Source organism: Peromyscus leucopus, chromosome 7 (assembly GCF_004664715.2).
Source record: "Peromyscus leucopus breed LL Stock chromosome 7, UCI_PerLeu_2.1, whole genome shotgun sequence".
NCBI lineage: Eukaryota > Metazoa > Chordata > Mammalia > Rodentia > Cricetidae > Peromyscus > Peromyscus leucopus.
In genome coordinates, this window is record NC_051069.1 from 115,389,809 (window position 1) to 115,458,734 (window position 68,926).

Here is a 68,926-nt window from a genome sequence, read left to right on the forward strand (position 1 = left end):
TAAGTCAAAAGCCAAGAAGCCATAACCAGGGCAGGGACCCCCGCACTGCCTGGAAACCCTGCTGAGGTCAGGCTGGGGGGTCTCTTCATCACCCTTCATCAGGTCTCTTAGGAGGAGGCCACACCAGGGGCACAGCACAGTCCTTTCTTATGCCATGGACAGGCCTGTTGCCGCCTGCCTTGACTCTGGGTGAGGAGAGACACGAGGGACACTCTGCTCCCTACAGTCCTGGAGACCTGCATTTGAGGTAGCCGAGGGTTACTTCTGCATTAATTCCAGGCAAGAGGGAGTAGGTCCAACCGGTACTTCCCGTTGACCAGCCACTGGGCACGCTACCTCTGTTGTGTTCCTAATGACTTTGGGCAAGCCATGGCCTCTCTGAGCCTCAGTTTCCCCCACTGTTAAGTGAGGCCACACGAACTCTGGGAAGCTGTTTGTTTCACCTTCCTTCCAGGCCATTCCCAGCACTGAGCTTTGGTTTGAAGCTCACCACATCCTCTTCTTCCTCCCCCCACACCCCGCCCCCTGCTTTCCCCTCCAGTTTTTGGAGGCCAGGCGGGCCTTAAATTTGTGATTTCCTGCCTCAGCCCTGAGTGCTGTATTGCATATACATGCCACCACACTCCACCCCTGTCTACAGGAGCCTAGGTGTGGGGGATACAGGATTTGTGGGGACTCTGGTAATTGAAGCAAGGAAGTGTGGTCTAGAAGGTAGATGTTCCTAAGCAAGGTCACACCAAGGCCTTAAGCCCCCCCCCCCCATGCTGCCTCTGCATCCCTGGTTGTAGCCACACTTTGCACCCACCACCAGATCTTCGCTCATGCTACTGTGCTGATATAGGCTGAGAGGGCCTTCTTCCATGTCCCCCACATCTTAAGGTGCAGGGTCAGAGTCTCCTCTCTCCGCGGAGCCTTCTAGGGTCCCTTCATCCAAGCAAACGGTGTCCTTTCCAATCTCCGACTGTTTGATCCTCTCCTTGGCCACCTGCCTGGCTTTTGTGTTCTCTTTAGGATGTTTGGGACCAAAGGGGGGTGTGCGAACATGGCTGGGTTCCAGAACAGTGCCTGCTGCTTGGCATACAGTAGGAAGAAAAAGTGGCCCTGGACTTGTGACCAGGTGCCAGATGCATGGAAATAAGATCAGAGTAGCAGGGGGCTCCAGCAGAAGGGGGGGCCGCTGGACTCTGAGAAGAGGAAGTTGTTTTACTGTGTAAGGCAGAGGCAGTAACTGGGGTTGGGGGGGGGGCAGTCTGGCGGCACAGGCTAGACGTGAAACTGCTAGACTGTGGCTTTCAGAGTCCACCCACAAGTCACATTTGTCACTAGTGGGGAGCCCACAGGCCCTTGGCCAGTGCTGGGAAGCAGATAAGGCACAGTAGGGCTGCTGTGGTCCTCTTTGTCTAGCCTATGGCTGAGCTCTGACCAGGCAGCCAGCAAAGCATGACTGTGCAGGGCCAGCTAGGAAGTGGCCACCAGAAGTCAAGCCTAAGAATTATGCCTATTAACTCTTTCTAGCCTCCTGCTGACTTATAGGCCCCAAATCACCCCCGATGAGTGAAGGAGCAACAATGTAGAGGCAAAGGGACTTGTAGAAAGTTGTGGAACGTGGACATTCAGACCCAAGCCTCTAGATTTCCAGAGAGGAAGCAGCGCATGCTGAGACGTGAGAGCTTTGGGAGTAGCCGGCTCCCCGAATGCAGGGCAGGTCAGACACAGAGAACTGGGTCCTAGGTGGGGAAGCTGTTCTTCCTTGCCCCTCAGCCAGACACCATGTTCTCCACCATGCCTGTTCTGCAGGGAGAGGAAAAAGGATACCAACTCTGGTTTGTTTGTTCGTAGTCCAGGCTAGCCTCAAACTCAATAAGTAACTAAGGGTGATCTTGAACTTGTGATTCTTCAGCCTCCACCTCCCCAATGCTGGGGTCACAGGTAAATGTAGAAATGTACCATCCTGACCACGCAGTGCTGGGGATCCAACTCAAGACGGTGCATGCTAGGCCACCAACTGAGTTACATCGGAACCCTGAGTGTCAACTCTGAATGTCCCCCAAGCGGAGCTGGTAGTTGTGATCATAAGCGGATGGCAATCAGCACCACAGTTTCTAGAAGCAAAACGCCGCCGCCTAGGGGGCATCCCATCCCCGTGCGCACGAGGAGAGCTGTCAACATTTTGGGGTAAGGAAAGCAGTGAAAGAGCAGCTCGGTCCAGCCCTGTGGAGTCGCTCCTTAGAAAAGGTCACTAGCCAGCTCTTTTCAGCCTCCTTTTGGATAGGATGAGGAGGACGCCCAAGTCGCTCAGGTGTCTTGAGTAGGCATCCTGGCTCGCCTCCAGGGCCTCTGCGCGTCTGGCCCCGCCTCTCGGGCTCCTTTAAGAGGCGGGTCTTGGCCGCCAGCCCCGGGGCCTCCGCCAAAGACTGGGACTTTACTCCGGCGGCTGCGGCGGCGGCAAACCAGTTAGAGCTCCATCAGCTGCCGCAGGCGCCGCGCCCCGAGGCTGAGACGCGATGAGCGGCAGAGTGGGTGACCTGAGCCCCAAACAGGAGGAGGCATTGGCCAAGGTGAGCCTGATCCTGGCCCAGCTGTGGCCCTCGCCCTCCTGCTGGAAGCGGCTGCGAGGGACGGTCCCCGCGGGCGAGCGACCGAGGGAGAGCCGGCCGGTCGCCCCCCTGCTTGGACAGTGCCCAGAGGGCCGCTTCTCGCTCAGTGTGAGAACCTCGGGAAGTTTGGTCGTCGCCGTCTCCAGCACGGGCAGCCCTGGCGGTGCCCCGTGGGAAGAAGTGGTTGCTTGGAAGCCCTCAGAAGCAGCTGAGGGCACAAAGGCAACATTCATCCTCGGGGCTGGCAGGGACGGGCAGCAGGGCCGTGGGACAGGGGCAGGGCCCCAGGTTTCCTCCCATTTCCGGGAGGTTTTCCTCTTGCGTGGGCAGTGGAATATGCAAGGGTCCTGGACAGCTCCCTGGCAAACTCCCCATAGCCTTTGCGAGGCACCAAGTCACTGGGCGACCTTGGGCCAAGCCCTGTCCTGTGTGCTCTTTGATGAAATTAGAAGAGGCTGGCCGCGGGGCACCTCTGTGCGTGAAGTCTAAGATGCCGGCACTAGCTAGTTTGGCTTACTTTCCGAGAAAAGAGCCCTCCTCCCTCTGGCAACCCAGACCCTTGCCACTCAGAAGGAAAGGGCATGACCAGGCTTTGCCTTGGCACCTGGGCAGGGAGGGACCTATCTACTCCATTCGAGTTCAGGGGCTGGCCCTTCTGCCCCAAAGACTTAATCTCCTCAGTTGCGCTGGATCAGAACTGGTGGGGGTCCAGCCTCAGTGTTCGGAGGCTCCACAGCCAGGCAGTTTCTTATTTATTCTCGAGTGTAGCAGCAGATGTGGCTGCTGTGGGTGGTTTGTTTTTCCATGTCAAGTGTACTGCTGACCTGCAGGAGAAGTCTGGTGGACATGGGTTTGGTGGTGCTTAAGCCAGGGGCTAGGTTAGGTGACCTCCCCTTGCTGTTTAGATGACCATTGCCCTAACGCTGGGAGCTGCTTTTGGGGGATGGGAGGGTCTGGCCAGACCTACCTGACCTAAGGCAAAGGGCAGAGGTGGCCAGTCCTCATTGGTCCCCTCTGGGGGTGTCCTACAGTTCAGTGACCAGATAAAGGTCACTGCTGGCGCAGGAGGCTTGGGGAGAGCCGCAGGGGGCCCTGGTCACTCCTGGGTAGTGAGCGATTGGAGTTAGGTGTGGCTGCCCCTTGGGGTCACTTGTCCACCTCACAGGGTGGCTCTTGTAGTACGTTTCCTTCTGTGGCTACCTGCTGGAGCTGTTCCCTCCATCTGGGTTGTCCGTCTCCCTCCTCCCTCCGCCTGCTGCTTTTGTGGTCTTTCAAACTCAGCTCAGTCATCTGAGACGACCCCCTTCCTTCCCTCTGCTCCCCACTCCGTTATTACCGAGGGGGCGGGGAGACTGCCCAGGGAAGAGCCCGGGATCTGGACTCGGATTCGTATCCCAGCTGTGGGGTGTGTTGCCGAGCCTCCGTGCTTTCATGTCTTGTCTGTAAAATGGGACAGCGACGCCTCTAGGGGCTCTGGGTGACATGGAAGAGACAGAGTCCAGATCAGTGCCGTGCACAGAGCAGGTGCTAGGTATACAGACGGCACACACTGTGGCTTGACCAGATCGCCTGCCGTCTATCACTGTTAGCTGGGGACACACCCACTTGCCCACCAGAGGAGTGTGGAGACATGCTCAGAAGTGAGGCATGGCAGGGTCCTAGTCACTTTCTGTGCCCCCTCTCCTCCCCAGCACTCATGGCAACTCAGCCCGCGACCTCAGCGGCTACAAGAGTATGTAAAGGAGGGCTCTGGCAAAGGCCCCCAATGGAGGGCCACTCTGGGGAGAGTGAGGCTGGGGAGCACCTACTCATCCAGCTGTCTCTCCCTGTAGTTTCGTGAAAATGTCCAGGACGTGCTGCCCACCCTGCCCAATCCAGACGACTACTTTCTCCTTCGATGGCTCCGAGGTGAGGGAAGAGGGGCTGGGGGGGGGCTGGGGCAGGGGCATGTTCATGTCCTCTGGAAACCCTGGCAAGCTGAGACAAAAAAAAGGGGGGGGGGCTCCTCTCCCAGCCCTTCTACAGGATATGGAAGCTCAGAGAGGTGAAGGGCCTTGCTGGGTGAGCTGCAGTCAGAAAGAAGACTCAAACCTCAGGGTATGGACTGCTGGCGTCCTTTTCATCTACCTGTCAATCTGCTCTGCAGACAGATGAAGGGAAATCCAGGCCCAGAAAGGCCCCACTATGTGGGAAGTTGGAGGCAGAGCTGAGATTAGAACCAGGGTCCTAGTCCTGTCAGCTTAAATGAAGGGCACTGCGCATGGGGACTGAGGAGGGTGCCCCCTCCCCTCCACAGGCCAGGGTCTGGAGTTCTAGTCCCAGCCATGTGCTAGCTTGGCTGTGACACCTGGGCTAAGGTCACAGTTATCTAGGCTCCTCCTATGAGATGTGGATTAGATACGGTGCCCAGATTTTTTGCAAGCTATGGCAAGACAAGATCTGTTTGTGTTGTGATGGGAACATGTTGCTGCTAGTGTCAAGATCAGACTCAACCTCCACTCCTTGTATCTTTTTGTCCTCTTCCCTCTCCTTACCGTCATCCAAGGCTTGTGCCATCTTCTGGGTTCTTCTGACGCACGTTCATTTTTCTCTGTAGAATCTTTATTACCAGACATGAGAGAGAGAGAGAGAGAGAGAGAGAGAGAGAGAGAGAGAGAGAGAGAGAGAGTCAGGAGGTAGTGGCGCACGCCTTTAATCCCAGCACTTGGGAGGCAGACCCAGGCAGATCTCTGTGAGTTCGAGGGCAGCCTGGTCTATAGAGTGAGATCCAGAACACGGGACAAGCACCAAAACTACACAGAGAAACCCTGTCTTGAAAAACCAGAGAGAGAGAGAGAGAGAGAGAGAGAGAGAGAGAGAGAGAGAGAGAGCTTGACTAGCTGTGCTCCAGTTGTGATGTAGAATTCTGTGGTAATCTTAGAGTACAGAGCCTGCCTTGAGACTTCTCTGCAGACACACTCACACATCTCCCAGCTCGGGAAGACTTGCAATAGATAAAAAGATGTAATTTTTGCTTTCCGGAAATGTAACGAAGCTGGCATATCCTTGAAGGCCTGCTAGCAACACCGCAGGACAGGTGTACCCAGGAGAGCCATGTGGGGCTCGTGGTCCCCTGGAAGTATCACCTGCTCACCCTTACCCCACCTCCCTGTAATCTGACCCTCTCCCAGCCCACCTGGAGAGGGGAGAGGGTAGTGTGGGGGTGGCAATGAAGTCTGTCTCTGCTGGAGGAAATTTTGGCCTAACATTTGCTGAAAGGCTACAGCTAGAAGCAGGTGGGTGGAGAGAGTGGGAAGTAGTAGCCTCCTTAAAGGGCCAGCTGCAAGATGATCCAACCAACTATGGGGCTGCTGCTAGAAGGAAGGGAGAGGCCCATTGAACAGCTCCACAGCTCTACTTTATTTAGGCACGGGCCAATGTGAGGTCTTGGCGGCTGGTTTCCCAGACACTAAACTTTTATTATCAGAGTTCTGGGATGGGAGAAACCATTTGCTTGATAGTTTAGTCAGGGCCCACATGGGCACCAGCCCCACCCTCATAGGATGGTAATTCTCATTGTCCAGAGGAGAAAACTTAGGCTCCTATAGGGCGAGGGACTTACCGAAGGCACGAGGAAACGGAAAGCCCAATTAGAGTGGAGCCCAGGGCTCTGGTTTCCTAGCCAGCACCTTTTCCAGTAAGCCGAGGACTCCTTCCCAGTGAACTGCTCCTGAGGCCAAGCATTGCTTCGTAATTGGTTTTGAGCTGCTGAGGATCGAACCCGGAGTCTGGGGCATGCCAGGCAAGCATTTTACCGCTGAGTTACAATCCCAGCTTCAAACTCTGCTTCTGAGAGCAGAGAAGTTTCCCTCTGCAGTTCATTTGTGCCTCACATTTCCTGGGCAGGAGCTCTGGCCTACTCACACCCTCTTATGAATTTGAATTGGGGTTTTGTTGCCCTAAGGAAAAAAAAAAGCATTTCCCCCATCCCATTGATTCTAAAGGAGTCCTTTGCAGTAGAATGTGATGTGAGCTTGGGGTTCGGTTCTCTGCTGACCCTCCCCAGCAGGCACACAAGTGCCCACTGCCTCTCTCTGGCTGAAAGTGAGAACTGGGTACCCCAGCAAGGAAGGCCAGTGAGCAAGACAGAGTAGAGGTGGGAGGGGCCCTGGGAGAGAGGTGAGCATAAATGAGAGGTGAGCTGCAGTTTATAGGGCTATGGTATGAGTAAACCAGAGCCCACCCTGGCTGTTCCTGGGCCAGGTTATTGTGCAATGCCCCATGCCAGGCTTTCAGATGCTTCTGAGCAGGGCGTCAGGAGCCTAGAAAGGCCTGACTCAACAGACATGGGGGGGGGGGGGGGGGGGACCCTGAATGTTGGACCTTGGCAGTTAGGGTTAACTGGAGAGGTTGTCCCAGATAAGGGTACTCAGTTTACTACTCCTGGATCCCTGTTCTTATGGAGATAAGGGCTCTCCTCTCTAGAGGGTTGTCCTTTCTGTGAGAAACTCTCATTTTCGTGGTCTGGCTCCTCTGTTCCAAAGGACATTCGGTTCTAGCTCCTTCAGTGGTATGGTCGGGCAGCCGCAGTATCTTGTAAACACACAAGGAGGAAGAGCTAGGACGAAGACCCACATTAAATTTCCCTGACAGCTGCCCTGGGCTGCTGGTGGTACAGGAAGGGTGGCAGAGAGGGAACGCCTAAGCCCAACTTGCCAGAGTGGCTGTTCAGATCTGCCAGAAAGGATCTGGCATGCATAGTGGCGGTGGCCTGGCCAACCCTTTCTCTTGTTTTTAAGAAGTATTTTAAAATGTGTAGTGGGGGGGGATAGGGGGAGAGAGTGGGGTGGCCAGTGCATGCCACCGTGCACACATGGGGTGAGAGGATGGCTGTGGGGTTATCTGCCTTTGCACAGGTTCTGGGGAGCAAACTCAAGTTGTCAGGCTGCCAGGCTCGCACAGCAACTCCTCTACCCGCTGGACTGTCTTTTTTATTTATTTAATGTATTTTGTTTTTTAGGTATGAGTGCTGTGGGCATATTTGCCTACAGGCCAGAAGAGGGCAAAGAGGGCATCAGATCCCATTATAGATAGTTGTGAGCCAACATGTGGTTGCTGGGAATTGAACTCAGGACCTCTGGAAGAGCAGCCAGTGCTCTTAACCATTGAGCCATCTCTCCAGCCCACCGACTGAACCATCTTACTGACCATTTTGTTTTCTTTCTTAAGATAGTATTTCAATATGTAGCCCAAGTTAGCATGAACTTCCGATGCGGTCCAGGCTGACTTCAAACTTGAGGCCCTGGTGTCTCAGCTTACCAAGGGACCACAGCCAGGCCTGCTTACCCAGGCACGGCACCTAGGCTTGGTCAGACCTTTAGACAAACCATCCTGACTCAGATGGAGGACGGGACTTCATGAATGCAGAATCAGGGAGTGTGCTCCCCTACTTCCAGAGAGCAATGATGAGGGACAGCTGACAGACAGCCCAAAGGGCAGCCTGGATGTTCAGTGCCAGGGCTATCAGCAGATCTAAATGCCAATTAAATCCATGGAGGATGTACAATCAGGAGAGATATATGACCTATGGACATAGCTCAGAGGCCAAACCTATCAGAATCTCAGTAACTCTTTAAATGGTGGAGTGAAGTAAACTCCAGAGGTGAAATGTGAGAAGGATGCCGTAAAGGGCCTGCCCCTCTCTCTATGGGGGGATCCGAGGCTTAGCCAGAGCACAGGTGTGAGGGATTTGGGGTTTCAGTTGACTCTAAGCGCCACCTGAACCAAAGGTGTGACTGTTGCCAAGAGAGTTCTGAGGCCTTATTGGAGAAGGGGGCAAACAACACCCGGGCTTAGCTTAAAGTTCACCTAGGAGGGGCCCCGACCCGGGGAACAACATCCAAAGGGAAGTGATTAGGATGTGTTGTGGAGCTGAGTGTGAGAAACGGGAGGCTCGAAGGACGGACAGCACAGTGGGAGGGCAGGCCCAGGGGGGCAGCGGAGAATTCATGTTTGGGAGGACTGCTGTACGATGGGGGATAACCCTGTTCTTGGGGTGCCTCTGGAGCAGGCTGCTGCCTACAACAAATGAGTGCAGATGGCAGCTCTGGGGACAGGGAAATCTTGGGTCCAGATTTGAGCAGGACAACCTGTTGGGGTGGGCCCAGGTAGACGGACTCAGGACCCCACTGTGCTTCTTTCAGGAATGTGTGGGTCTTTTCGGGAAATGTCAGGGTTGCCTAGTGATGTACTGACTCCTCTACCTCTCCAGGATGTTTGGCCAGCTCTGCACAGCTCCTGGGGCAGCTATGTTCATCTTTGAACTGTGGGTCAGTTTCTCAGGGATGGATGCTATACTGTGGAGGAGATATATTTTGTCCTTGTGGGGAATGGCCGATTGATAAGAGGATCCAGGGTTCATTTTCTCTGAGATAAGACCCTTCACCTGATTATCTATCAGAATACTCTGACCCCAGGGTTGCAATACTGCCTACTCCCAACTCCTTTGAACTTGACCTGTCTACCCCACAAACCCAGATGTTTTACGAATCTGACAGTTGGATGGGGGGAACCCACGAGGGGACTTGGCCCCAGCCTGGGAACAAGTCCTTAGACATGCAGTCTGATGGCCAACCCCGGTCATGCTTTTGTTACAGCCCGAAACTTTGACCTGCAGAAGTCAGAGGCCATGCTCCGGAAGGTGAGTCTCTGCCGCTACGGTTCCTCCTGTCAGAGCCACTTTTTGCCTGGACTTCTGCCTACCCGTCACCCACCCCATCATAGGTTTTGGTTTGTGTTACGTAGCTATTAGCCAACAATTGTTGCTTTACCCCTGAGGGACAAAGTGCATTTCCTTCCCTGGAAACATTGGGCTTTCCTACGTCCTGACCAACCGGGAATGACATTTTGCTGAGCTATCGGAAGAAACTGGGGCCTCCTTTTCCACTTCTGTACAGTTCCTTCTAGGGGGTCATCTGTGGCGGTCACCTATTCATTCCTATTCAATAACCCCCTACCACCACATACCTGTTCTTCCACCTTGTGCTTCCTACATCTTTGTGTATTTGTAGCATGTGGAATTCCGGAAACAAAAGGACATTGACAACATCATCAGCTGGCAGCCACCAGAGGTGAGGACAAATTATCCCACTCCATCCCTGTGTAAGGATGCTTATTAGACTCACAGTCTGTACCCTGGTCCACTGGACTGGGAGCCTCAGAGGACAGGTCTGACAATGCCAGAGGAGTCACTATAATTCCAAAACAGGTATCTCTTGGTACCCAGGGGAGGATGTGAAGGGAGAGGCTTGTGAACCAGAGGAAGGGATGGATGTCTTAGGCCTGTCCACGAGGTGCTTTTACTATGTCTTGGCCAGGTGATCCAACAGTATCTGGCAGGCGGCAGGTGTGGCTACGACCTGGATGGCTGCCCAGTCTGGTACGACATCATTGGGCCTCTGGATGCCAAGGGTCTGCTATTCTCCGCCTCCAAGCAGGACCTGCTCAGGACCAAGATGAGAGACTGTGAGCTGCTTCTGCAGGAGTGTGCCAACCAGACCACAAAGGTGGGTGGTCTGTCTGCCATAGAGAGCGATTTGATCATGGTGGAGACATTCAAGGAGAGGCAGGAATGTCATGCAGGGAGAGAAGCACCAGTTTACCAGTCTCGGGGGTTGGGTTCCATAGGCCTGAAATCTCCAGGTTTTAGATGAACATCATGTCACCAATCCATCTGTTTTCCTCTTCTCTTCTTCCCTCTCTCCTTCTCTCCTTTCCTCCCTCTCTCCATTCCATTGACTGGAGTTGGATCCCAGGGCCTTGTGCATGTAGGCAAGTGATCTCTACTCTACCACTCAACTATATCCCCATCTTGTCACACTTTCATTTTGCTAAGTAAAAATTTAAAATAGCCATCTATTATTGCCATGATGAATCCCCCAAACTACAGAAATGGTATATATAGGAAAGATCTGAGAATCAAAAGCAGTTCTTTACACCAAAGACACTTGGCTTAAAAACTTCACCAGGGTGAGGGCCGGAGCTCAGTGGGCACAACACTCGCCCTGCACACCCAGGGCTCCCACCCGATGTGGTGGAGTTGAGTGGTATACACCTGTAATCCCACGATTCACAAGGCTGAGGCAGGAGGGCCTTGAATTTGAAGCTAACCTGGGCTATACAGTGAGACCTAAAAAACAAACAAAAGAAAGCAAAAAACTAGCCGGGCGGTGGTGGCACACACCTTCAATCCCGGCAGAGGCAGAGGCAGGCAGATCTCTGTGAGTTGGAGGCCAGCTTGGTCTACAGAGTGAGTTCCAGGACAGCCGGGGCTACACAGAGAAACCCTGTCTTGAAAAAGCAAAACAGGGCTGGAGAGATGGCTCAGAGGTTAAGAACACTGACTGCTCTTCCAGAGGTCCTGAGTTCAATTCCCAGCAACCACATGGTGGCTTACAACCATCTATAATGAGATCTGATGCCCCCTTCTGGCATATGGCAAACTTGCAGAAAGAACACTGTTTACATAATAAATAAAATAAATCTTTAAAAAAGAAAAACAAAAAAAAAAAAGAGAAAACAAAAAACTATAAATGACTACAGCTGGAGATGTCACTCAGTGACAGGCAGTCACCTATCACAGGCAAAGTGCCTAGGTTTAATTCTCAGTACCACAAAAACCCAGAAAGACTAAGAAAACCGCCTCACTACATTGTTACTACTTCTCTTGTTTCTGTGGGGACCAGTGAGATCTTGTCTTGCACTAAACTACCCTTGGGCAGCTCTGGGAGATCAGGGGTAGTCCTGGTGTAGATGAACCCAGAATCCCTGCTCCTCCAAGTTTATTTCAAGACAATTCCCTGCTAAGAAAAAGACTGAGGGGCTGGAGATATGGCTCAGCAGGTAAATGGACTTGCCAGCAAGCCTGAGAACCTACATGGTGGAAGGTGAGAAGCGACTTCCCCAAGTTATCTTTGGAGCTACACACTCCCACTGTGCCATGTGTACACACACACACACACAGACACACACAAACACACACACACACACACACACACAGACACACACACGAGAGAGAGAGAGAGAGAGAGAGAGAGAGAGAGAGAGAGAGAGAGAGAAAGAGAGAGAGAGAGATGTATTTTTTAAAAAAGAAAGGAAGGACTGAGGACCAAGCTGGAGCCATCCCTTGCCTCCACCCCCCATCCCCACCCCCCACCCCCGAAGTTGATGTGTTAAAGCATGGGGACATCTCAGTACTGTTATCTGCAGATGTTCACAATAGAGCCCACTCAGTACAGAACCTCTGAGAGGCTGGGGACACAAAAGGGGTTCAACCTGATGTTTCCTTAGAGCTTAGGTAGAATGGGGCATCTATGTCTGCGGGAGGGGTGGTTTAGGCCCAGGCGCCCGCCACATGAAGGCTGTCCAGGGAGCACACAGTGATTAACAGCAAGACAGAGACCATCAGGAGAACCCGCAGGACAGTGAGGACCTCAGATGTGATCTTGAGCCACCCCGGTGATTTGCCAAATGAGAACAGTTTGTCTAGGTCACAATTCCACCCTAGATGACATCTGCATCTGAAAAGCTCTGGGCCCAGCCTGGCCCTCTGCTGCGTGCTCTGTTTGTAAGTGGTACAGTCAGCACTGGCCCTGCATTCAGTGAGTTCTACAGCAGGCCAGTGATCCGTCTTCCGCTGTCTGTTCCCTGTAGCTGGGTAAGAAGATCGAGACCATCACCATGATTTATGACTGTGAGGGACTCGGCCTCAAGCACCTCTGGAAGCCAGCAGTGGAGGCCTATGGAGAGGTAAGAGACAGGAAGTGGAGGCAGGAGGGACCGCTCAGCTGGGCTGACCCAGGAAACAAGGGCGCCGTGGCCTGGAGGCCTGAGCTACTGAAACTAGACCCGTTTTGCTTCCACAGTTTCTCTCCATGTTCGAAGAAAATTATCCGGAAACACTAAAGCGTCTGTTTGTGGTTAAAGGTAAGCTGGGAATTTCTGGTGATGAACCAAATGAGAACAAGAGGCCCAAACCATTGCCTGGGGGCAGACTGAGTGAACAGTGAGCCAAAGGAGAGACCCAAGGACCTGTCCAGGAGCCTGACCTTGACCTTAACCTTGACCTGTACAGATGCTTTACAGTTCCCAGAGCATTTGAGCCACCTGGCCCAATAGCATTCAGGTTGGTGATGCCACAGGAGGAGACTGGTTGGCCACAGCCCTTGTACAGATTGGAGGCTACACTTCAGACCTGCCTGGCTGAGCCCCAGACTCAGCTGCCCCGTGTGCAGAGGCGGGTGGTGGATGATGCTGTCGGCACCTGAGTTACCCTTACTCTCTGGTTCACATGGCCTTGTCTCTCTTCCAGCCCCCAAGCTGTTTCCTGTGGCCTATAACCTCATCAAGCCCTTCCTAAGTGAGGACACTCGTAAGAAGATTATGGTCTTGGGGGGTAAGTGGCCCAAATGTTCCACATTGGTGTGTGGTTCAAATGGGGTCTGGCTCTGGTGGTGTGGTCACGCCTGCAGGGCAAAGGCCCGTCTTCTACTTTGGGAGTGGTTGGGACACAGGGGCAAGTGGAGACAGGTCTGTGTCTTCTCGTGTTTCCATCAAGACACCTTTTCTCACAGACTCTGGAAGCAAGCACTGGGCTCCCCATGCAAATTCCAAGAAGAATGGAATTCCAGCGCTTATCCTTAAGGGGCTTACAGTGTTTGTTACAGGAGAGACCCGTGCAGAGAGAAGGCTATGGTAGGAACCAGAAGGCACTAGAAAGGGCGTCGGGAGGGTGCGTGGAGATCATCTGGGGGTGAGCAGGAGCAGATCTACTTTCACAAACACCTTTTCTGTGCCAGATCCAGGACTAGGTGCCAGGCTGCCAGGATGATTAAAACAGTCCTTAGGCTAGCTCTCGGGGAGGGAGGCACAAACATGCTCATCATCGTGATGAGATACAAGGAAGAAAGGTAAACCACAGTGTACAGTCACACCTAGCAGCAACACTCATCCCCACCAGAGTTGAGGGGAGAGCCGCGGCTACCTAAGCCACCTGGAACAAAGCAGAAAGAGGAGAACTGAGCAGTGAAGACCTCCCTTAGGATGACGCAGGCAGTCGTCATGGAATGGGAGGCAGGGGGCATCAAGAGATGAGGCTGCAGAGGGAGCCAGGAGCCAGGTCACACAGACACCAGGACACCATGTTGAGAGGCTGGGGCATGACTCTTCAGGCCCCTGGGAAGCAGAGAAGTGCTTGGCGGGGAGAGCCCTGGTCAGATTTTCAATGGACTTGTACTTAGCAGCGAGGGTCAACAGAAGCCAGATACCAGTCTGCACGCCATGCTCTTGCCCATGCAAGGGCTGGTGTAAGCCGAGGCAGCGGCGTCAGGGAAAAGGAGGAAAGGCTGGACTTAAAACCTGCCTAGGAAGCCGAGCAGCAGAGTTCGACTGGCTGCAGAGAGGAGGTTAAAATGAATAGAGGCCGACCGTGCGAGACCTCTCGATGTTGAGGATCCAAGTTCAAATACAGGCAGAATAAGAGGAGCCCCTGAAGACAGTGAGGAGTGATTAGTGAGGCTGGCAGAGGGGTGGGGAGAGGGCCAGGGCACAGGGAACGCACGACCCCATACCAGCTGGACACGCAGGAACCAGGCCCACCCCAGACCAGCCAGGGCACAGGGAATTCATGACCTAGACTAGCCAGACTACTGGAGACAGGGAGTGGATTGACGGGCTACAAGGTGGACCAGGACAGGCTCTGGAGTTGAACTGGTAGTCATAATAGTGATTCCGAAGGTGTCTGTGGGGCAATTTTGGTTTGCTTCTTTACCTTTGGGCTAAGACAAAGTGAGAGTGGCAAGTTTGGACTGGGAAGGTGGTGAATGTCTATTTCCCCAGCACTTTGGAGGGGGAGGATCTCCAGTTCCAGGTCTGTATGGGCTACATTCTAAGTTCAAGGCCAACCCAGGTTACATAGTGAGACCCTGTCTCAAAATGAGTGTGGGCTGGCTCCACAGGTGAAACATACTTGTTATACAAGGCTGATGACCTGAGTTTGATCCCTGATCCCACAGTGGAAGGAGAGAAACAATCCCCAAAAGTTGTTCTTTAGCTTCCACAAATGCATCACCCAACACACATCATACACATACACACACACATACACACACACACACACACACACACAAATCATACACACATGTAATAGCGATAAAATTTTTTTTTTTTTTTTTTTTTTTTTTTTGCTTTTTTCGAGACAGGGTTTCTCTGTGTAGTTTTGTGCCTTTCCTGGAACTCTCTTTGTAGACCAGGCTGGCCTTGAACTCACAAAGATCCACCTGCCTCTGCCTCCCGAGTGCTGGGATTAAAGGCGTGCGCCACCACCGCCCGGCTGCGATAAAAATTTTAAAAGACCAAAAATGCATTTTAAGACACCTCAGGACTAGGGAGGCAGAAGAAGGTTGACACTACACAGTGAATTCCAGGCCAGCCTGGGTTGCACAGTGAGACCCTATTACAAACAAAAGGATGTCAGGACTTCTGTACTGAAGCCCAGCTTTGGCTGTGGCCAATGCTGCTCTGTGCAGGATGGGAAGACCGCTCTTGATTTTCTCCCAGCTCTCCGGCTCAGCTGGGAGAAGAAACAGCAAAATGAGAGCAGGAGGTTTTTTTGGTTTTTGGTTTTTCTGCTGCTGCCACCCACCAAGTGCGTGAGGCAGTTTGGTTCCCTGGCAGCAGAGCTATGTAGGAGGTTCGGTCTGTTCTCCTTCCCACACTCAAAATTCTTTCAACCAAATGTGCCTTGGGCAGACTGGCTAGGAACAAGATCTCCAACAGAGGAGGGATCAAAGTTACTCCAGGTTGGTCACTGGAGTTCAGCAGTGCCGATGAAATCACCCCAAGGCTCAGGCACTGTGTTCTCAAGAGTCACATGGTTTGGGAATCCTTAACCACGTGAGGGTTGGCAGACACAGGACAGTCAGTGTTCCAGGCATCTATGCAGAGGATACTCGGCTAGTCCCTGGCCTGGAGCTGCTGGGTATAGACGGTCTAGATAGTCAGCGTGGTTTCCGGTACTAAAGCATTGCACTAGGTTGGTATTTCTTGGGGAAATGGTTCTTGGCACCAGACACTCAAGAGTTAATTGCTCCAACCAGGAGAAGATTTGGTTAGAAAACAAACAAACAAGCTGATTGGCGGCACACACCTTTAATCCCAGCACTGGGGGAGCAGAGCCAGGCAGATCTCTGTGAGTTCAAAGTCAGCCTGGTCTACAGAGCGAGTTCCAGGACAGGCACGAAAGCTACACAGAGAAACCCTGTTTCAGAAAAACCAACCAACTAACCAACCAGACAACAACAATAAAAACCAGTCAGCCATCCCAAAACAACAAGAACAGAAGTGAGGTTGGCTGGGTCAAGCCATGCCAGCCCATTTGAGGGGTCACTCTCCAGTGGGGTGCTCATTCAGCCAGTGTAGAAGAAGATGAGAGTTCAGCGTAACTGGATAAGAACCTGTGGTTTAAGACTTCTCTGGCCCTGCAGCATGCTCCTCTCCATGACCCCCCCATCCCCCATCCCCATCCGGCTTTTATTTGAATGTTTGTATCGTTTCCTGGGTGTGGTAATATAGTAATTCACAAAGTCCTCCCGTGCATCCTCAGTTCATTTAGCTGCCTTCACAGTCGCACGCAGTAGGCAGCTCAGGATGAAGCGGGTCCCTAAGGATGCTTAGCTGGTGGTGGGTCACCATGACAGCAGCCCAGGATTCTGAATCCTGGACCAGGTAGCGTTGTTCTCTGGGTAATGGCTCTTTCTAACTCTGTGTGGTGCTGGGTATGCACCACGTGCTCATGAAGTACTCCATTTTCCTCCCAGACACAGTCTCACTATGGAGCCAAGGCTGGCCTCAAACTAACGGTTCTCCTGCCTGCAGCCCCTTGAGCACCTAAGTGTACACCATGCCCAACCCATAATGCTTCCTCTGAAGGCAGGGCCAGCCTTTTCTGCCTCTTCAGGGCTGACCACCGGGTATGAAGTCCTGCCTAGTGACACCTTTCTGTCCTTCCCTCTCCTGCCAGCAAACTGGAAGGAGGTTTTACTCAAACATGTCAGCCCTGAACAGTTGCCGGTGGAGTATGGAGGCACTATGACCGACCCTGATGGAAACCCCAAGTGTAAATCCAAGGTATGGGCCACCAGCTGGAGGTCATCGGGGAGAGTCTTTGCTCAGGTGGGCACCCCAACTCACCCTGTGCTCTGCTTCTAGATCAACTATGGGGGTGACATCCCCAAGCAGTATTACGTGCGGGACCAGGTGAACCAGCAGTATGAGCACAGCGTGCAGATCTCCCGAGGCTCCTCCCACCAGGTGGAGTACGAGATCCTTTTCCCCGGCTGTGTGCTCAGGTAGGGCTGGGTGCTTCCAGGGACCTGGGCTTTTGTCAGTGCCAGTGGCTGGGCTGGGATGCAAGAAACCCAGTTGCCATGGACACGGACACACACACAGGCGGATGTCCTCTGCAGGTGGCAGTTTATGTCGGAGGGATCAGACGTGGGGTTTGGGATTTTCCTGAAGACCAAGATGGGGGAACGGCAGCGGGCAGGGGAGATGACAGAGGTGCTGCCCAGCCAGAGGTACAATTCCCACATGGTTCCTGAGGACGGGACCCTCACCTGCAGTGAGCCAGGCATCTGTAAGTATCCGGGTCCTGGCAACACGTGAACGCCATCACCTTTCTGCTTACACCACACCTCTTCCTCAGTGCACGGGTCACCTCAGTGTCAGAACAGGAAGGGGCACTCTACGAGGTCACCTCTCCTGACACAGAGGAGGAAAACTAGATCTGGAGAGATGCAGTGACTGAAGCAGGCCTGAAGTTGAGGCCAGCCTGGGCCACACAGGCTTTGTCCAAGGCTAACTAGGCCTGAGACAGTAGCCAGACAATTTTAAGGGATGCTTGTTCCCTAGAAGCCGGAGAAGCAGGACCGTGGGGGTGTAAGGATCTCACAAGGCACAGCATGCTCCCACACCCCTCCCCCCGCAAACGCCAGCCTTGAACACCCTGAGAACTACCCACCTCCAGGTTGACTAAAGAGCAGGTACAGGACACAAGACGGCAGCTTACACACAACAAAAGCACTTAGAGGAGCTCATTTGGCATTGGTTAAAACCCCTTTAGACCCAGAATCCTACTTCTGCAATGTGTCCTACAGAAACCGTTACAAACACATAAAGCCAGGGGGACCAAGAAGCTCCTAGCAGCCCAGAAAGCCAGCCACACAGCACATGGCCATAGGAAGGTCCATCCATACAACAGAACACCATGTAGTCATTAAAGAGAACACACTGACAGTTAAGAGGTTAATTCATGTTAAGCAGGTAAACACGAAACACAGCATGTGTGGCACATATTCACTGAGGTTGAGGGGGAAAGTGCATAAACAGAAAGGAATTCTGGGAAATCCCCACTAATGAGGGTACGAGGGCTTACAGAGGGATTTCATTTGCCTCTGTTTCTGCAAATATGTTTTACAGTGTTATGTAGTACAGTGGAAAAAGCACCAACACACTAGCTACACACAAGCCAGGCAATTTCTAGTTTTCTTTCTGACAGAGCCAGGAGACCATGGGCAGAAAAGCGACAAGCAAGGGAATTACGCTCAGATCTGAGCTGGACTTGACCACGGGCTAGTGCGTGAACTTGGGCAAAGGACTCAGCCTTCCTAAGTGTGTCTCCCGATTGCTGCAACTGGGATCTTATAGAGGTGCCAGCTCACACCTGATGAGATCTGTGAGGCGATGGGTGTGATGCCAGAGACAGAGCATGCAACTCACTCGGCACTGTCCGCCATCATTATTGCTATTGTTCGGGCAACTAGGAGAGCAGGACTGTCCCCAGGGACCATGGGGACAGACGGGAGACTCCCTGGGCTCCGCTGCTGAGGCAGTACCCCCCCCCCCCGTATCTGCTTCTTCCCTCCCATCCAGCACCCTGCAGTGCTGGTACTCCCTCCCCACGGATACAATGGGTGCAATCCGGCTCCCTGAGGAGCAGGATCACCCGTGATAGTGAGCAGCCAAGTCGCAGGGGCGAGCATACTCTGTGCTGCACCCAGCACAAGGCTTGGCACAGCCCAGGCACTGTCATCCACAAAGGAGAGAGCACTTTACACTCACACGGTAGACTTTTCTTTAGCAGCTGAGGCACAGATAAGAGATGTTCTCTCTCCTATCAAGTAGTTAGCGTGGATGCCAAGAGAAGGTACTAGAGGCTCCTAGTCACAGAGTGTCTGAGAGAAAAGACATTTATCCTCGCTGTGACAAAGGTCTCAGATCAAGGAAGTACTTCCTCAAAGGCCAGGGAGGTAGCAGGAGGGCCCCAGCACTGTTTATCTGAAGGATAAACAGCCTTTTAATACAACCAGGATGGGAACTAAGTCTTCAATTTATTTTAATGCTTCCTGGATCTGTTCCCCACAAGAACCCTTACCTGCCTGGGATCTGCTTATTCGATGGAGGAGCAGAGTCAGGCCACAGGATGAAATTCCCCTTCCCAGATGGAAAGGCAGTGAGGTAGGGTCAGAAGTCATTAGGAGGCAGGGTTGTTGAGACCAGGGCCTGGAGATCTGAGGATTAGGTAAAAGCTCACCTGTGGGAGGGCAATGCCTCTGAGGACCAGGTAACCCCTGCAAGGTGGAGCATGACCACTGCTAGAGAATTAAACCTTGGGGTACATCTGCTTCCAATGGTAGGAACACAGTCTTGCCTGGGCTTCTCTGCCCCTTGTTCAGGTGTACTGAGGGGAGGCCAACATTTGGGTGGGGTTCACCTTCTCCCAATTACTTTCTGAGCGCCTACTGTGTGGAACGCTCACCGAAGGATGGAAAGAAGGGAGAAAAGAATGAAATGGACTTTGAGCAGGATACAATGTGGACAGGAAGATCTGAGACACTGTAGGAAGGGGCCAGATGGTGCTGGGAGAAGAGACCCGCTGGGCACCGATGCCTGCTGGCTGAGAATGTCTAGCTTTCCACAACCTCTCCCAAAGTGTTCCCAGCAAGTAGCTCTAAAGAATAGACTTGGCTTTCCCTCGCTGTGAAATGAGGGAGTAGGCTAGTGCGGATTTCCTTCTGGGGCCTAGGAACTCCCCAGAGAAGTGGTTCTGAATCCTTCTTATAAATAATGTCTATTGTTCCCATGACTCACAGATAATGTAACCCACCTACACATATAATTTTAAAACCAATGTACTCTATCTGTAATATAAAAGAGAAACAAAAGGAAGTCAATTTGAATATAATAATTATGAGGCACCAAGGATTCAAACCAGGGCTTCCTGCATGCTAGGCAAGTGCTCTAACCCCAAGCCCCAGACCTAGAATTTATATTCACTAACACATGGGAGGGCAAGATGACACCCATCCCCCTGCTTCCCTAAAGAACAGCATCTTTCCCTTTGGGACACGGCCCTTGATACCTGAAGGTTCTCAAAGGGGCCAGTTACCCAACACCTGTTGAGAAGCCCTTGACTGGAGGGCCCCCACGGACTCCATGAGCCTGTGAATACATGACTAATGTCACACTGAGCCGTGCGGGCCCTGGAGCCACAGTGATTGCACTTCCCCTGTGCCTGTGCCTCCTACAAAGCTCTTCCTTGTGTCCGAGGGCAGATATTTTGCTGAGCAAAGCATCTCAATCCTGGTCTAAGGAGATCAATGTACGGTGAACTCTGGATGCCCAGAGGAAGGGAGTGTGGGATCTGCAGGTTCTCTGGTAGAGGTGGGGAACAGATAACTGACACTTGACACCAGGAGAAAGGAGTAGGCGAGGTGCTGACTGCTGGCCCAATGCAGTTCATCCCGGGGTGAGGGAAGAGTCAGGCCCCGAGAAAGCGAGAGAAGAGCAGCGCAGAAGGGAGATACTGGGACTTCTGTGTTCATGCTTAGCTGTCTTGAAGGGGCATTTGAGCGAGACAGAACAAGCTTGCAAGGAAACAGGGTGAGGGTGAAAGCAAGCCTGTTCAGTTGTCAAGGCCGAGAAGCTGTCCCTGCCAACTGGGCCCTTGTTCCCGCCTAGAGGAAACCATAGCCAACAGCATTCTCACCTGCCAGCCTACCAAACGCTGTCCGTCCCTTTAGAGGCGCACTTCTGTAACAAGCCTGGCAAGGACCTGCACAGTCCCATTCGCAAGGACCATGCCTGTTATTCGGTGACTGTTTGAAGAAAGTCTGACAGTGTGAAACTCACCACAGGATGTGAGAAAACCTTCCCTTTAGAACAGTGTCGTTCCCAGGTGCTAGCACAGAGAACCTCAAAGTGCAGACAAATAAAAAAGCTTTCCCCCCAAAAGATTATTTTTACACATAAATTAACAAAAATGTTACAAACTGTTCTGCAGTTTATTTTGTCTTCTGTGTGTATCTTAGACACTCTCCCCTACGCCCCCCTCCATTGTCTACGTAGCTGGACTCCAAGAGTACATAGCCAAGGCTGGTCTCACACTTCCTTACCTTCCTAAGTGTTGGATTACAGGTGTGTGCCCCATGCCCAGCTAAGCTCTTTCTTTTTATATCAGGACAGTGTTCCAGTCTATGGATCACAACACTTTAGATCAGAACAGTGTTCCAGTCTATGGATTACAGCACAGATTGCTTGGTCAACTCTCCTTTGGTGAACAGCCCATCCTTTTATCATTATGGGCAGGCATGCAGGGAGCACCCTTTCCTTACCCCAGTACTCTTCCTAGAGGGTAAGCACCTGGTTCATACATTCTGCAGAGAAATGGAATGGGCCGGGCTTCCCCGGGTTGAAATCAGGCAGGACTATGGGCAGGGATGCAAACCAGAGGGAAAGTCCAACCCCGCCATCGCCTCACTGTGTGACATCAAACCCTTTTAGCGGATGCCAAGCGGGACTACTGCTGAATTCAGAGTTGTTGTGAGGAAGAGTGTAATCACACATATAGACTACAAAGCCTGTGCCTTCACACATAGACAGCATCATCACAACCACTGTGGCTCCTAACATTATTCTGCTGGTCTGAAGAAGCCATGACTTTGGGTCTTGAAGGCCTTTTTCTTCCAAGCTGTTACAGATGTGAGTCTCTCTGTCACTCATCTCACTAGGCCTGTACTGTGCCACACATTTTTTATTCTACTTTATGAACACATTGTCAACCCAGTGAGACTGAGTTCCAGAAGGCCGAGGATTATTACACTACCTTCACCTCCATCTCCCACCACACAGTCTTGCGCGGTCACCTCCCGGTGGGAACTGCCTGAATGTTTCTTTTTCTGCTCCCTCAGATGTCCTGCGCTTTGACAACACCTACAGCTTCATCCATGCCAAGAAAGTCAGTTTCACTGTGGAGGTCCTGCTTCCAGACAAAGCAGCCGAGGAGAAGATGAACCAGCAGGGGGCGCCCACCCCCAAATAACAGCTCCTCCGGCAGCGGCAGGCCTGCCCCGCTCAGTTTCTTGTAGTAGTCACTTTCCTACAACCTAGTAGCCCGAAGAAACTGGGCTGGAGGGAAGACTTCAGACCGCACAGGAGACTCCCAAAGAGGACGAATAGCTAGAGTGGGTCCTTGTCACCAGACTGCTAAGGGGTCTCCAGAGACTGTCTGAAATGTCTACCCTGGAGACTTGCCAACTTCATCCGTCCAGCGACAGCTGAGACAGGGAGGGGAAGAGTACCCAGGATGGCAGCAGGGAAGAAATTAGAAAGAAGGGAAGAGATTGGCATGTCACACTCAGGGAAGCCAGCTGCTGGGGCGACACTTGCTCCGAAATGAACATGGAACAAACCTCCATGATCGTAATGATGGCTGCAAGGGAGCCGGCTGCTAAAGACGTGATGGGAATCCAGAGCTCTTCCAAACTTTTTGTAAACGGCTTGAGTATCTTCCCCCGCCCCCCAAGTCTCAGGGGTGACCCAAATCAGCACTGGAAGGCAAATGGAGAGCCTCTCTCTTCCCTTGAGAACCTCACCGACTCCTGGGCCCCACTGGCTGCCAGGGGCCCAGAGTTTTGTGGGACTCTGGTACCTAGCCACTGTTGTCCAGTGGAAAAGTGAAACCTTCCAAAAGCACAAGGGTAATTACCCTCAGGGATCACAGATCTGAAAGGGCCAAGGAGGCTGTGGGTGGGTCCTAAGCCTCTCACGAAGGAAGCCACTACTTGGGCAGCCCTACACAAGAATGAGAAGTGGGCACTTCCCAGTCTGAGGCTCCCACAGTGCCTGAGAACCAGTCTCCTGCCTGACCTGAGCGACGGCTTGGCAGGCCCTTCTCTGGGGCGGCGTCTAAGGGCAGCAGTGGGTTCCTCTTGCCTGTGAACGCAAGCACCCAGGGAAGGAGGCTGCCCGGGAAGGTGGCCATACGTCAGGCAAGCATATGAGCCAGGGGCGCGGGGCGGCCACAAGCGACCTTGCAATAGCAGCTCTTGACCCTACACAACTTGCGAGCGAACGCCAGGTTACAGACCGCCCAGAATGCCTGGAACGCGGCCCCAGGCCCTTGCGGGGACCCCCTTTCTCCTCGGAACGAGGCCCCGGCCCAGCCTGAGGACTCATTTCACTAAGCAGAGGGAGCACTGAGCAGGTGCAGGGCTCGCGACCAGAGAGCCGACGCTACCCAGGATCTAGGCACATATCTCAGGCGCATTTCCTGGCCTTGGTTTACAATGCTGTTAGGTACATTAACCAATGAATAAAACAATTTTCAAAGCAAAGGCTGTAGAATTCACTGCCCGTCGCCGGCTTCCTAGCGGTGTCTTTACACTAGATCCAAACTTCCCCTTCTCGGAAGCCAAGCAGCTGACTCCGGCTGAGATGACGCGCGCGCGCACACAGAGGCGGTCTGCTCCTCTCCTCTCGCGTGAACTTTCCCCGAAGTCCCCTACCAGGTTGTTTTCTGATTGGTTCAGCTAGTGAGGTTCGTCCGCCATCTTTGTTCATGGCATGAAGATGCTCCCGACAGCCTTCACGGTGAGGGCGGAGACTCCGCCCCATTCGGTGGTTCCAGACGTGCCGGGTGGTTCGTCCGCGCGGACCGGCTGCGGCTAGCGTGTGCTGCGTCTGCAACGGGTACTAAGTGGGAGGGAGGCAGGGGATTAGCGTCACGTGGTTTTAGGGACCGTCTCCTAATTCCACTCCAGCACTGCCGGTGTTTCAGGGCCTGCAGACAGATCAACCTTTCCCACCCGCGCTGGGCCCTGTTCCCATTGACCCTCAAGATCCTATGAGGACGCAGGCTGAAAACGGTGACCTCCATAGGGAGTCGGTATCAACCTTTCGGATCTTTAGTCACTGGGCAAAAAAAAAAGGAAAGAAATGCTAAAAGAGCTGTACAGAAACTCTGTTCTTAACCACCTGGAATTGTTGCAAAGATTTTTTTTTTAAAACTGTGTAACCTTGGCCAGGCCTGGAACTCCCTATGGAGACAATCTGGCCTCGAACTCATGTAATGCCGCCTGTTTCTGCCTCCTAAATTTTGGGATTAAAAGCATTCACCACCGTGTCTGACTTTTGAAAAGATGTAAGACAATTTGTATTTGTATTTATGTGTATGTGTGTGTCTCTATATGAGTGTATATCACGCGTGTGGATGCCTGTGGAGGCCAGACGTGTCAGATCCCCTGAAGGTGGAGTTACAGGTGGCTGTGAGTCACCTGTGTAGTTCTGGGAAGCGCTGTTAGCCACTGAGCCATCTCTCCAGCCTCATACGTTTTGTTTTACTAACATGGACACTGGGATTTGGAGAGGGGGAGGCTAACATCTCCAAGGTGACACACTAGGATTTGTCTCCAGGGAACACACCATTGCCTCTCTGCTATCCCAGAGTGCTTTTCCCTAACTCCCTCCTTTTTATTCTGCTCATTTCCCTGGAGTTTTGTTTGCCAAGCCTTGACTCCTTGCCTCATTAATTTGGTCATTCATTTGATGACTGGCCCCAGGAAGATCCAGTTAGCTCAGAGCGCATCAACGATAAGCATGCACTGCAGAGGAAGGGACTGAGGGTCTTGGCCCCCACCTCTCTAGAGCATTCACCCTTGACTCTGCCTACCTCGGTTGCTGAATCCGCTTTCAGAGCATGGGACCTGAAAACACCTAGTCTAGATCCATATCCCAGGGTGAGTCAGGAGAGTGACCTTCCTCTCTGTGCCTCTATTTTCCCTCTGTAAAATGGGACCCGAGATGCTAGTGCAAGAGCTTAAGGAAGCAAACCCGAGTTGGCTGAATACATGATGACTGTCACAATTAGTCCTTGTGACTGTCTAAGGTAGTGAATACTGGCATGCCTCGCGTTTATACACCAGGTGAGGCTTAGAAAAATGCACCTTTGCAACAACTCCCACGCCTAAGATACCATCCTCAGATTGGAACCCCGACCTGTTTCGCTCCAAAAACTAATCACGCTTGGGAGAGTTTTGCATTAACTGCTCGGAGAAAACACGACTATCCGCAAGATCCAAGCCTAGGAGAGGGGCTTGGGTGTACAAGGCAATTTTCAGACACTCCCTGCAGTGGCGATAGACCGACCTGTCCTTCAGCCTCCGGACTTCTGGCGGGTCCTTGACTGGTGTTAGCGCAGTGCTGGTGGGGACGGAGGTGGTGGCGAGGCTCTACCTTGCAGAGACTCGGACCGTGCTGGGGAAGTCATGTCGGAGCAGCAGCGGCAGGGCGCCGAGCGCGACCTCTACCGGGACACGTGGGTGCGCTACCTGGGTGAGCGTGGGAGTGAGGGTCGCGGCGACCCCACCAACTCCGGGAAACATTGGTCATGGGATGCGGAGCTGGAGTCTGAAGGAAAGGGTTTAGTTCTTATTCGGCTTGGGCAGGAGACTGGGCTCAGGAGAGGGCTAGGGACTTGTCCAAAGTCACACAACACTGTCGGGGGGGGGGGCTGCTGGGGGCACAAGCCAAGTGCATGGTTTGCCGTCTGCCATGACGGCGGCGCACTAGCCACGGGGTCAGAGGATCTGGACTCCTACAGCCTGCCGTTCCCTGGCTCTTCCGGAGCCTCAGTTTCCGCGTCTGCAAAAAGGGTTGAACACGAGGCACTCTTGTCGGGTGCTGATAGTAGGGGTGGACTGAGGCCTTGACACGTAAGCGTCAGTGGAGACCAAGGTCAGTCATTCGCTGGCCGCCCGTCGCTTCATTGGTGCAGATCCCCAGAACCACAGCTAGGGACTGATCAATGAGCCATGGACTTCATTGTTGGCGTCAGTCCACAGCCCAGAAACCAAAAGTCACTTGATTTAGGTCACCTGCCCCACTGTCGTTTAGCAGACTAGGATTAGAAGCAGCTCTCGGTGTGGCGCCCCCTTGTGGAACAGCCCGCGGGCCCGAGAATTAAATGCCTTTTCCCTCCAGGCTACGCTAATGAGGTGGGGGAGGCTTTCCGCTCCCTGGTGCCTACAGCGGTGGTGTGGCTGAGCTATGGCGTGTCCAGCTCCTACGTCCTGGCTGATGCGGTAGACAAAGGCAAGAAGGCAGGAGAGGTGAGTGTGAGTTTGCCCTTCCAACCCCATTCTGGTGTGGAGCAGTGTGCAGCCTTGCATGTGGGACAGTCCTGTCCGTATCAACATCGCGCAGTCCATAAGCTAATCCTGTTTGTAGGATAGTGCATCCTCACCCCACCAGCCCACATGGGTTGGAAGTGACAGTCATTCTTCTGGATGTAGGCAAGCCACCCCCAACCCTGAGTGCAGTACAGCCCAGAGTCCGCCTCCGAGCTTCCTTCTGCCCTGCTACCCCCTCGCCCTCCGTCCTCCCCCCTGCTTGGCCCTCATGCTTCTCTCTACAGGTTTCCTGCTTCTGCTCCAGCTGGGTTAAATGTCTTTGTACCTACCAGGTGCCAAGCCCTGAAGCAGGCCGCAGCACCAGAATGGCCCTGGCTGTGGTCGACACCTTTGTGTGGCAGTCTCTGGCCTCTGTAGCCATCCCAGGCTTCACTATCAACCGTCTGTGTGCTGCCTCTCTCTACGTCCTGGGTACTATGACCCGCTGGCCCCTGACTGTCCGCAAATGGACCACCACCACGCTTGGGCTCCTGGCCATTCCGGTCATCGTCCACCCCATTGACAGGTAGGTGCCCTTCGGGCCTCAGGGACCAGTCATTCTGCAGGTAGGGTGGGCTTTGAGAGCTGTGGGCACAGAACCACGGCAGCAGAGGCAGGGCTGAAGTAGAGAGGGCATCTGTACCCTTGTCATATGATGTGGCAGATACTTTGGCAGAAAAAGAAGCAGAGAGCCTCGAGGGCACTGAACAAAAGAAAGATTGTTGTGAAATAGCCAGAGGCAGTCAGTAGCCGGTGCCCAGAATGGTGGCCTTCAGGGCTGTGATAGTGGCGTGAGCCAAACTCCGTTTGTTAAGTAAATGAAAAACCAAAGTCTTGGGAGGGATGTGTTCAGGCATGGCTGGATCCAGGCATCCAAGTGATGCTGGCCCAAGTGATGCTGGCAGGGATCTCCCCATCCTCAAGCTTGTCTCCTCGTTGGTCTTATTCACTCTCCTGCTATGTTCCCCGGTGACTTACAGCATCTGTCTCTTCTAACATCTTAAGCCCCATGAAAACTTCTCCATCATGATAACAAAAATCCCAAGGAAGATTTTCATTGGTTCGTTCAGGCAGGGTACCTGTGTCTGAGCCATTGTCCTTCTGCTTAGTCAACCCTGGGTCGGTCATGTGCTTGCTCTTAGAACCAGAGGTAGGACTTGGCTGGAGAGATGGTTCAGTGGTTAAGAGCATGGCTGCTCTTCCAGAGGTCCTGAGTTTCAGCAACCACATGCTGGCTCACAACCATCTATAATGGGATCTGATGCCCTCTTTTGGCATGCAGGCATATATGCAAATAGAATACTTAAACATACATAAAAAATACAGAAATATATTTAAAAAAATCTTAAGCTGGGCAGTGATGCACACGTCTTTAATCCCAGTACCCGGGAGGCAGAGGCAGGTGAATCTCTGTGAGTTTGAGGCCAGCCTGGACTACAGAGCGAGTTATAGGACAGGTTCCAAAGCTACACAGAAAAACCCTGTATTGAAAAACAAAAAGAAAAACAAAAAACAAACAAACAAAAAGAACTAGAGGTAGGTATCAATCCAAATAGACCAATGTGTAGCATGAGGAGGGGCCTGGAGGTGGGTGGGGCATAACTGGCCCTGAGTGTCACAGTGAGCACTTTACCCCCTGGGCCTCGGCTTCCCCAATTGTAGAAAGAAAAGGAAATGGTTGTTATTCTCGGGAGTTAAGTTTGACTTTCCTAAGTAGCTCAAGTAGGAGGAGAGTGATAAAATGGGTGCCAACCTGGTTGCTGTTGGTACCCCATATCTGGGAGTCCTTCCCGAAGTCCAGTGTGTTTCCTTACTCTTGGCTGCCTGCTCACCATGCCTTCTCTCCTTGTAGGTCAGTCGACTTCCTCCTGGATTCCAGCCTGCGTAAACTGTACCCATCGGTGGGGAAGCCCAGCTCCTCCTGACCCTGTCCTGTGCGCTGCCCATGGCTGGCCCTCTCACACCAGAGAATGTGGATGCTTGGCTGTTTGGGGTCCATGGCACCCGAGTAGGTTCAAACTCATGGATGCTTAGAGACAAAGGCCTTGAGGAGTAATGACTTCACTGAGTCCCAGAGGTGGGACCCGACCCTGTCTGCATTAGCGGCAGCAATTGTACTGAGTGGGAGCGGACGCTGGCTGGGCATGTCTTTTGAAATATTTTCTTAGGTATTTTATGTGTATCAGTGTTTTACCTGCATGTATGTATGTTTGTGCACCACCCTTGGAGGTTTAAAGAGGTCACTGGACCCCCTGAAACTGGAATTAGGGATGGTTGTGAGCCACCATGTGGGTGCTGAGAACTGAACCTGGTTTCTCTGCAAGGGCAGCCAGTGTTCCTAAGCACTGAAGTACCTCTCAGCCTCTGGGCCTATCTTCTGATGGAAATGTTAAACCCTCCCATGGAGGAGAAGGACACTAAAGCCCAGAGAGGGCAAGGGATGCTCCTCAGGTCACGTGACAAGCCAAGGACCAGGCTGTCCAGCTGCTCTAAGTCACTGTGGTAATGTGGCTGAGTGACTTAGGGCAAAACACAGAGGTGCCGCATTTGGGACACTCAGGATAGAGTCTCTGGCCAGCCATCCCTGCTGCAGCAGCTGCTGGGGCCTGGCTGGGAGGCAGGACAATCATACACCAAGTGCTAGCCCAATAAACCCTTAAAAAATGGTGTCTTCTTTTCTTCATGGGGAAAAGTAGGGGATGCAGCCACATGAGTGACACTTCTGGAGCAGGTAAACTGAGGGAGAGGTGGGCTGCTTTCCTGGCTCTACAGGAAGAGGTGTAGGGAGAACAAGGCAGGAATGTCCCCAAGCCTAGAGAGAGGGAGGGAGGGAGGGAGGAGGGAAGGAAGGAAGAGTTCGAAATGAAGGTTTAGGTGGGGAGAAATGGGAGGGTGTTTTGTGTTGAAAGGTGGTGTGGTATCGTCCAGGTGATTGGGGGGGGCGGCGGCGGCGGCAGCGGCGGCGGGTGTGTGTGTGTGTGTGTGTGTGTGTGTGTGTGTGTGCTCAAGAGTGGTGGCAGGGAATCGGGACTGTATTCTACACCTTGTAAGAAGTGGTTGGATGCCCGGTGGCAGTGGCACACACCTGTAATCCTGGCACTGGGGAGGCAGAGGCAGGTGGATCTCTGTGAGTTCGAGGCCAGCCTGGTCTACAGAGCGAGATCCAGGACAGGCACCAAAACTACACAGAGAAACTCTGTCTCCAAAAACAAAAACAAAACCAAACAAAAAAAGGTGGTTGCAAGGCCCTGGGTTCGGTCCCCAGCTCTGGAAAAATAAAAATAAATAAATAAAGTAAAAAAAAGGGGGGGGTTGGGGATTTAGCTCAGTGGTAGAGCACTTGCCTAGCAAGCGCAAGGCCTTGGGTTCAGTCCCCAGCTCCGGAAAAAAAAAAAAAAAAGGTGGTTGGAAAATCTTGGAGAAGATGTGGAGGAAGAGGAACCCTTATTTGTTGGTGGTGAAATAGAAACTAGTGTAGCCATTATGGAAGTCAGTATGGAGGCTCCTCAAAAAAATTAAAAATAGAATGATTATGTGACCCAGCCATACCACTCCTGGGCTTATGCCCAAAGAACTCTGTACTCAGACAGAGACGCTTGCACATCCATGTTCATTGCCACTCCATTCACGATAGCTAGGAAATGGAACCAGCCCACCAACAGATGAATGGGTAATAAAAATGTAGTACACAATGGACTTTTATTTAGCCATAAAAATGAAATGAAAATGTAAGGAAAATGGATAGAAGAGCGTGTCTGAATCTTATAACTGTTTATGCTGTGAGACCTCTGCTAGATCGCTTGCCTTCTCTGATCCTTAGAATTTAGATCTGGAAAGGAGAGTCATGCCATCCTCCCTCCTCCTGGGTTAGTGGGAAGGCCAGAGCAATATGCTGCTAGTCCGTGTTTAACCACTGGCTTCTTTCGGATAGAAGGACTCTGTCATTCATTTCCATGGTGAAAATGCTCCCATCATGTCCCCTCTAAAGCCACCCGAGTGAAGCCTTTGAACCAAGCTGGGAGCATCACATTATATAGGTGGCTGCCAGAGCAATTCCTCTGAAGGATGCCTCAAACTACAGATGCCATCAGCCCCTCTGTACTGTGTCTTATCCGGCAATACACGTCTGTGATCAAGTTTAATTTATAAATTAGGAACAAGAAAGATTACCTATAACAGCTATGTCCTGAAAGCCACCCTCTAGTGGTGGTGGTGGTGGTGGGGTGGTACTAGGCAACATCTACTCAGCTCATAAGATCCTGGTGACAAACCAAAGCTTGTTTCCACCAAGGTTCTCCCTGGGGAGCCAATGAGCTCCTTAGGCCGACTTACAGAGCATGTGTGAGGAGTTGCAAACAGGAGCATGGGTGACCCTAAAGCTGCCACACAGGAAGGCTCGCACCCAGCATGGATGATGGCTTCCCCATGGCTGTATAGATGAAGCCCCTCCCTACTCCTGCCCAACCTGGGTATTTCTAGCTCTTACCTGAGGACTCGTGCACTTAGAACGGACTTGCATGCTGAGAGGAGTGGGGGGACACTGCCCTATGAAAAAAGCCAACTGTCAACAAAGTCCAGCTGTGATGATCTGTAAGCAGCCACAGCTGAACTCGCGAGCATGGTGGCAGTTTGGCTCTTAGGAGAGTCCTGTGCAACAAACTACAAGGACAATACTAAGCGAGAACAATTGTAAGCACATACTGTAGTAAGAGCTATTCAAAACTTACAAACTGATTGTTTCTGGAATTTTCCATTTAGTTCTCAGATTGCAGCGGACTGCAGGTAATGCTGCATAGAAATGAAAACAAGAGGCTGATGACCGTAGATATAAATAATCTTGACGGGCTGAGGAGGTGGCTCAGTGGGTAAAAGTATTTGGAACCTTGGAGGCGCTACTGAGATCCACCAGTGCCCAAATCTGAGATAACTGCTTCTGGAAGCTTGGCCTTAATGTACCATGGGAGACAGGAGTGTGTAATGAAGTGTAATAAAGTCAAGGGTAATGGCTTCACACTCTGGTGTAATGGAAAATGAAAGGACAAATTGAGAAGAAAAGGGTCATAAGAAAGAATCCTCTAGCCAGGCATGGTGATGTGGTGCACGCCTTTATCTGAGCACTTGGGAGACAGAGATAGGTGGATCTCTGAGTTCAAGATCACCTGATCTACACAGAATCCTGGCTAGCCAGGAGGTGCAAAGAATTACATGTCTCAAACAAAACAAAAACAACCAACCAGCTTCTAGAATTCTGCTAACCTCAGGTCCTCCAGATTGGTACAACTGGTGGCAATCTCAGGACCATCTGCAATGGCATCCAAGTGTGATAGAGAAGGATGCCCATAGGATGGCATTGTTGGGCTTGAGGATTGTCTAACGCTTCAGAGGAGCTTCGGATCTGCTCGTGGCTGGTCTGCCTGGGCCCCTCGGTGAAGGCTGAGTTTTCACAGTGGCCCGAGATCTTGCCCTGTCCTGTTCTAACACACCACCATTGTGACTGATAACAGCTAATGAAAATGTGTATAGGAATCACAGCATTCACCTCCCCCACTTGCAGCCTAGGAACTCCGACCTCCAGTGACTTCTAGAAACCTCTGGATACAGCTGTCAATGAAGCAGGTCTGTCCCTCCCTGGCCTCTGGGCTGGAGAACATGGGTTTTCTGGTGCTCCAAAAGTCTGGGAAAGGCCACAGGGAGCCTGATCCTGCATCAAGGAACGGCCAGTCTTTTTTGTATTCTGTGTGATCAGTAATCACACGAAGGAAAGTGCGTGGGTGTGTAGGCTGCACGATCCTGTCACACCTGGACTAGTTGCTTCTGCATTGGTGTGGCCACAGCACCGGACAGAAACATAAGAAAGGCTCGTGCTTCCAGAAGGTTTTAGCCTATCATGGCAGGGGAGACTGTGGGAACATGAGAGACTCCTCACACTACGGTGGATCAAAAAGCAGAGAGAATGTGGGACAAGAAGCAGGGCTCAGGTATAACTATCAAAGGCAGACCCCGCCTCCTAAAGGTACCAGTATAGGACTGGGGACCAAGTATTCAAATGTGAGCCTGTGGGGACACTTGAGATTCAAACCACCACAATGCCACTCTCTATAAGGGACTTGAGTGTCCTCTGATTTTAATATCATTGGGATGGTGTTGTCCTAAAGCCAATCCTCTGTGGATAACCAAGGGATGGCATTACTAGGTTTCAACCTATGTGACCTAAAGTCTCAATTTCTTCATCTCTGAAGTGGGTCTGCTTGTGGCTGCTGCGGGGGACTTTAGGGAAGGATTATTAGGAGGGTTAAACAATAGACAGACAGGCGGTATTTAAGACAAGCATTTCTTAACAGCATAGTGGGCAGCAGTTGATTACTCTCCTTGAGTGTAAGGAGGTGCAAAGAATTACATGTCTTCCAGACTCTTGGGTTTAAAAACTTGAGCCAGGCCAGGCGGCGGTGTATTCCAGCACTCGGGAGGCAGAGGCAGGCGGATCTCTGTGAGTTCGAGGCCAGCCTGGTCTACAGAGCAAGATCCAGGACAGGCACCAAAACTACACAGAGAAACCCTGTCTCAAAAAACCAAAAACAAACAAACAAAAAAACCAAACCAAACCAAAACAACCAAAAACCTTGAGCCAGGCATAGTAGCTCAAGCCTTTAATCCCAGCACATGGGAGGCAGAGGCAGAGGCAGAGGCAGAGGCAGAGGCAGATGGATCTCTGAGTTTGACACTAGCTTGGTCTACAGAACAAAAAGAAGCAGGAGAGGGAGAAAATAAATTTAAAATTTATAGTTAGCTTGACCAGGCTTCCAGGGCCCCTCCCCAGTCTTACCAGTGGTCATGGGATCCCTAACGGTCCCTGATAATCCAGACTTGGATACAAGTTTCCCATAATGAGGTTGCCTCCCTGGCAGAACTAGGCTGTGAGGGCCCAGGCCAGGGTCTTAGTGGCACCTGACTTGTGCTTCAGGCAGAGCCAAGGAGAGGAGATAACGTCTGCCTCAGATCTTTGCTCCCACCTCAGCACTTTTGAGGTGTTTTCTGCCAAAATGGGCTGGGAAGTCACCTAACAGTCCAGATGATGCCATATGGCAAACAAGCTGCTCCCTTATCTACTTGGTAAGAGCTTGGTGGTCGCTCTTTCTCTGCAAGACTGTAAATGGACATTGCCTATTTCAACCGCCTACTCCCAATATCTGGTAGCCACTTTCCAAATTATCACACAGAGGCTGAATATTACTCATAAATGCTTGGTCGGTAGCTCAGACTTGTTACTAACTAGCTCTTACATTTTAAGTTAACCCATATTCCTTATTTATGCTCTGCCCCGTGGCAGTACCTTTATAAGCATGGCGCATTCATCTCCTGCTCCCTCTGCATCTGGCTGGCGACCTCTGACTCTGCCCTTCTCCTTCCTATCATCCTTAGTTTGGTTACCCTGCCTGGCTACTGACCAATCAGCATTTTATTAAATCAATTTGAGTGACAAATCTTTACAGCGTTCAAGAGGGTTATTCCACAGCACAAGCCTTTGTTTGTTTGTTTGAGACAGAGTTTATCTGTGTAGCCTTGGCTGTCCTGAAACTTGCTCCATTGGCCAGGGCAGCCTCAAACTCATAGAGAGCTGCCTACCTCTGCCTCTGCCTCTGCTAGGATTAAAGGTGGGCGCCACAACCGCCCAGCTCTCTCTGCAAGACTCTTAATTTCTCCTCATGGCAGGATCCTTGTTTGATTCAGGACAGTCCACTGGGCTCCTTGAGGCTCACATGGAATATGCCCAGAAGGGTCCCCTCCCAAAGAAATTGGTACAATAGGAAGAGGGTAAGGTCTACCCCAAAGGAGGCTAGCAGGGCTTACGTTGGATACATGCATCTTCAGGGGAGAGTGATGGCAGGTGGCCATGGTGAGTTGGTATGGCTGTCAGCCCCCAGGCCTTATGGTTTTTGTCCTGGCCTGGGTCCCCAGGCAAGCCCTGGCTAGTTTGAGGGAACATTCAAAATCTCCACCAGGGGGCAGCATGCACCAACATGCCCTTATTGGCTGATCCAACTGGTCCCTGATAGCATCTCTTAATGAACTGCTCCTAGTGACCCCAGAGACACAGCACTTCAAGTGGTAAGGCTCTTGATAGGATTTTGCCATGTAGTCCAGGATGGCCTGAGACTTATTTTGTAGCCCAGACTGGCTTCAGACCGGCTATCCTCATGTCTCAGCCACACTGTGTTCTTTGGATGAACTTACTCCTTTTTTCCGCTCTCTCTCCTCAATTTTTTTTATCCTTCTCACTTCTTTTAAAAAATATTTTTAATCTGTGCGAGCACATAGGTGCAGTGCTGACAGAGGCCAAAAGAGGGCACTGGATCCCCTGGAGTTGAAGTAAGAGGTGTTTGTGAGCTGGGAGCCAAGCTCCAGTTTCCTGGGAAATCAGGAAGTGCTCTTGACCTCTGAGCCATCTCTCCAGCCCCCCTCACACCTCTCCCTCATTCTTCATGATAGGCTTGCCAGATAAAATACAGGATGCTGTAGGGAGAGGGATGTTTGAAAAAGCAATATGAAAAAAAGGAAAAGCTATATAAAAACTACTGTTTTACAAACTCCCTAAAAAAATACATGTATTCAAAAAGTTTCATTAACATTTCCTTACACAGAATGTTCCTCCCAGAAGCTGTAGATAATTAAAAAGCCAGTGCCAGGTGTGGGACACCTTTTGTCACGGTTGGTGTGGGGTCCACTGACACCCTCCCCCCACCCCTCAGACCTTACTAGAATAGGAAAGCCTCAGCTGCTGAAGACACCACACACTTTGATCACAGGACATGGAGAGATCAAGCTGGCATTGGCCTGGAAACATCCTCCCTGATGGCTAGATTCCACAGTGCCAGGAGGTGCTGTGCAGGCTGACGGCATAGAAAAGTCATCAAGAACCTTATTACCCAGATGGGAATGGTGTGAGCTACAAAAATGAGCAGCCTGGAAAGATATGGTGCAATGATGGCATGGATCTTATTGGGGTGACCAACAGCATTCTAACTGGAATTAAGGTGTATTCTGCAGGAGTCAACTGTGCCTGGTACTGTAAACCTGACCAAGGATCCGTGGCTGGAGAGGTCATAGAACTGTTATTTTGCTAAAGGAATATAGTATCACAATACCTTTTATACTTAACCTTTTAGCCATATGCAGCTCTCACCCTCCCCAGAGAAACTTCTTTACACAGCACATGGTGGTGAATACGGAGACTCACACTCATCAAAGTGCAGAGAGTAAGTGACTGTGGACATTCGTGTCACTCTCTCCTCTGCAAGGCACAGAAGAGGGCACAGGAAGTCTGTAAGAGCCAGAGGCTGGGCAAGCTTGCTGGGAAATGATGTCAGCGCACTCATAAACCCACAGTAGCGGTGGTTGCCAGCACACCATCAGACGACACTCCAGAATGTAAAGGGAAGGGGCTCACGAGGCCTGCCTCTGGGCTGAAGAGCTATTGGTAGTTGACGGCCTCTGGAAGAAAGAGGTTATCTTCTTCGACGGTGTGACCCATGGCAGTCACCCATGCTGCAGTGGGTGAAGTCCTGTCCGTGAGCACTGGGCATATGGACGGCACTAATTGGACTCAGTGGGTTAGAGAAACAAAAGGAGACATGAAGTTGAGAGGATATGCGTGTGGGGGATTCCAGGCGGAGCTGGAATGGGAGAAGGAGGAGTGAATATGATCTAAACACACTGTATTTCTGTGTGAAATTACCAAGGAACAAGTCAAAAGTTTTGAAAAGGTATAGGATGTTCAGTTAGACTTTAATGTTAGGTAATGAATACATTCTAATCACCATCCAATATCACCCTTTTACTCTTTCAAAGTCTGACAGCTTTCTCTTCCTCCCCTTTCTTCCCCTCTTTTGTGATTCCAGTTACTTTGCCCTCCCCTGCCTACTCAGGAAGGAGGAGGCAGTCTTATCCTGTTTGGAAAGTCACTCAGGAACCTAGAGGTCAAAGCACTTTGGCTCTGGTCCAATTCTACCATCCACAGGCTGAAGAAAGTGGGGCCAGTGCTGTTGGAAGCTCCGTTCCTGTCCTGGCTAGTCTTATGTCAGCATGACACAATCCAGAGTCATCTGAGAGGAGGGAGCCTCTATTGAGAAAAAACCGTCACAAGATCTGGCTGTAGGGCATTTTCTCAATTAGTGATCAATAGGGGAGGGTCCAGCCCATGGTGGAAGGTGCCAATCCTGGTATGGTGGTTCTGGGTTCTGTAAGAAAGCAGGCTGAGCAAGCCATGAGGAGCAAGCCAGTAAGCAGCATCCTCCATGGCCTCTGCATCAGCTCCTGCCTCCAGGATCCTGCCCTGTGTGAGCTCCCATCCTCACTGCTTTTGATGATGAACTGTTACGTGGAACTGTGGGTGAAATAAACCCTTTTTTCCCCCAAGTTGCTTTTGGTCATGGTGTTTCATCATAGCAATGGAAACCCTAAGACGGTTCCCATCTAGAAGATGGGTGTAAGAGCCTGTGCCCTTAAGTGTGTGCACGACTCTGCTCCCCTCCACAGAATAACAATGGTTTGGCGAGAGTCAGGCTTCACACTCAGCGTTCAGCCAATTCCCACGGTGCATCTCCTGGTACCAGCAGGGCCCCTGGGTTCTGGCCCATTCTCATCATCTGGACTGATCATTTCTTGGCAAGATCTGTGTCAGGAGCCAGGGATTCAAGCCAGTGTCTATGTATCATGCATGGGGCAGGAAGTCTATAAAAAAGGGACTGGAGGGCTGGGATACCCAGTACGCTCTGCTGAAACATGCAGGACAATCAATCCATTCCTTATCTCCTTGTCAGAGCAGGGCCTTTTGAGGGGGCATCATGGTGCACTTTAGAGCAATGCCTTCTGACTAAATAAAGAACAAAAAAACTCAGGCCCTAGATTTGCCGCTTAAGACTATGTGACATTGAGTGGCTAGTTTAGCCTCTCTGAGCCCAGTTTCTTCATTCATAAAGCAGCTTTAATCAGGTGTATTGGGGTGGTGTGAAGACGGCATGAGCTAAACTTGTAAAGCTCTTTGAACAGAGACGATCGATCCTCACCAAACAACAGCTGCTGTTACTGTTTTGCCCAGCAGCCGAGAGAGTAGGATGTGACTTCTTTTGCTTCGGGGAAAATTATTTTAATTGCTTAAAATGTGAGCTGTGAGCTCAAAAGGAAGGAGGTATTTATGGGAATGATGGGTCAGACAAAGTCAGGAGCAGGTGCCTCCTGCCAGAGGTGTGGAGCTTTTGTGTCTGAAACTCCCAAAGGGACAAACCGCTGTTAGGTTGGAAGGCCTGGGTCTTCACCAAGTGTGGCTCTGTCCGGGGTGCTGAAATCTGCGGTCTGGTTTCTTCCTTATGGCTCCTGTGAGCCATGTGCTCCCTGCCTTCTGGTCCTCTGTTTAACTTACAGGAATACACTTATCATCTACTATATAGTGAGTGGAAGTAAAAGGGATTCATCTAATCTTCAGCTCAAGTTGCTCGCAGCTCACAGGGAGGGAGCCAAGCATAAATGTCTTAGGGTAGATGAGGTCAAGCAGAGTCATTTCCCTATTCTTGGGCCTCAGTGACACCCACATCTCATCCTCCTTCTTGCTTCTTTCTCTTTTGCAACCTTTACACCCTCCAACCTTTCATACTTTTAAAATTTGATTACAGCAGATAAATCTTCTCCTCACTATCTCTTTCTCTACTCACTGGTGTCACATAGTCAGCCGGACTAATGATCGATTTTAGGAATGAAACGGGGAGTAGAAAGAAAACTGAGGTTCGGGGTCTCTGAGAAGTGGAGGACCCGCCTAGACAGGGGTGAGCTCCTCATCATATTTCTGCATGCCCTCGTCTGGGAGAAGCACTTCAACTGTGAAGCTGACCTTCTTGGCGTGGACGAAGCTGTAGGTATTGTCAAAGCGCAGGACATCTAGGAGACAAATGGGAGATTAGTTCCCACTGGCTGTGCTTGCCAGCCTGGTGTAACTCCCCACTGTACCTTTTACCTCCCCATGGGACCTGTCACCCTGAGCAGAGCCTGTGAACTGACATTACCTCCTCCTGGCATTCACCCAAGCCAGGCTTTAGTTGCATCACAGACAGTGAGAACAATGGGTGTTAATTACATCCCATTGTCTTCACATCTGCGTGCCCACGTGATGAGACAGACCTTGAGAGCAACAGAAGCTCCCCAGCCCTCTTGGACAAAGTGGGGGGCTGGGCAGAGCCTGAGGTAATGGTCTTCACCCTCAGACCACGGGTGACCCAGCAAACAGTCCTTCCCAGATAGGGCAGAATTCTGCCCTTGTGCAGCTGTACTGAGGCTGACATGCAGCTGAGATAGCATGGCATTCAGCTTTGAAGCTGTGCATAAGTTGGCTTACTTCTCATGGCCTCACAGGGGGAAAAAACCTGCCCTATTATCCTTTGCTTATGTCCTGTGTCCCAAGCACTCTCAATCCTTCAGGGCTCGAGTGTTTCTGATCCGTGGCGCATACTAGGTGTTCATGAATGTGGCTTGGGAGTGAATGAAAGCTCTAACCTGGACTGTAGGTCCTGGCATATGTCTGGGGGAAGGGGCCACTGCCCATGTTCATCCTTTAAACCACATGGAAGGTGGCTCCTGTCTTCAGAGCCCATGCACAGCAGGGGGTGTGGACTTACAGACACCAGCCTCTGCACAGGTGAGGCTCCCGTCCTCAGGTACCATGTGGGCATTGTAGCGCTGACTGGTTAGCACCTCAGTCATCTCCCCGGCTTTCTGCCTCTCTCCCATCTTGGTCTTGAGGAAAATTCCGAAGCCAATGTCTGCACCATCAGATGAGAACTGCCACCTGGGAGAGGTCGGGTTGCTGCTCAGTGTGATTGGTCCCTGAGGGGTCAGAGCCCAGCCATGGGAGGAGCGATGGTCTGTCCCTACCTGAGGACACAGCCTGGAAACAGGATCTCATATTCCACCTGGTGTGAGGAGCCACGGCTGATCTGCACTGAGTGCTCATACTGAGTCTTCACCTGGTCCCGCACGTACATGGACTTGGGGATCTCCCCACCATAGTTGATCTATAACAGAATCTAGGGTCATTTTTCTTGCCAGAGACACTCTTATCATCACTGGGAAGATTTCTGCTCCCCCTCCCCAAATTCTTTCCTGGCTCTCTAGGCTAGGCCAGCACTTCCCCTGGAAGCTCCTTCTTCCGGCTTATTTCCAAATCAAAACTCCATTTCATCTTTCTCTGTGTATCTTCTCAGGAGCGCCCATAAGTCCCAATAAGCTGGACCCACCCAGCTCAATACCTGGTCTCTATACCCAGAGGTCTATCTGGATATGTTTGTGGAATGAATAGGTGGATGGGAAAGGAACCCATCTCTACTCCTCCAGCTCCTTCCTATCCTCAGGCTCTGCATACCTTGGTCACACATTTGGGGTTCCCATCTGGGTCAGTCAGAGTTCCCCCAAAATGAGCAGGCAGTTCCTCAGGACTGATGAGTTTCAGCAAACCTTCCTTCCAGCTGTCTGGGAGCAGGGAGATTGAACGGCGGTTATCACATGTGGAAAGGACCAAACAGCCCCCACACCAGCCAGGATCCCCTGAACTTGTGTCTGCTAGCTCTCCGGGAGTTAGGCTGCCGGGGATAACTTCCAGGTCTCCTAGACCTCGGGCTATAGGAAATGGCTTTCATAGCATCCAGTTGCTATGGAAACATGTGTATCCCAGTCATGAGCAGTAAAGCTGAAAGTTGCTTTATTGTCTCAAGGAGACTGTAAAGCCCTGTGAGTTCAGGACCTTGTTGAGATTACCTAGTCAGTAAGTCAGATCTTGTGGTGGGAGCAGCTCTGTCTAGAGAGACCTCTGTCCCTTTCATCACCACCACCGTCAGATATAAGGCTCACTACTGTTATTCATATGTGAAACTCTAGGGGTTCTGGGTCCTGGGATTGCTGTGGTCCTAGCCCTGTGGCTAACCTAATTAACCCTTATAGCTGTGGAATATTTCTTCTCTCCATTTGGAAATATCACAATGTCTGGAATGCTGGGGCCAAATGTACTGAGCCTTATGGGGCACCAAGGGGGTAGAGGGCATTGACTTGGGTTCATACTGTGTCAGGATTTGGTGCCTCCCCACAATGAGGCTATCTTGTCATCCATCAAGCTCTCCTTCATAGTGAAACTGGGTAGAGGTAGGAGCTGGGGTATTGGGAAGAAAGAGAAATTGAGGAATATAAGACTCCCACCCCCATTTCTAGATCACATAATTAGATGATCTGAACATTCTGCATGAGAGATTGTTTTCCTCTAAGCTCAGGCTCACCGATTTATGCTTGAGAATTAGTTTTCTTCATCTTATCCTATCTATCTATCTATCTATCTATCTATCTATCTATCTATCATCAATCTATCTATTTTTTTTTTTTTTTTTTTTTGGTTTTTCGAGACAGGGTTTCTCTGTGTAGCTTTGCGCCTTTCCTGGAACTCACTTGGTAGCCCAGGCTGGCCTCGAACTCACAGAGATCCGCCTGCCTCTGCCTCCCGAGTGCTGGGATTAAAGGCGTGCGCCACCACCGCCCGGCTAATCTATCTATTTATCAATCAATCATCTATCATCTACCAATCATCTATCATCTGTCTGTCTATCTATCAATATCTATCATCTATCTATTTATTTATCAATCATCTATCTATCTATCTATCTACTTATTTAACCTTGCCATGGATAGAACCCAGGGCCTCCTATGTGATGGGAAAGTACTTGGCTGAGCTTTACCCACAACCCACTCCTGCTACTATTAAAGCAATTCTTGTCAGGGCAATGGAATACAATTGTAGTCTCGGCACTCATGAGACTGCGGCAGGAAGATGGTGAGTTTGAGGCCACTCTGTCTCAAAAAACAAAACAAAAAATAAAAGTAAGTTGTTTTTCTTACTTACAGTAATATGCAAAATTGAGAAAACAGGAAAAGACAAACAATACCTTTAAAAACATCATCTATTCTGTTTGTATTTCCTTCTAAACACCTGTTTGTTTTGTACACATTTGCTTTGTCATTTTTAAAATCATACTTGTTTATTTATTTTGTGTGTGGAGGGGTCACACATCACAGCACACATGTAGAAGTCAGAGAGGATAACTTATGGGAGTCAGTTTTCTCCTTCTCCTGTGTGGGTTCCGGGTGGCACTCAGGTCACCAGCCTGGTGGCGGCTGAACCATCACTCTGGCCCCGTACACTTAGTTTTAGAAAAACAAATCATATTTTCCCTATGGCTGGTGTGTAGGTGCACATGTGTGTGCACATCAACATGCATGTACATATGTGCACCTTCATGGAGGTCAGAGGGTAACCTACGGCAGCATTCTTCAGGGCCTATCTACTTTGATTTTTTTTTTTCTCTGAGATGAGTCTCTCGTTGGCCTGGGATCACCAATCAGGCCAGGCTTCTGGCTAGTGAGCCCTGGGGATCTTCCTATCTCCACATCCTCAGTGCTGGGATTACAAAGTATGTGCTGGCACACTCAGGTTTTTCTTTTCACCATGAATTCTGAGGTGAGAACCGTGTCTGCCATGCTTCAAGGTAGGCCATCACTAACTGAGCCTCCCCCGCTCACCATATGACTTTCTGATCCACTTTCATTTTTTTTTCCCATTTGGCAATATTTCTTTTGCCATTTTTCAGTTGTGAATTTCTGGGTAGGATGGTGCACTCTTGTAATCAGCTAGAGGAAGGGGGACCAGGAGTTCAAGGTTCTCTTTGGCTACTTAGTGAGTTCAAAGCCAGCACGAGCTCCATGATAGCCTGCCTCAAAGAACAAAACAAAACAGCAAAAAGCAACATCCAGCCACAGCACAGCTTCTGCAGCTGCCCAGAATTCACTGAGTGGATGCATCATTCTGCACTTATCCAGACCCTTTGTGTCCGACTGCCTTCTCTGAATCTTGGCTACTTCTCCTGCTTTTCCTCCTCAGCCTGAGTTGCCGTTAGAAGCACTGGATGTCCAAGTGCGGAAGGGAAGCCAGGGCACATAGAGAGCCAAGGCTGAGGAGCAACAGAGCAGAAACTTACAGGGGCAGGGGGCATGGATGCCTTACTCCCAGCTCACCCCAGGACCAAGGCAGAGAATAAGGCTTAGGAGATGACTTGGTCCTACATGATGAGCCCCATCTTACTGTGGGAAGAAGGAGCTTGTGACTGCAAGTGCATGCTGAGTGCTGGAAGGGACCAACATCACTCGAAAGCTGATGTGTGAGGCACAGAGCCAGGGCCACTGGAACAACTTACTTCCCAACACCACAATTTTCCTCCGCGTGTCCTCACTCAGGAATGGCTTCATGAGGTTGTAGCCCACAGGGAACAGTTTGGTGGCTGGAAGGACACAAGAAGAATAACAGGAAGAAGTCAAGCCACGGGCCACTTTTCCACAACAGACACAGCCAGTGATACAGAATCACGATGGACTCGGCCAGCCCAGACCCTGACCCAGTCACCCAAGAAATAGCCAACTAACCAGCCATTCATCAGCCACCTACCCACCCCACAAATGAGCTGGTCACCAGCCTCCTCCTCATCCAGCCAGTAAGCTAACAAGCCTTCCAAACTGGTCAGCCTGCTAACAAATAATCTCCCAGTTCACCAACCCACCGAAGTCAAACTTACCAAGTCAGCCAAACAGAAGATCAATCAGCCCGCTGACCAACCAGCTAGACAGCTAATCAACTGCTCTCTCCAAACATTCACACAAAGAGCCAGTGATCTAAATAACCAGCTGACCATGCAAATTCAGCTTAAGAACAAATCAGCCAGTCGACCAATATGCCAGGCAACCACCCAAACATCCATTACCAAAATGCTAGCCAGACACTCAATCAACCAAGTCCAACACCAGTCAACTAGTCAGCCAGCCCAGTCAACTCTCTCACACATCACTAGCTACTTGGCTAGTCAGACAACTAATTAGCTAATCATCTGGACAACTAGTCAAGCAATGAGTTAACCAACTATCAAACAAGCCGTCCTTCTATCTACCTACCTACCCAGGGAACGGCCACCTGAATGGCTAGTGAGCACCCAGAATGGCGCCAGGCCTGGAATGTGCACCATGGGCATAGGCTTAGAGTCCTTCATAGATCAAGCAGATAACTTGCTCAGAAAAACACAATGAGCTGGGTGGTGGTGGTACATGCCTTTAGTCTCAGCACTCAGGAGGCAGAGACGGGAGGATCACTGTGAGCTCAAGGTCAGCCTGGTCTACAGAATGAGTTCCAGGAAAGCAGAGCTACACAGTCAGACCCTGCCTCAACAAACAAACAAACAAATAAACACAAAATGACCCCCCCAAAAAAAAAGAAAAGAAAGAAAGAAAAACAGAATGAATAGTAGTATAGGCCTGGTGGTGCAGGACTGCAATCTCATACATTCTGAAGGCTGAGGCAGGAGGATTGCAAGTGCAAGGCCTATGTGGGCTATGGAGTGAGTTCACAGCCAGCCTGGGCAGCTTAGGGCCAGAGACAGTCCAAGAAGGAAGAGTTGGTCATGGCTGGGAGAGGGGAAAGGCCTTTCTAGAGAAGCTAGGGAAGCCAGCTGTTAGCATTTCCTGGGCACTTCCTCTGTGCCAGAACCAAGTGGTTTGCATGTAGTCAGAAGCAAACCTCCCCACAACAGCCCTGGGAGAAGGCACTGAGCCCTGAGGGTGGATGATGAGGGCATGGAAACCCAGGCAGGGGAAGTCACTTCTCACTTACCTTTCACAATGAGCATGTACTTCAGGGTCTCTGGATAGTTCGCTTCAAGGAGGGCAAAGAACTGTGGAACCAAGAAAGCCTCCTGAGAGCCCACATCTTCTCCCCTTCCCCTCCTTTACCATCTCCTGCCTGGAGATTTTAGACAAGTTTTCCTTTTTGGAAGCGATCTTTTTTTTTTTTTTTTTTTTTTTTCAGAGCTGAGAACCGAACCCAGGGCCTTGCGCTTGCCAAGCGCTCTACCACTGAGCTAAATCCCCAACCCCAAAGTTTTCCTTTTTGGTATCACCTCCATTGCTCTCTGAAGGGAACCTCCTCACCTCGGACTATTAGCACCAATGCTCATAGTAACTCATAGTAACCAATAATCATTTTAACAGCAGATGATAGTCATGTGACTACACATGGGTCAGCTGTTCAGTATCAGCCCAGCACTGTGCACATGCTTTATGGACTCATCAAACCTTCCGGTCTCACTGTCCCCGTTCTGGAGGTGAGGAGCCGGAAGAATGGTGGGGTCACAGGGTAGATGGGGGTGGGGTGGGGGTGGGGGGCAGATGACTTGCCCAGGGTTCAGAGCATGGGAATGACAGGGCTGGGACCGTTTGTGGGAACAAGCCCTGTGCTCTCCTGGGACTCTCTCTGTGGACTTTCTAGGAGCCCTAGTAAGGTTTCCTTTGGGGGCGGGGGCTAGGAAGGAAACCACCTTTTATTAATTTGTATTCTAAGTGAACATAAGGGTCAAAGCAGGCCAAGCTTGTCACCCAAGAGTGTGTGTGTGTGTGTGTGTGTGTGTGTGTGTGTGTGTGTGTCTGTCTTTCTGTCCATCCCTGGGCCTCCTTACCTCCTGGTACACTTCCACCAGAGGTTTCCAGAAGTGCTTCAGTCCCAGACCCTCGCAGTCAAATATCATCACGATGGTTTCAATCTTCCTCCCCAGCTGTGAGGATGAGCAAGGGGCAGTGCCGGGGTCAAAGTGTAGTCTTGGGAGTTGGTGACCCAAGTACATGACCCCTTAGGATGCTTCCAAGCCTCCATTATGTCCTCAGAGTAGCAAGAGGACAAGAATGAATGCATCTCCCCACTCATTCATCCATTCACCTATCTACCCACCCATTCACTCATCCATCTATCTATCCATCCATCCATCCATCCACTCATCCACCAATCCACCCACCCATCCATCCATCCACCCACCCACCCATCCATCCACCTACCCATCCATCATCTATCTATCCATCCATCCACCCATCTACCCACCCATCCATCTACCCACTCATCCATCCATCCACCCACCCACCCATCCATCATCTATCCATCCATCCATCCATCCACCCATCTATCGATCTAACCATCCATCCATCCACCCATCTATCGATCTAACCATCCATCCATCTGCCCATTCATCTATTCATCCATCCACCCTCCTTTCACTGACAAAAAGAAAATTATGATGGTGTGAAGCAACACAAATTCAGTCAAATCCTTAGTCTGAATGTTGAATTTTGATTTGTTTTTATGGGCTAGGAATATTCAGGACGATGTCATCTTTTGATGTCCAACTGTGGTTTAATGAAAGTACTCTGCACATGTTTGAGGCAGGCTAGGCTAAGCTATGATGCTGAGTGGGTTAGGCATTTGTGTATCTCCAACTAATGGTATTTTAAACTTAGAGTGGGTTTATTAGGATGTGACCCCATCATAAGTTGGGGAACATCCTCACTGTCACCAACTTTTTACTCTTTGCAGACTGTCCTGCCAAGGGTGAGGAGATAGGCTCAGAGAGTTAAGAAACTTTCCAAGTTCACACAGCTGATAAGCAGTGGCACTATGTGACCTGAGAGCCCTCTGACCATGGCAGTAGAGAGAACACTGGTGTATTCTTGGACCATGCCCCCGACAGCTTCTCCTGCATCCAATCACTCACCCACCCGGCCAGAACCTCACCCGCTCTGTCTGCAGGTCACATTCATGCAGGATACGCTCACAGTCCCTCATCTTGGTCTTCAACAGGTCCTGCTTGGTGACTGAGAAAAGCAACCCTTTGGGGTCCAGTGGCCCGATGATGTCATACCATACGGGGCATCCGTCACGGTCATAGCCACACAGGCCACCAGGCATGTACTTCTGGATCACCTAGGCATGGAAAGATACATGACACCCGGCATCACACACCTCTCTGGGGGCCCCCAGACCTGACTAACCTATCAGACCCAAGTCTATACCCTGCCATGGGACAAAACATTGGCCTACACTGTCCCAAGTGAGAAAATTGAGGGTCTTGCAAGGGAGGGCCTTGTTCACAGCAATGACTACGAAAGCCCAGTACTAGCCAGGCCTGGCTTCAGGCTTCTGGGTTCATTGGTCCTGCCTGCAAAGTCTTCTCTGTCTTCTTCAGTGATAGAGAAGGTCAACACCGAAGGTCAGGAGATCTGGTTCAAATACAGATACTGTTGTTCCCCTGTTCTTGAGCAAGCGATGCCACCTCTCTGGGCTCCATCCCACCTCCTCTGGCATAAGATGGCTCAGATTCTCGCTCTCTAATAAATTCTGGGAAACATGGTATACTGTCCACATTGTGACCATCATGTTACTGTGACCCCAGCATGGGTACCACCCTTACCAGTCCCTTGATAGGTTGTTGCTTTCTAACCTGGACAGGATGCGTTGAAACTCTGGAGTGGGGGCACAGAGGGACTGGGGACTGACGGGCCACAGTGGCTCGGATACAAGTTTGGGAGGCCAGACAGGACTAAGCTCAAACCCCAGCCTCATCATGGGACTTTGGCAAGTTGCTGGACTTTGGCTGAATGGAAAGAGTGACAGTACTTGCCTCACAGTGTTCAGGTGATTAAATGAACTCATGCTGGGACTATTTCTTTTCTTTTGTCTTCTCTCTCTCTCTCTCTCTCTCTCTCTCTCTCTCTCTCTCTCTTCCTTTCTTTCGTTTTGGTTTTTCAAGACAGAGTTTCTCTATGTAGCCCAGGCTGTCCTGGAACTCACTCTGTAGATCAGGCTGGCCTTGAACTCAAAAATCCACCTGCCTCTGCCTCCCAAGTGCTAGACTTAAAGGTGTCTGCCACCATGCCCAGCCAATGCTAGAATTCTTGACACAGAAATTATGCTTTACTCTTACAGAAAAGGCCCTGTGAGGCTAATGGCTTCCAAGGGCATCTCTGCTTGCTGTCCTTTCCTCATGGTGTCCAGTGACTAGAGGCTGCTTGGGTGATATGTCCACAGAGATGGAAGTGTTTAGGGTTGGGGCCTCACCTCTGGGGGCTGCCAATCAAAGATGTGGTCAATGTCCATGGTCTTCCGGAACTCCATGTACTGAAAATGAAAGGGGTGGTTAGGCCCCATGGGGCTCCCAGCACTCTGAAAAGGGCATGGAGGTAGGGGTATGAGACACTGATTGCCCCCCACCCATGAATACCATCTCCAAATCCTGGGTGATGCTTTACCTTACGGAGCATGGCCTCCGATTTCTGCAGGTCAAAGTTCCGAGCTGAGGAAAGATGGGGGAAGGGGAAGGTGGGACAGGGCTGTCTTGCCTTGCCCCTAACTTATGAAAGCAATGGGGGACCCTGGGAATTTGAGTAGGACCCTGCCTCTTCCTCCCCTCTCCTAGACCTGAGCATGGGAAGCAAGATGGTATGGTCAGATCCTGAGAGCCACAGATTGCTGTGGAGCTGCGGGGACCCGGGTCTTCTTACTGTCCCCTCATCTTCAACATCCCCACCTCTTCCCTCACCTCGGAGCCAACGGAGAAGGAAATAATCATCAGGGTTTGGCAGGGCGGGCAGCACGTCCTGGACATTTTCTCGGAACTGGAAAGAAAGATGCCTGTTGATGTGTTTCTCACACTGAGCCTTGGCCTCTCAACTTGAAGATTCGATCATCACCTCTCCTTCCCTCCCTCCCTCCCTCCCTCCCTCAGCCTGACAGTGGCATAGGTGGGTGAGTGGAAGAATGGAGAGTTGTGAGATCAAAGGCAGAATGGGGGGATGAATGCATGGGTGGGTGGAAAGAAAAAATGAAGGATCAGTTGATCAATGGATGGATGGACAGATGGATCTATGCATAGGTAGGCAAGAGGAGAGATGGGCAGGTGAACAGGACAGTGAGTGAGTAGAAAGAGGAATAGATAAATGGGCGGTGGGTGAGTAGAGAGGACTGTGAGTGTTTTCCTAGTTCCCTTCACTCATTTTCCCATCTTTTACAAAAACGTGATTCTGAAGCAGAGAGAGAGAGAGAGAGAGAGAGAGAGAGAGAGAGAGAGAGAGAGAGAGAAAGAGAGAGAGAGAGAGAGACTCATGATCAAGGGTCCTCTTCCCCTTCAGCTGTGGGCACACCGACACTGTTCTGTCTCTCCCATCTGGATCCCACAGACTAGCTTTCCTTTCAGTCCCAGGAAAGGAGAATCCATCAGAGGACAGACATTGGCATCCTCCAGCTCCCACCCAGGGGGCAGAGGGGTGGGCCACTGCCAAGTAGAGTCCCCTGGGTCCGGCTCCTGGCTAAGTGCAAGTCTACTGCACATGTAACACCTGTTCTGGTCAGGACTGATGTCGCTGAGCTGTGTAGGACTGACCCCTGTAGAGGTGACACACATGTCACTGAGCTGTGTAGGATTGACCCCTTTAGAGGGACAGCAAAGAGACAATGTCAAGGATGACATGCAATGGAGGTAGGGGCCCGGCGATCCCTTCCACCCCACCCCCCAGTCATTCCCTCCTGAGGGCCTACAGGAGGGGCATCTCTTACCTTGGCCAGGGTCTCTGCCTGCTTGGGGCTCAGGTCTCCGACTCGGCCACTCATGGTGATGGCTGAGACTGAGGAACAGTGACCACTGCAGGCAGAGGCCCAGCCTCCTCTGTCTGTCCAGACCCAGCTGGAGCCTTTTGCCCCCACCTCTGGGTGTGGCTCAGGCGCCTCCTCCAGGCCAGTTCTTTAGATTGGACATTACATAACTGGGATTAGGTAAGGTCCCGTGCTTGGCCCTGGGACAGGTCTGGAGGAAACGGCAGACCCGAGGGTGTGCCAGGACCTCTGCCAGATGAGGCAGCTGTAAAGGAGGAAGGCTGGCCTTCCCTGCGAGTGACCACTGTCCTGGAGAAGGGGGAGTCCCTTGCGGATGAGCCCCACTCCTCAGAGGTACAGCCTTTCCCTAAGCCTCTGTCTCCTTGTTCTTCTGATGGAGGAGTTCCCCAAAGTCTCCCCCGGCTCCTACAGGCAGGGTGCTTGGCCTCCTGAGCAGCCCTGCACTATGTTCAGAGTCAGGAGAGGCTCACACGCTTCAGCTGCAGCGAACATTCACAGTCAGGAGGTAGACAGGCTGTGGGATGAGATGCAGTTTTGGGTAGAGCTTGCCTAGTGTACCCACAGTCCTGGGTTCAAGTCCCAGTACTGCAAAAAGAGCTGAAGATGGAATTCAAAGGTCCATAGTGAAGGTTGTTGTCTTCACAGGGCCAAAGCTACCTTTCCTGATGTCTTTCAAACTACATTGCGAGGAACTGGTCCTATACACTTGAACATAGGGGAAGGCCAGACATCTCCCCCCCCACCCTCCATCCCATGTCTACCTAGAACCCTATGTGGGGGGCCTCTGGTTATGTACAGCTCCCATTAGTATTGAGGGTTCAGGCTGGACAGGAGCATAGTCTTGGAGGCAAGGATGTCTTTGGGGGATTTCCATATATGGCCAGCAAGAGGCATCCACCTGGGGGTGAAGAAGCTGGTAGGTCATTCACAGCAGGTGCTCAGGGAAGGCCAGAAGGTTCCTGGGTCATTTGCTCTCTGTCCCTTTCTGGCATCCTACCACCAGATGGGCCTGAGGCCTATCCCTGCTCTGGATTTCCTTGTAAAGCCTTTCAGCCTGATGTTTGCTGGGGCCACTCATTCCTAACAGAGGGCTGCCAGCTCTGCCCACTTACATGGACGAGAACACTGACTGCCTGGGTTTTTGTGCACTGCTAGGGGATTGTTCCTTCCCCTTCTCTGGAGCTCTGATAAGGGAAAAACCATCCTGTCAATTACGTTCTCTATTAAAACCTTCAACCCGGCACTCAGGAGGCTCAGGCAGGAGGGTTGTAAAGTTCAAGGACAGTCTGGTCTACACAGCAAGACCCTGTCTCAGAACCAACCAGCCAACCAACCAACCAGCCAACCAACCAATCAATCAACAAGCAAGCAACCAACCAACAAGCAAAGCTGTCTCAAGAGAATTTGCATGGGTAGAAACTATCCTGGGCTAGCCTTAGTTAACATAGCTAGGCTAGCCCAAGCCACTCTGCTCAAGACTGTCCCAGGTCCACTATCCTAACCTTCAGCATCCTAGATGTCCAATTTTGGGGCAATCCTGAGCCTCTTTTCTGGGCTATCTCAGGGTTCTTTAAGGAGATGCATGTGGGGCTCCAGATGCTGCCTGCTGGTACCTTGCCTGACTTGTGCCCCTGATCCAGTTGGGTCCACAGGAGAAGGGGCTACCTTTGTCCATTCCCCTCTGTCCGGGGCCCTGTGTGTCACTCTGGAGCTGTTAGGTAACTCTTCACGCCCAACCCCACCCCACTTCACATTCCAGCTCCCCACTTCCCCCCGGCTGGAGACCTGTGGAGATTGAGTTCCACGGCTGCTCTGTCATTAGCTCCTAATCCTGCCGGTTTCTCACCAGTCTCCGTTCTCTCCCTAATCCTTCTAATGAGAGGGGCCCTGACACCCCAGGCTGGGAAGGCAGGTCAGGAGGAGAGGTGAGCGTCCTTCCAGGAGCTGTGGGTCTCCGTAGGAACTCTGAGCCTTTCTGACTGGACCACAAACGTGCCAAGCAGTTTACTGTGCATGAGCCGTCAACTTAACTTCCTGTGATGGTGGGCACGGGCCATACTTAACCTGTCCTAGTTAACGCATTTAGTAGCCACGCCTCCTGTGTGAAATAACAGAATAACCAAAGTCTGGGGTTTTGTTGTTGTGAGTCTGTGTTTCCCAGTGTAACCCGGGCTGGCCTCAAAACTCAAGAACCTTCTGATTCATCTCCCAAGTACTGAGATTACAGGTGTGCACTGTAGCACATAAAACTGTAGCCAGGGCAGATGCTGATGCTTGCTGATTACCAGTGTGCACCATGACTGGTAGACCTGTGGTTTTTAACTGAATCCTTCTCCAACCTCCTTTCTTTCTCTCTGGTATTGGAGAGTGAGCCCAGGGCCTTAGACTAGGCTATGCAGGTGTCTTACCATTGAACTACACTACCCCCAGCCCCCTTTAACTTTTTATATTGAAACAGGGTCTCACTAAATTGCCCAGGATGGCCTTGTATTCACTCTGTAGCCCAGCCAAACCTTAAACTTGTGATCTTCCTGATCAGTGTCCCGAGTAGCTGAGATCACAGGTCTGTACCACTGGGCCTGGAGTTTATTTGAACTTTAATTACCCCATGTGGCTTATAGCTAGAATGATCACATTTAGTGAAGTCATGTCGCATGCCAAGTCCAATTCTGAGCACAGCATCTCTACCAGACTTAAGAAGCTCCCTAGAAGGGATGGGTACCATTGCTTAGTATATTCTACAGATGAGTAAATCAAGGCATGACATGGGGCAGCTAAATAGCTCATCCAGGGACTTGACTGTCCCACAGCCTCAGCTCCAGGAGCTTCACACTGGTAAAGGACTTTAGGAGACAGAGGGGTCAAGGACACAGTCCACAGAATCAACTGAGCAGGGTCATAGGGGTTCACAGAGACTGGTGACAATCATGGAGCCTGCATGGGTCTGTGCTAGGTCCTCTGCATACATGCTGTGGTTGTTTAGCTTGGGGTTTTGTGAGACTCATAGCAGTGAGTAAATACGGTGTCTGACTCTTTTGCCTGCTCTTGGAACCCCTTTCCTCCTATTGGGTTGCCCCATCTGGCCTCCATAAGAGGGTTTCTGCCTGGTCTTGTTGCATCTTGTTATGCCATGTCTGGTTGATATCCCTGGGAGAGCTGCTCTTTTCTGAAAGGAAACAGAAGAGCGTGGATCTGGGGGATGGTGTGGGGAGGAACTGGGAGGAGTGGAGGGAGGGGAGGCAGCGGCCGGGATATACTGTACGAGAAAAGAATAAATAAAAAGAAAAGAAAAAAAAGGGACCCAGTACAGAGGTCACTTGATGTGAAGTAGCATATGGCTGCCTGTCTCCTAGTGGCCAGGAAGTTGAAGAGGGAGGGGGTGACAGGGACAAGATATGCCCTTCAAAGGCATATCCTCCATGAACACACCTCCTCCAAGTAGGCCCTGCCCACTAGATATTCAGTATGGACTCACTAGTCTATTAGGCACTGATGAAGTTCATACCTGGATGGTCCAACCATCTCTCAATAGCATCAGCTGGAGCCAAGGCCTTCCACACATTAGCCTTTGGAGGGGGACTGCATATCTAAATAGTAAAGATTGTGAGCTGTTTTGGGGGGAAGAGGCAGGGATTCTTCAGAGCACTTGGCTTCCCGGTTGCTGACCACTTCCTCATTAGTCCTCATGGAAGCAGTTACAGGTGGCCCTGTTTCCTAGCCAAAGCAATGGGTATTCGCAGAGGTCAAGGGACCTTCGGCAGTTGTGCTGCTGGAACTGGAGCCCAGCCTGTCTGGTTCTGCTGCCTACAGGGGAACCGGAGCAAGCCCCACCCTCGCCCCCCATCTCCCACCCCACCCCAAGCCTTAACACCAGGCCTGGCGACATCGAGAGTTCGGTAAACAGGCAGAAGTTCGTTGGTCTGCCCCACCTCCACACACACTCTGGACTGCAGAGTACGCGGAGGCAACTGAAGTTTAACGTTCCCTTCCTTTGAAACAATGGAGCCGAGAAAGGAGACCACCGGTACACACCCAGAGCTGCCCTCCCAGGTCAACACCGCCAGGCTGTGTGGAACAACTCATTTGTCAAGGATTCAGGAGACCAAGGCGACAACCACAACACACACAAGTAAACACAGGTGGGGGAGTTGACAGAACCGCCTCACCTCACCCGAGAATCTTCCTAGGTTTCTAGGCAATGGGAAAGGGCTGCTCCCCGCCAGCTCCAGTGTCCACACATTCCTGCCCACCTTCCCTAAGTAGATCACGCTGGAACCAGCTAAGAGAGTCTGCAGGGAGTGCAGAGGCCTCCCTGTGAGCAAACATTGCTAGGAAGAAGGCGGGAGAGAGCTCTGACCACAGGAAAGGGAGGCTGCGGGGGAGGGGGAGGATGCACATGCGACCAGCGGTGTTCTGTCATACCTTCTGGCAGGGTACTTGCCAGGCTTTATTACCCTGGGGCAGGTTCCTTTCTTTCTTCCTTTCTTCCTTCCTTTCTTCCTTCCTTCCTTCCTTCCTTCCTTTTCTTTTCTTTTCTTTTTTTTTTTTTTTTTCAAGACAGGGTTTCTCTGTGTAGCTTTGGAGCCTGTCCTGGAACTCACTTTGTAGACCAGGCTGGCCTTGAACTCACAGAGATCCGCCTGCCTCTGCCTCCCAAGTGCTGGGATTAAAGGCGTGTGCCACCGCCGCCCTATTTATTTCTTTATAATTTTTTTCCAATGCTAGGGATCAAACCCAGGACTAGTGCATGCTGGTGGGGAGCAGCACCACTACTGAGTTTTTGTCAAAGAAAACGGGAGAAAATTTTAATGAACTATGATCCGCACACACAATAGAAAGGCTTCATTATTCATCTACAGCTCAGTGGTTTTCAGCATATTCACGGGGTTGTGTGCAAACATCTGGACTAACTGCAACAAAGGGGGAGAGGCCGCTTCGGCTAAAAACCATGAAGTTTTCACTCAGGCCTTTGCTTCCCAATGAATAGCTAAAAGGATTAACACGTGGCATCTCTGCCTTCATTTTGCAGCTGTCTTCTTGGCTGCCTTAAATGTCGGGTCGGATTCCAGTTCATCTCTCTCCATAGCTATGTTTGTTTGGAGTGTCTCTCTGGGGACAGAAGAGAAGGCTCTGTCAGGAAACTTGAATTTGGCTCCCAGCATCCGTTCCGGGCTGCTCACAAGAGCCCGTTACTCCAGCTCCAGGGGGCACCTGACCCCAGTGGTCTCCAAGGACACCTGCACTCATGTGCACATACCCCCACACAGACACACGCACATGCACACATTAAAAAAAAAATCTTGGAGAGTCTGTCTAAAAACTGGCAACACAAAGTTGATCTGCCTTAAATAAAGATGGTTCCAGCCCTCATCCCGAGTGTGGGTAAATAGCCTGAGTTAGAAACTGAAGCTACCTGGTCAAGGAAGAACAATCATATCTTAGGAAACTAATTGTCCCTTCAAGAAATGAGAGTTTTTAAAGCCAGAAGACCCTTGCAGGAGTTAAAACTGAAACAATGGTAAAGCAGACCACAGTTTAAGCAAGAATGCCTAACTAAGCGCATTTAATTTTATTTTTTCAGATAGGGTCTCATGTAGCCCAGGTTCTCCAAAACTGGCTCTGTAGCCAAAGGTGACCCTGATCCTCCCTCCCAGACCTCCCATGTGCCAGGGTTATGGGTTTGTGACATGCCCAGATGATACACATACTTCTTCCCCTCCTCCAAGCTTGTTACTGCCTTGTATGGCCTCAAGCTCCTGATAGCTCCTAGAAGATGGGCTGGTGGTCATCCAGCTTCCAGTGTGCTCACACTAAATAATAAAATCCTTCCTGTGGGAGCCCACAAAGGTTTGCTAGTGAGCGTGCTTTACCCAGCACAGCTGCATTAAAGGATTGCTTGATCATGGGCGTGGTTACTAGATGTTTGGAAAGGTCTGCACTTGGCTGTGCAGTGTGCTTTGATCTAGCAAGGGGAAGTCTTTTGCCCTGCCCCTTGGCCTTCCTTTAAAATGCCCTTTAGAAAAGACAGAAGGGGCCGGTGGATAAGGATCCAGGCCCTCAGAGCTATCCTGTGTTTCTATCTGTCTCTCTCCCCTCTGTATTTCTATCTCAATATTTCTCACTTCTCCCTCCTCAAGAGTACCCTGGGGTAAAAGTGGGAGCGGGTCTCCAACACTTCCCCTGTCTTACTAGTACTGTTTTCTGTGTGTGTGTGTGCACATGCGTGCGTGCGTGCGTGCGTGCGTGCGTGCGTGCGTGTGTGTGTGTGTGTGTGTGTGTGTGTGTGTATTAAAGGCATGTGCCACCACCGCCTGGCTCCTTCCCCATTATTCTTTGGGGCAGAGTCTCTCACTGAACTGGAGCTCACTGTTTTTTCAGTCTGGCTGGTCAGGATCTCCCAGGATCCTGCTCTTCCCACTCAGTGCTAGGATGACCGATGAGGGTCCCCACGCCAGGCTTCTTATACGGGTGTTAGTAATCCAAACTCATACTTGCAGGGCCAGCACTTTATCTACCGAGTTAGCCTCCTAGGCCCCTACATTTGATTTTTGTAGAAATGTTCAAATCCGGTCTGTTAGGACCTTCTGGTCTAGGACTCCAGTAACGGCATGTAATTTACATCATCTGTTTCCCCACCCCAAATTCCCAAGCCATTCCCCACACCTGCTGCCCTGTCCCAGGCCTGAAAACCAAACATCCTAGCTCTGTAGATTTCCCACGTCCAGATGTTTCCCATGAATGGAATCCAGAATGTACCTGACTTTCAGTGACTGGCTTCTTTCATTTAACATGATGTTTGTGAGGCTCCCCCGAGTTACATTGTGTATCAATTCAGTCAGTGTTTCTTAACAGCGTTCAGCCAACAGTCTGCTGCACAGACCATCATAGTCCCAGAAGGGTGTAATGGAGCTGAAAACTTACAAAGTCCTAGAATTTTTAAGAAATTATTTATCTGGGCTGTGGCGTCGCACGCCTTTAATCCCAGCATTTGGGAGGCAGAGGCAGGCGGATCTCTGTGAGTTCGAGGCCAGCCTGGTCTACAGAGCAAGTTTCAGGAAAGGCTCCAAAGCTACACAGAGAAACCCTGTCTCGAAAAACCAAAATGTGTGTGTGTGTGTGTATTGTTGTTTTGTCTGTATGTATATCTGTGTGAGGGTGTCAGAGCTTAGAGTTACAGACAGTTATAAGTTGCTATGTGAGTACTAGGAATTGAACCCAGATCCTCTGGAAGAGCAGTCAATGCTCTTAGCCACTGAGCCATCTCTCCAGTCCCCAAATCCTAGCATTTTACATACTTTCCTATACTTAGATATAGTCATACTTAGCTGTATATTACACCTGCTTGTAGTGTTCATCCAGTAAACCTGTTTGTGACCTGGGAACAACGGGCTGTGCCGTCTGCATTTGTATAAATCCCCTGTCAAGTTCACACAGCCTAGCATTGCATTCCTCTGCAATGTGACTCTGCTTTGTTACTTTTCTTTTCTTTCTTTTTTTTTTTTTTTAAGACAGAGTCTCACTATGTAGCTCTGGCTGTCCTGGAACTTGCTCTGTAGACCAGGCTGGCCTTCAAACCACAGAGATCCACCTGACTCTGCCTCCCGAGTGCTGGGATTAAAGGCCTGTGCCACCAAGTTTGGCTCCAATTCAATAATTTTCAGTGTACAATTCAGTACCATTACTCAAGGGCTCTCTCTAGCAGGCCCGAGCATGGCAAACATGGCTCTGAGAGGTCTTGCTCTCCCCCATTCCTTTGTCCTTGCTGAACAGTGAGATTGCATTCCTGAAGCTAGGCACCAAGGTCTATTGCCTTATTTGGCCACTTCCTCCTCCTGAAGCTGACCACCAAGGTCCAGTATCAAAGTATTGAAGTCCAGCAGTCAAAAGCCCTCTTCTGACTACCCTAATTAACATGTCTAATCAACACAAACCAACTCATTCCAGCCTGGGTTTCCCTTTTCCCTTGATAATCTGTCATTGGCCTTCGGGCTGCATCTGTCTCCCCTCTATCCAGAGGCAGTCCTTTGTCCCTCTGGGGCAAATATGCTCTCCCCAGCCCCCCCACCCCTCCTTTGCCCCCTCACTTCCCTCTCCCTTATCTCCTATCCACCCCCCACTTTGTCCCTCTAGGGCAAATAATCTCCTTTGTGCAGAGAACTGGTCTTGGTGTGTCCTGGGTCGGCTCAGTCCTTTGAGTTACCTACATTCCAATTGCCATGCAATTATTATCAACAGGCGAAACTCTCTGCCCACTAAACAATTAGTGACATGTGTCAGAATTGCATGGGTGTTGTTTTTTCAGTGGCCATCCACCTTGTTTTATGGATACAGAGTCTCTCGCTGGCCTGTAGCTCACCAATTAGGCTAGGCTGGCTGACTGGCCAGCCCCAGGGATCCACCTGTCTCCTCCATGTTGGGATTACAGGCCTGTGTCACCATGTGCAGCTTTTGAACATGTATCCTACTGATTCAGCACTGTCCTCATGCTCCCAAGGTAAACAGTATATTAATGGACCAGCCACACGGCACCTCAAATAGAGCTAAGCCCAAGACAGGCCTTGATACACTAGTGAACTAACTTGCATTTCCCTCAGCAGGAGCCCAAAAAAGCAAGGGGGCACCTGATTTTCGAATGGAACTTCCAGAACCATGGACCAAGGGAAAACTTGTCTCTTTATCAGTCAATTGTTTCAGATATTTCGGCACTGCGGTGGAAAGTTAACAGAGGCCCATGGCTATGGAGTCAGATGTCCCTACTTGCAGTCTGAGTATGACCTCTGAACCAGTCACTGTCTCTGAGGCCCTAGTGGGAGATGGCCATTAGGCCGGGCAGGACTCAGTAAATGGTGACTATTATCTATGGCCAGATGTCCAGGACATATAGCCCGGGCTAGCTGCTAGGATGAGTAGGAGAGAGAGTTGAGGCAGATGATGGTGCTGTCTTGTGCTGAAAACTGATCCTGATGCTCTACAGTATGGGAAAGAGACCTGCACTCTGCTGGGTGAAGGTGGAGGTGGGATTCCTGAGGCCCGGGGGCTCCACAGATCCTCACTGGGAGAGGGAGTCCTGGGCTGAGGGCATAGCTCAAGCAGGCTGGGTAATCAGGGCTTGGTAGATTCAGGTTATCAGGTGCAGCTGGCGCAGGTAGGAGGGTTGTGGCCGGCCACAGAGGGCCTCATAAGACACACACAGGGGCACTTGAGGACTTACACAGAGAGATGCGATCCAGCTGTCATTTCAGGGACATTTACGGCTTCTGCAGTCTGGGAGGGAAGGTAGCAATGGCCAATCATCTAAGCTGGAGGTGTAGGTGACAGAGCAGGGCCTGTGGGAGGAAGACGTGGTCCAGTCAGAACAAGCAACCGAGGCAGGATCTGAAGTGGGATCGGACCGCCTCTTCCCACCACTTTGAGCAGCCTCAAACATCTGGGGCTGGTGAGCTTGGCCTCCAGGACCTCATCCTGTGAGGTAAAGTGGTCGGTCCCTCAGGAGGCAAATGGACTCTTCTTATTTGAGTCCCTGGTGAGCAGAGGTATGTCTGGCCCAACACTGCCCCCTGGTGGAGGAAGATGGAGGTCTCAAGGCCACAGGACCACAGGAGCATGGGAGCAGTCTCAGTGCCTGGCTGGCCAGGCTGTTTGTAAGGAACATGTAAGGCCTAGGGTGAACAAGCCTGGTCAGGAGTGATAAGCAACAGAATGACCTAAGTAAACCACAAACGGAGTAGTGATAAGCTATGTGTGGAAGGAGGGATAAGACTAGAAACCTAGCCAAAAAGGGATAGAAAAGATGAAGCCTCAGACCCGACCAACCGAGCTCGTCAGGCCCTCGCGTGAGACGACTCTCCTCCGCCAGCCAGAGACGTGAGTTCCTGTCCCCAGTGCAGACGTGGCTGACCTGAGGAAAGCTGACCCAAGATCCAGAGGAACAGACGTGGCGAGTCCGGACCTGTACACCTGGAGAGGTACTCCTGCTTCTGTTTGGAAGACAGGATGAAGAATGCTTGTAATCTTACTGTGTGAATAAATGAGTGGTAACCCAGTCTGAATCAAGAGTGATTATTCCTCCCCCGTCACCGGGGTATGTGCTCGCTACACTGTTCTTTCTGTGAAGTCACCAAGCCTATGCCCTCCCACTTCCACAGGTAGATGGACTTCAGTCTGTGGGATTTTGTTGTTGTTTTGGTGGTCCAAGGGATCGAACCTAGGGCCTTGCACATGCTAAGTAAGTGCTCTACCACCAAACTGTATCCCTGCCCTTGCCTAGTTCCTCAAGTTCACATCTTACCTTCTCATTTTTTTTTTTTAAAGTTTTTTTTAAAAGACAGTGTTTCTCTGTGTATCCCTGATTGGCCTCGAACTCACAGAGATCCACCTGCCTCTGCCTCCTGAGTGCTGGGATTAAAGGTGTGCGCCCCCACCTGGCTGTACTTTCTCTTATGTTGTATCTCAGGACAAGTTACTTCCTACCTCAAGCCTGGATCTCTGCACCTATAATGGTACACAAACCTTCCTGCCACAGACTGTCCTGGGCACAGAGTAAGTTCGGAGTGAGCTGGACTTTTTCTAGCCCCTGGAACTCCGTGCCTCCCTCTGGCTCACACTGAAGCCCCACCCCACATAGTCCTCCTTCATAGAGGCCCACGTGTTCAAGTCAACCCTCTCCTCTCAGAAGGCAAAGAGGGCACAGTGCGGGGCTGACCTGGGTACCTGCCCCAGTTTGCTATTAGACAGTCTTTGTTCAAGGAGTACCCCTACTTTGCTGAGCCTCCGTGTCCTGGCCTGTAAAATGGGACTTCATCTCTGTCTGCTTCAGGGCGGCCCACAAGAAGCTGTGTAAACTGTGGAGGGCTGGGCCCTAGAACATAGCTGAAAAACCTGCCCTAAACACCAGTGAGTGTTGTGTTCCTTTCAACTTCGTGAGCTTGGCTGGGGTGGGAATCTGGGGGCGGGTGCTGCCCCCAGGGGAACTGCCAGGAAAGCACCCTACAAATGCTGCATGTGCCTTCTTCCAAAGGCTGTGAGGACTTTCTCTAGGAGGTGGTCTGGGAAGCCTTGTCTCCGTGCCCTAGATAGAGGAGGCCTCAGGGTTCCCAGCACCTTATTTGAAGGGCTTGGATCTACAAACCCCTTATCGAAAATGCCACTCCACCCCTGGCAAACCACACACTCTTACAGCCATTTTGTAACTTACGTCAAAGCGTGATTTATTGATATCTATTAACTTTCCTCTGGCCCCAAACACCTTATGGCCCCCCATTTCCCATTCCTCACCCTGGAGGCGTGCCCCCATCTAGCCCCCTCCCCCCCCAAGCCCTTCCATGGTCACTTCCTTGAGCCAAAGCTTCTTTCCTGGGTGTGCCCCACAAATTTGGTTCCTGCCCTCACAAGACTCCAGAAGACTCCAGCATGCACATTTGATTTCTGATTGTCCAGGTCATTTCTGTTTTCCTCAGTGTGGGCAAGCTTCCTGTGGGCGGAGTTAGATCAGTGGAGCCTCCTCACTGCCCCCAGGGCCTGCAAGGCCTGGTGCTGAACAGATGCTCAACAAATGCTAAAGAATGATGAGTAAATAAGTGAAGACACAAACTTTTTTTTTTTTTTTTTTGGTAAGAAATCATCAGTTTTTTGGCGGTGGATGCAGCCCACAAGCAGAGTGCTTGTCTAGCATGTCCAAGGATGTGACTTCTAGCTCCAGAACCACAAAAAGGAAAAACAAAAAAACAAAAAAACCTGGCACTCTATAGGAGTTTCCAACCTGGCTGTACAAGCTGCATGAGGCCCGGGGTCTCTACAAACCTGGCCACAAACAAAACCCATAAAATTGCCTGAAATGTTATGTGGGTGTTTCCTGTGGCTTTTTGGATTGTTTTGTAACTCAGTTGGCACGGTTCTCACTTATGAAGTTTATAGATGACAGCATCGTGTTGCAATGCCAGAGGGTTGGACATGCCTGCAAGAGCGAGGTTTGCCGAGGACACAGGACTTCCCGAGCTCTCGATGCCCTGTCCACTTGCCAGGCAGGTTCGGCATCACCTCCTCAGGTGACCTCAGGTGGTCATTGCTTAAGCAGGAGGCATGTTGTGCCAGCTCTGGGATCCAGAGCTGCTGGTACCTGCAGCTTCTCCTTGGTGCCTGCTGCCTGCCGCTCTGCTCCTAGCAACGCTGTGTGTCTGTTCTCTGTGACGGGAGCATCAGCTGTCCTTGTACCCAGGCCAGGTCTGTCTCGGTTACCAGCAAGGAAATACTGGTGAGGCTGTACTGACAGAGAAAATTGGCTGTGGGTGGTTAGAAGGGCAAGGGTCAGGGTTCGAGTTTGAAAGCCTTTTATTTTAAGGCCACGCTGAGTCGTTCTGAGTACTCATCATGACATGAAGTGAGATGAATGAACTCACGGTAATCCTAACCAGACTTAGTGACAGCCCTTTCAGTCTGCCAAAGGATGTGGGGAAATGACCCCAAGAAGCTGGAATGCCTCAGGGAGACAAGAGGGGCGTCCTGCTTGCCATACCATGAGTGCAGGAGCAGCCCTGGACTTTGAAATGCCTTGGGACTCTTGTCTGGCAGTTCCAGGCTCTCTTTGGATCCAGCAAAACCAGAGATTTATTTTCCCCTCTTGCCAACCTGCTTAAGCTGATCTTTGGCAGGAGTTTCTCATGGCACTGCTCCTTGGCATTTGTCCTCCATCCAGACTCTAAACCTTGACTGTCAATGGTCCAGATACAGTGGCTAGGAGCTACCCTGAAGAGCCCCTCCCTCATCTTCAAGGTTTATTGTTTTCTCCATTAAAATGTCTTCGATAATGACGACATCTAGCAAGCAGAGAAATTCAAATGATATCTGGAAGCAGGAGAGGGGTCAGGGCTTGGCCTCGTGCTTGCAAAATGACTAGACAAGGTGACATCTGCTAAGGCTTCTAGGATGACGGGCACTTTGAAATAAGGACTCCCTTCCCAGGAGCATCTCATCATTCACTTCCAGGGACATTTGGCCCAGCAGCACAGAAGGACAAAGAAGGCAATATCAGTGATCCTGAGTCACCCTGCTTGGGACACAGGTCTTCTGTCCCAGCCAGAGGCCCAGGAGGAAGCAGTACAGCACAGCTCAGGCTACTAGGCTCCAGGTAATGCTTGTATGAGCCATCCACACTGGATCAAGCTTGGCAGTGTCTGCTGTTAGGTTCAGTCCACCCAATAGAGCAATGGTGGGCTGGCTGACTGCCTGTGGATGCTAGGAGGACCAGCCTTTGAGATATTACATCCAGAAGCTGTCACTGGCCAGCTCCTGGGTCACATGGGGAAGGGATGTTGGCAGCTGCCTTTCACCTCTCTCCTTAGAGACATGCAGACATATAGAAGGCTGGAAGGTTCTCCAAGAAGCATGTTAGAAGTCAGGATGAACCCCCAGAGTGATTCACCCTACACTCCAGTACCAATATCTCCCTGCAGCTTGGCTTTGACTGTGAGCTCCACTCAGGCCAGAAAGAACTAAAGATGGCCAGGCACAGTGGCGCACATCTGCAATCCCAGCACACAGGACATGGAAGAAGGCAGACTAAAGCAAGGCCAGCCTGGGCTACATGGTGAATTTGGAGATGGCTTGGCAGGGGGAAGCGCCTTAAGAAAAAAGAAATAGTCAAAGTTGAGTATCAGCAGGATCCCAGCAGATGTGCGTGTGTGGGGGGGGGCGGTGCATGTGCGTATGTGCGCATGTGCGTATCTCTTCATTAGACTCAACAACCTGCTCAGCCTTGTAAAGCTGAGTGCGGCTTTCCCTCCAATGGCTCCCCTGCCGCACCCTGCCTCTCCACTTCTGCTATTCCTTCCAAAGGCGGCGGAATTTAGAGAGGCCTTGATGCTATGCTGGAGCTGGGGCCTCACCCCTCCTTCACGGGCTGCCCAGCTACCTCCAGCTGGTCCTTCCATCCTTGCTGACCTCCATGCAGCTGTGTTCCCTGTGAGGGACAGGACTCATGGACTGGACCCCAGCTGGGATACGAGGCCTGACTGAGTCCTGGGTGGGTGGGTGTCTTCAAGAGGACAAGAACAAGGGCAGGGTCCTTTCCTAGTGGATGTGTGGTGCCACCCTCGGCCCCATTCTCTAGGTACAGGAATGAAAGTGCTGGTCTGTGTCTAAGTGGTCCCATGGGAGGCTCGGATGGAGATGGGGGCTGGAGATCTCTGAAGCCACCTTCGGCACCACCCTGCCTAGGGGGCCCGGGGCAGGGGTGTGTGAGGGAGTTGGATGGAGCAGGGTCAGAGGCGGCCCGAGTCTTCACTGTCCTGAGGAGGGCTCCCTGTCCTGAGGCCCTGCAACTTCTCCTCACAGGCCTTGTCCGGGAGCAGCACCTCTGCCGTGTAGCCGACTTTCTTGGTGTGCAGCAGGCTGTAGGTGTTGTCAAAGCGCAGGACATCTGCAGGGACAGGGCGGTGACAGACCGCGTGAGCCCAGCTCGTGTGCACTCCTGGTGATGTCGGGGACACGCTGACCAGGCCCATGGGTGAGACCTGAGTGTCAGCCACGGCCCTGCCCCCCAAGCTCGTGACCCATTGCTCGTGACCACCTCCTGGGACTGTGGTGACCACCGTAAGGGCACGGTCCCTTCTGGCACCCCAGCATTACACCAGCGCTTTACAGCCCCAGGATAAAGGGTGTCATCCCTGTTGCTATGGTTGGGGTAAGCGCTCCTAGAAGAGCCCTGTGGTGAAGGCATGCTTCCCCGGCAGCCCAGTCAGGAGGTAGTGGGCACCTTGGAGGGGGAGAGACACGCTCTCCACGCTGGCCTTGAGCTCCTGGCCCTCTCGACTCAGCTTCTCAAGCCTGGGATTACAGGTGTGTGCCAGGACGCTCGGCTTCTCCCTTCCCTCCCCTTTGGCATCCTTGGCTTGTGACGTAGGTGTTTTTGCTCTGAGTGCTCTTGCCATGGTGTGCACCCTTGTCAGAGCCCCGGAGCAATAAGCTCACTGGAGCTTGAGCTAGAATCTCCAGAACTGTGTAGTATGGTAAATAACCCTCCCTGTTTTTTTTTTTTCTAAGCTAATTGCCTTGGGTATTTTGTTATAGTATGAGAAGCTAGCTAAGACACTAGACCATTTTGTTTCTGGTGGAACTGACGCCAGTTCTAGCCAGCTCTTTGGGGTATTTGGAGTTCAGACAACTGGGCAGCCCCCTTGCGGAGACCTCTGACAAAAGTCCATGGTGACTTAGTTAGCTGTCTCTTAGACTGCTCTGCTTCTGGGCTCTGAGTCTCAGGACTTTGTGCAATGCCCCTCTTCCCTTACATCCACCCATCAGATCCAAGACCCTGAAGACTGCACCCCTGGAGCCCTTAGGTACAGTCCTTGTACTTTCCCTGAGAGCTGGACATAGAAGCCAGAGAAGCCGGACTGGCCCGAGGTGGCCCGAGGTGGCCTGAGGTGACTGATTTCCCTCCTATTACAAAGGGCACTGCCGGAAAACCCAAAGCTCTTACAGACTCCGGCCTTGAGGCAGGTGAGGCTCCCGTCCTCAGGCACCAGGTGGGCATTGTAGCGCTGGCTGGGCAGCACCTCTGCCATCTCTCCAGCCTTCTGCCGCTCCCCCATCCTGGTCTTCAGGAAAATCCCAAAGCCAATGTCTCCACCATCTGACGCAAACTGCCACCTGCAGCAGAGAGAGCTCACTGACCGACCACCTCCTGTGTGGACTGGGAGGCCCTTCCAGGTGTGCCCAGCCCCTGTCCCTACCTGAGCACACAGCCTGGGAACAGGATCTCATTCTCCACCTGGTGGGAGGAGCCTCGGCCCACGACCACTGTGTGCTCATACTGCAGCCTCTCCTGTCTGCACATGTAATAGCTCTTGGGCACGTCACCCCCATAGTTGATCTGCGAGTCAGGGGTGGGTAAGTTGACAGTGGACCACAGTGGTCTCCTCCCTCCCCATCCTCTGGGCACTCTGTACCTTGGTCAGGCACTTGGGGTTACCATCAGGATCAGTCATGGTCCCCCCAAATTCCACAGGCAGCTGGTCAGGGCTCATGAACTTGAGAAGCTCCTGTTTCCAGTTTTCTGTGTGAGAAACAGGGGGTTCTGGGGGCTCTAGGAGATCAACAGAGAGCCCACGGAGAGGACCCCTTGCTCCCTGCGAGTCTACTCAGAGCACTCATGAGCTTGCTTTCTGGCTCTTAGGCCATGATCCAGAATTGGAAGCCCGGCTCTATGCACTGATGAGCCCAAGTCAAAGGGAAGAGGATATCCCAGGAGAAGAGGCCTTCGGCGGCATCCCCTGCTTTCCAGACATCCCCAGAGCCAGCCCCAGCTGGGGGCCAAGGGTCAAGTCACTCACCTCCCAGAATCACAATCTTCTTCTGTGTCACCTCACCCATGAAGGACTTGACCAGGTTGAAGGCCACCGGGAAAAGCCTGGGAGCTGAAAGACACAGAACCCCACTGGGAAGCTGGGCCAGAGACAAGTGCCGGGCCCGAAGGCACAGGCAAGGTCCTGTGCTGGGTGGGAGTTGTGTGGATCTGCAATCTGCCGTGCCCTGCTGCATGAGCGTTAGTTGAGGACCTACACCTCCGAGCCTTAGCGCTGTCAGCCGTAAAGTGACAACAGCATGGTGTTCTGGTCTCAACAATCAGTGGTGTCCTGTAATCTAGTTGTAGAGTGTTGGGCTCAAGCTGGGCCCAGGGTCAGCAACCATGATTCCTTGAGGACACCCCTTCCTTTCCCCACTCGGTTTTGCTAGGTGACCTCAGAATCCTTTGGGGGGATAGTAGTTGGGGACCTGCTTTAAATATCCTGTCCCACCCTAAGGATACCTGCTTGCTCACTGAGCACTTCCTGTGGGCCAGGTTTTGTGTGCAATCTTCTCATTTGGCAGACTCTCTGTTAATATCCTAACTTTCTGGTAAGGGGGCGCGTCATGGTGTCCCCACTCCACATCATGGGAAAGCTGAGTCTCAGTGAGATGGAACTGACTTGCTCAAAACGAGAGAGCTAACTAGACGTGAGCCCAGGCCATCTGAACCCAGGGACTATAGGATGGCCGTGGAAGACAGGGACCGCTCTTGCCGACAGTGTGGCTCATGGCCCAATCTACACTAAAGTGAGTAAGAAAACAGCAGCAAACATCTAGAAACCTGATACGGCTGCAACATACCAGGGCAGGAGTTTGCATATTACAAAAATGTCAGTCTGCGAAGGAATGGAGTGAAAAACAAACCAAAACCTTACTCTTCACAGAAGATGCTTTTGAGAAGCTCTAACCCAAAGGCTTCTTTACTGACACCCCCAACCCCAGCCTTCCTTCCCCAGGCAGGGGTCATCTCGGCCACAAACTCACCTCGAATAACAACTAAATTTTTCACCGTCTCAGGATAATTTGCTTCCAAGATGGCAAAAAACTGTGAAGTCAAACGACATCGGTCATGGCTGTACCCAGCACCTTGGATGTCCAGACTTCTGTAGCTCTGATGCTGCTGAAGCAAGAGGCCCAACCCAGCCTTCCCCATGACATGTGCATCCTCCTCTGGGAGTCCTTGCTCCTCATCCTCCTTGGGTGGCCCCAAGGCCAGCATCTCAAGGCCCCTGGAGGGTATTTCTACTTGTCCATGGATGGGAAGCTGATGTGGGCTGTGGGTCCCTCTTGGCCTGGAGCCATTACTAATCTTGTCTCCTGCCTTACCTGCTGGTAGACCTCCACAGCTGGCTTCCAGAGGTGCCTCAGGCTCAACCCTTCCATATCAAACACCATCACCATCCTCTCGATCTTCCTGCCCAACTGCGGTATCAGAGCAGGCACACTGGTTAGATCATTGATTTACGCAGGGGATCCTGGCCACCTCTCTCTGTCTTCCTGCCATCCAATAAGCCCTGGTAGGGAGGCCTGGCAAACCCATGGCATCCCAAGCAAATGGTATTTATCTAGGGTGTGAGGAGATGTTGAGTCTGAGTCCTAGCAGAGGCTGTAGGTTCTTAGAGTATCATCATGGTGTGCTCAACACTATTGCCTAGAGCATCAGTAAAGCTTGACTCGGGCGGGCAAGATGGCTTAACAAGTAAAGGCGCTTGCTGCCAAGACCGAGGACCTGAGTTCAATTCCTGGGACCCACATGGTGGAAAGAGAGCTGATTCCCACAAGTTGTCCTCTATTTCTGCATGTGTACTGTAGCATGTGCTGGGCTCATAGTTCGGATTCACAAAACCAACAAGGCTGCCTTCTACACTGGATTCACTCTGAAGGACACAGAGGTCAGAGGGCAGCTCTGTCCGGGGCAGGAGATGATACCTGTCTAAGCAAATCTGAAGGCCTTCTTGGAGTACAAGCCTCACTCTTGAGGGCTCCATATATATAGTTTATTTGGTTTTCAAGACAGGTTCTCTATATGTAGCCCTGGCTGTCCTGGAACTCTCTATAGGCCAGGCTGGCCTCGAACTCACAGAGATATACCTGTCTCTGCCTCCCAAATATTGGGATTAAGGGGAGGCACTACCACATCCGACTTTCCATATATTTTTTTTGTTTAAATATCTATCATCTTTCTTTCTATTATATATTTATCTGTAATCTGTCTGTCTGTCTGTCTATCTATCTATCTGTAATCTATCTGTCTGTCTGTCTCTATATACCTACCTACCTACCTATCTATCATGTGTGGCCGGTGTGTGTGTGCAGGTGCACACCATGGTGCCTGTCTGGAAGTGAGAAGACAACTCCCGGGAGTCAGTTCTCTCCTCCCACCATGTTAGTTCCAGGAAGGACTCAGGTTGTTAGGCATGGTTGCACGTGCCTTTACTCTCTGAGCCATCTCACTGGCCCTAGGATTCCATATATGTATTTTAGTAACTCTGTAGTATCTCCTTGAGTCCCATGGAGGATGCACAGAGTCATGGCTTGGCTATCAGTTTTCATAGTTAGAGAATTTTAGTGGTGACTATCTTTTCTGTAGGTAAAGCTGGCTGGCTGTTCCAAGAAATTCACTACACCCATTGTCAACATCAGGGCCTGGCTTTTTGTGTGGGGGTTGGGAATCTGAACGTGGTCTTTATGCTTGCTCAGCAAGCACTTTATGAACTCAGCCAGAAGAGAAGGCATTGGTGACCTTACTTCACGCCAGCAGAGAGTCACACACACACACACACACACACACACACACACACACATTCACACACTCACACTGATGCTCACGGAGGGATCAAAGTGGCAGAAAAATCATACTGAGAGCTGGTGAGAGTTAGAGAGACAAGGTGTTGTCCTTCCCTAGGCCTAGTGTCTCTTGGACACCTAAGGTCACCAAGCACGCGGCCTGAAGCCCGATGCTCACCTTCTGACTCTGCTGCTCACACTCATGCTGAAGCAGCTCACAGACTTTGATACGCTTGCGGATCATGTCCTGCTTAGAGGCCGACATCAGCAGCCCCTTGGGGTCCATTGTCCCAATGATGTCGAACCACACAGGGCAGCCTTCATAGTCATAGCCAGACAGACCACCCGAGTCATAGAGTTGGATCACCTGGACAAACGGACAAAGTCCTGATTCGAGCCCACACTGCGCCATCAGGTGGCCAGATGAAGGAGAGGGCATCAGGAGACCTAACAGATCCTGCAAGGGGCTCACCTCTGGTGGCTGCCACATGAGGATGTGGTCCAGGTCCTGCTGATTCCGGAACTCCACATGCTGCAGAAACATGCAGAAGCTGCCTGTCTCCAAAAGCCTGTGCAGGTATTGGCAACACAAAGCCAGGTCTCCCTGCCCACAGCTCCAAGACTGCCAGAGCACCCTTAGGCTCCACAGAACTGGGGATGGAGGTGGGGGAAGGGCACAAGGCGGAGGGACTCAGGCCTTGTTCAAAAAGGATCCGGGAGGATGGAAAAAGAAACATGAGAAGAGACACAGAGAGGCAGGGTCCTACCTTCCGGAGCATGTCCTCAGATTTCTTAACGTCAAAGTTCCGAGCTGCAAAAGCATGGGAAGGAGAGGTCAGATCTGGAATGAGCTGGTCTTGGGGGTTCAGCAAGATGGCTCAGCAGGTAAAGGTGGGGCGCTTGCCACTGTTAGTCGCAAACCCGGGACAAATGGCTAACTGCGGTGGTTTGAAGGAAAATGCCCCCACCCAAGGGAGTGGTACTATTAGGAGATGTGGCCATGTTGGAGTAGGTGTGGTCTTGTTGGAGGAAGTGTGTCACTGTGGAGGCGGGCTTTGAGGTATCATATATGTTCAAGCCACGCTCAGTGAGACAGACCACTTCCTGTT

The 68,926-nt window shown here is 51.3% G+C and overlaps 4 protein-coding genes and 1 long non-coding RNA gene across 5 annotated transcripts in view; 2 read left to right on the plus strand and 3 right to left on the minus strand.

Moving 5' to 3' along the window:
- Positions 1-2,388: 2,388 nt before the first annotated feature.
- Positions 2,389-23,300, plus strand: Sec14l2 (SEC14 like lipid binding 2). The gene is made up of 12 exons (XM_028870670.2): positions 2,389-2,558; positions 4,430-4,505; positions 9,233-9,276; positions 9,647-9,706; positions 9,953-10,141; positions 12,288-12,383; positions 12,500-12,560; positions 12,946-13,029; positions 16,654-16,760; positions 16,842-16,981; positions 17,099-17,268; positions 21,881-23,300. The coding sequence occupies exons 1-12, from the start codon at positions 2,505-2,507 to the stop codon at positions 22,009-22,011; spliced, it is 1,212 nt and encodes a 403-aa protein (XP_028726503.1). The 5' UTR covers positions 2,389-2,504; the 3' UTR covers positions 22,012-23,300.
- Positions 23,301-25,125: 1,825 nt separating this feature from the next.
- Positions 25,126-28,804, plus strand: Mtfp1 (mitochondrial fission process 1). The gene is made up of 4 exons (XM_028870669.2): positions 25,126-25,301; positions 25,950-26,077; positions 26,431-26,663; positions 27,990-28,804. Exons 1-4 carry the CDS (start codon positions 25,235-25,237, stop codon positions 28,060-28,062), a joined length of 501 nt encoding a protein of 166 aa, XP_028726502.1. The 5' UTR covers positions 25,126-25,234; the 3' UTR covers positions 28,063-28,804.
- A 7,720-nt stretch (positions 28,805-36,524) lies between these two features.
- On the minus strand, positions 36,525-48,781 carry Sec14l3 (SEC14 like lipid binding 3). Its single transcript, XM_028870872.2, has 12 exons — positions 48,633-48,781; positions 47,620-47,695; positions 47,330-47,373; positions 47,139-47,198; positions 45,816-46,004; positions 44,713-44,808; positions 43,872-43,932; positions 42,412-42,495; positions 39,543-39,649; positions 39,056-39,195; positions 38,800-38,969; positions 36,525-38,065 (listed from the first exon to the last, which is right to left on the minus strand). Exons 1-12 carry the CDS (start codon positions 48,684-48,686, stop codon positions 37,944-37,946), a joined length of 1,203 nt encoding a protein of 400 aa, XP_028726705.1. The 5' UTR covers positions 48,687-48,781; the 3' UTR covers positions 36,525-37,943.
- Positions 48,782-53,515: 4,734 nt separating this feature from the next.
- Positions 53,516-59,040, minus strand: LOC119088436. Its single transcript, XR_005092107.1, has 3 exons — positions 58,503-59,040; positions 57,901-58,015; positions 53,516-53,798 (listed from the first exon to the last, which is right to left on the minus strand). It is a non-coding gene; the product is annotated as an uncharacterized LOC119088436 (long non-coding RNA).
- Positions 59,041-59,870: 830 nt separating this feature from the next.
- LOC114694016 (SEC14-like protein 4) overlaps positions 59,871-68,926 on the minus strand; it is a 15,443-nt gene continuing 6,387 nt past the window's right edge. The window contains exons 3-12 of the mRNA XM_028870671.2: positions 68,585-68,628; positions 68,290-68,349; positions 67,996-68,184; positions 66,357-66,452; positions 66,015-66,075; positions 65,015-65,098; positions 64,631-64,737; positions 64,415-64,554; positions 64,162-64,331; positions 59,871-63,102 (exon numbers count right to left, since the gene is read on the minus strand). Of these exons, the coding sequence (XP_028726504.1) occupies positions 62,945-63,102; positions 64,162-64,331; positions 64,415-64,554; positions 64,631-64,737; positions 65,015-65,098; positions 66,015-66,075; positions 66,357-66,452; positions 67,996-68,184; positions 68,290-68,349; positions 68,585-68,628 (1,109 nt within the window). The 3' untranslated portion in view covers positions 59,871-62,944. The remainder of the gene's footprint in view (positions 63,103-64,161; positions 64,332-64,414; positions 64,555-64,630; positions 64,738-65,014; positions 65,099-66,014; positions 66,076-66,356; positions 66,453-67,995; positions 68,185-68,289; positions 68,350-68,584; positions 68,629-68,926) is intronic.

Coding starts and splice junctions, on each gene's coding strand:
- Mtfp1 (XM_028870669.2), top strand. CDS start 25,235: ATGTCGGAGCAGCAGCGGCAGGGCGCCGAGCGCGACCTCTACCGGGAC. Junction 25,302..25,949: donor CACGTGGGTGCGCTACCTGG/GTGAGCGTGGGA, acceptor TTTTCCCTCCAG/GCTACGCTAATGAGGTGGGG. Junction 26,078..26,430: donor AAGGCAAGAAGGCAGGAGAG/GTGAGTGTGAGT, acceptor TGTACCTACCAG/GTGCCAAGCCCTGAAGCAGG.
- Sec14l2 (XM_028870670.2), top strand. CDS start 2,505: ATGAGCGGCAGAGTGGGTGACCTGAGCCCCAAACAGGAGGAGGCATTG. Junction 9,707..9,952: donor TCAGCTGGCAGCCACCAGAG/GTGAGGACAAAT, acceptor TGTCTTGGCCAG/GTGATCCAACAGTATCTGGC. Junction 16,761..16,841: donor ACCCCAAGTGTAAATCCAAG/GTATGGGCCACC, acceptor CTCTGCTTCTAG/ATCAACTATGGGGGTGACAT.
- Sec14l3 (XM_028870872.2), bottom strand. CDS start 48,686: ATGAGTGGCCGAGTCGGAGACCTGAGCCCCAAGCAGGCAGAGACCCTG. Junction 42,496..43,871: donor GTACATGCTCATTGTGAAAG/GTAAGTGAGAAG, acceptor GTGTCCTTCCAG/CCACCAAACTGTTCCCTGTG. Junction 38,970..39,055: donor TTTCCAGGCTGTGTCCTCAG/GTAGGGACAGAC, acceptor GACCTCTCCCAG/GTGGCAGTTCTCATCTGATG.